Below are 66,690 nucleotides of genomic sequence, written 5' to 3' on the forward strand. Positions count from 1 at the left end.
ATGTTGACAGAGATCTCGTGATGTGTGGCTTGTGCATGCTTCACAAAGAGATGCTACCTGCAGAACAAGAGTCACGCGTTGTCTTAGCAGTAGCTAATTACCTGGAAGATGGGAATAAAAACATGAATGACTAAACTGAGTGCTGGAGCTGTTTGGAGAGGTTCCAGCTGACTGCTTTTCTGTTAGAAAATGCTGATTCTCCCAAATGAAAACACTTTGCTGGAATATGTAGTATCAATGAGGTCATTACTTGTGCTCCTTCCTGGCTGTTCTTCCAATGCGACAGGCTCCTTGGTGGTCTGCCAGGTGGATGGCATAGAGTTGAGCCCTTTGTTGCTTCCTCTGCTGGATTTACAGGGCCTCCTGGCTTGTGTGGCCACCCAGCTCACTGAGCTCTCCTACATGGGGGCACGTAAACCCTGACCATATTCTTTTCAGTTGACAGAGGACCATCTTTTCCTGTGGTCTGAAAAACTGTCTAATGGAATGCAGTAAGCTTCTTCCTTAATTTGTTTACAAAATGGGTCTTGTGGCACAAAGGATGATTTTCACATGCACCAAAAGTGGGTTTCATAGGTGGTCATGTGCATCAGAACTAACAATGAATGTTATTTTGGGGGAAGAAGAAAAACAAAGGGGAAGAGAGACAGAAACAGAAAAGTGAAAAAAAGTCTTTGTAACAACCAGAGAAGAGGTGAGATGTTTCTTTTAAGAGTCTCAGGATTATGCTTTCCTAGTGGTTTTTCATATGTCTGGATGATTTTGTATTAGCCTGGTGGTTCATTAACCAGGAATACTGCATGAGCTATTTTAGTGGCTTTGCAACCATGAATGTACAAAGGGAATGCCAAAGCAGGAACAAACAATGGGGCAATTCTCTCCTTCAGAAAACACTTCTTTATTTCAGTTATAATGCGTGTATGACTTTTTTTTTTTTTTTTTTTGCTCTGAGGTGAACAGTTTCTCCATCAGACAGATTTATTTGGTGCCTGGTAATTTAGATTTGTGTCTAATGGATGTCAAGACTTTGCAACACGCAAGGAAGTAAAAATGTTGAGCTCAGCAAGCCATATTCCAGTCAGAAATGTCAGCTGGAAGCTGAAAAGAGGTATATCACCTCAAGGAGAAACAGAGAAAACACTTAGGATTGTTTATCAAAGCATAAGGGCAAACTGACTGCAATGCTGGGAAATCTGTATTCATCTTTGTCTTTTCTATATGAAAACTATTGTACTAATAAGGAAGGAAGATGGGAATGAGAAAAATAGGGCTATTGCTAGACAATTAATTCTTGCCAAAGAGACAAATATGTTTACAGAACAATGTTTATGCTATGAGAAGGAACAACCATTAGTGACTCTAAACATTAGCCATTCAGTCTCTATAACTCCCAGATGTTCCTGCTGGCAGTGGCCCACTGTTCTTCAGCTCTACCACTTGTGCATCCTTAAAAGGGATGTGGGGTGATGTGTCTTCACTTTGGAGCTAAACAGAGCAAATGGTAATTTGCTTCTGTAGGACATGGTCTTGCTATTGTTCCTCCATGTGCTCTGCATGTGCAGAGTCTACCCCTCCTATGGCTTCTGGGTAAGTGAAGGAAACAAAGCCACTTTTTGTTTCTTTCAGGCCAAAATCCAGTCCGTAACAGAAGATGAAGCTATAAAGGTGGTATTTATTTTTACTCACAACATACATATCTTACAGACCAAATGACCCCTCTTCATGATTACCAGTGACATAAGAATGGAGCCAATTTTTATAATTGGCTGTTGTTGTCAAGAGAAGAACAGTGTTGGACTGAAAGGCTGGAGATGGTTCCAAGGCACAGTATTTAATCTGCATCTGGAATGTTGCCTTTTCTTGTTTTACTTGGGACTCCCTAATTGTTTTGTTTTGTTCTTTAAAAAAGTTTAATGCAGCTAGATGAAACAAGATGTTTAAAACAACTTCCTTTTCTTGTGAAATGCGTCCATCGAATCCTGAACTTACAGGCACTAGAAAAACAAGTAATTCCTTCCTTTTACAAGTGGAAAGCACAAGTCTTCCCTTATTTCTGACTGGCGGATTTCACCAAGGATACATACAACAAAACATACAATGTTTTTCTGATGTTGCACTTGCAAAATACATTCAGCACACTCTAGAGTACTTGCAAGATAGCCAAGGTTTTAATCTTTAAACAAAAATATGTCTGTTCTTTCCAGATTATTTGTGCCTTTTTTTTTTTTTTTTTTTACTTTGTTTAAGATAACAAATTTGTTCCCAAGAATAAAGCAGCACATGAGAAATGTGGCAGGAATCTTGGTGCAGTGCTACACAGACGTTCAGTGAAAGGCAGTCAGCATGGAGCTGGAATTAAGATTAGGATTCAGAAAAGGAAAGCTGATAGTAATTTTTAAGTGAATCACTGCTGGCCAGCAAAATTGCAACAGTAGAATGTGTTAATGAGGATTTATGTTGAATTGTAGTTGGTAGATAGGGCTGGGGTTAATACTAGGTTCTGTAAATATTTTTGCTGGTCTTCGCATGGACCAAAAGCTAGAATAGCAGGGTCCAATAAATTACAAATGTTTTTCAGTGAGTATTATATGTGCTGTCCATACAGCCTGAATATGGCAGTCAGGATGGAGCATACATTTCAAAATGCGTGTTACTGAACACCTCATCTTGCATTTGTGGTTGCAGTGAGGCCTGCTGTCATCAACTCTCAATGATGGAGGCTTAGTTTTAGTACTGGTATGTATTACTATCCACAGGGCTCTGCAAGTTTAGGCTGCAGTCGTTTGTTAAAAATATAAACAATCCATTTCTTCAGCGACATTTCCAGTTCTCAAGTTCTCACATTCCTTAGGTCCCTGGGAAGGGACAGGAGAGGCACAAGCTCCAAGAAGCTTACATCTTACATCTTTAGAAGGTACTGTGGAGAATGCATTTGTGTTATTTTGCTTACATGTGTGCCATGTACCTTCTTTTTCTCCAAATATATTCTAAGAATGAACTGCAAGGTATTCATTCTCTAACCTTGCAATGGAAGTGCTGATGTCTCTCCAAGTTCTCTCTACCAATGAGAGAATTTTTGTAACAGGATAAGATCAACTCCACATCTGGATTTATTTTTTTTTTTACTAGAGATAAATAGTTAAAAGAGCAACTTGAAACCAGGCCAAAAGAATATGCTCAGTGCTCTAGGCTTTTTGCTTACTAATTTCAAAGAGAAAAGAAGTACCTCAGAACGTAAATCATCACAGTTATTATTTGCTATGATTATTTGTAAGCATGTAAATATATCTGTATCACTTTGTTTCTTTTGATCATATATTTGGGCCTGGCTTTGGTAGCATAGATGTTAGAGTTTTTGTTTGCTTTACGGTAAATGGATGCCATGAGGTAACTGAAAATTCAAAAGCTCATTATTACTATCATGTGCTGTTTTTCTTCTCTATGTGTAGGATGCTAACAACAAAACTTATCTATAGCATAGCTTTCCCACATAGAATTAGAAGTATTAGTGCAAAGATTTCTTAACGAGTCTAGAAGGAGCTTTTCCTAACATCAGCTTTAGCCACTCTTGAGAACAGGGCTCCCACGTCTCAAAAGTTGATGTCTGTTGTCTTCTTTCTATTTCTTTCATGACAGAACTTTAGGAGACATTCAGCAGCCTGAATCTCATCTCCTTGTCAGGACTAGATAGAAGAGAGTTTATAAAAAGTCTTCTTCAGAGGGGTATGATGTAAATAACAGCTCTCTTATACTGGAATAACTTTGAAAACCAAGTGCAATGTTTCTTCTCCAGACAGCTATTTAAGATGGTAAGTTAATTTATTTTTGCACAAAATGATCACATTCACCAGATAAATTAGATGATTCCACTTAAGATCTGTACAACTTATCCGTAAGCAAGAAAAGTGAAAGAATTATTAGAAGGAAGTGACTTGTTTTTTTCCTCATAGCTCTAGGTTCAAAGTCAGAGAAGTATTCACAACACACACACACACACACACACAAAAAAAAAAAAAAAAAAAAAAAAAAAAAACCTCACAAAAAAAAAAAAAAAAAAAACATGAAAAGCTTCTTGGATATGAACTGGCAGTTTTGATGAAAAGAAATACTAAGTTCTGTGTGAGAGCTCAGAAATTCAAATGCATAAGTCATATTCAAGGAACACTGGAAGTTCCATATGAGCATGAGAAACAACTTCTTTACTTTGAAAGTGATGGAGCCCTGGAATAGGCTGCCCATGGAGGAGGTGGCGTCTCCTTCTCTGGGGATGCTCAAAGCTCACCTGAACGCATTCCTGTGTGACTTGTTGGAGGGAACCTGCTTTAGCAGAGGGGCTAGGCTACGTCAACTCTAGGGGTCCCCCCAGACCCTGCAATTCTTCAGTTGCTTCTAATATGGATATCGCTCCCTCTTTTCTCTGGCTTAGGAGAATTTGTACAACCATTAACATTCCAACTTCAGCCATTTAAGAAGTTCTATGAATTAACAATGTGAAGAAGGATAGGAATGCATGTCTTAAGCAGTCAGAAGTGCTATTTATTCCTGCTGGAGAAGTGAAAATTGAGGTAGAGAGGAAAGTCTGCAGTTAGAAGCCTCTTTCCTGTCCTGGCAGCATCTCCCCATGATGGAGGGGTGCCTTCAGGCCCTGCCAGGGTGAGCCTCTTGCCAAAACATCTCTCCAGGGAGATTAGTCTGGGTTACCCACTCTCCCTTACCAGGAACATTATCTTAATGCTTGTGGGTTGATTCCCTATTGAACAACCATTTACGACTACTTTTGATGACTGTAATGAACTTATGCTGGAGACAGTATCTTATTGCAGCCTTGCTACAAGCTCTTATTGTTGTTTAATTGTAGTTCTCTTGTTCATGGAAACAGAAAAGAAATATGCTTACCCTTACCTTTAAAAGAATGAGTCAGAGACTTGTGTAACTCATACAATATAATATTTTTTTCTTGTTTGTGGTTTCCTGGCTTCGCCGCACTATACTCAGTGTAACCATTAGATGCATTTCCAGGTTAACTTACCTAAGAATTCATATAACATTTCATAAAAATGTATTACTGACCAAAATATTTAATTTTCAGTTCATCAGAACGAGGCTAAAAGCCTTTCATAGAAGGAGACAGGGTTTGCAGCAACTTCCTTTAGCAGGAATGTTGACTTACCACCAGCTTTCCTAGCAAACCTATGACTAAAATACTGCAGTACTGCTACAGAAGCAGTCATAATGAACTAACTAGGAAGCAGATGAAGCCTGGGGACTTCTTTCTTTGGGCATTTACAGCAATTCCTCCCTTGCCCAGATGCAAGGAGTGCAACTCAGCTGCCAGTACCTGAGACCCTATTAATCTGTCAAGACTTGCAGAATATTACAGAAAGACAAACTAAAATTTATCTGGATGGTGTGGGGTGTAGCCTGTTGATTCATTACTAGCTGAATCTTTCCTACAATGGAAATCTCAAAAGAAGAGGGTATAGATGGGTATAGATGACACCTTTCCCTAGTAAGAAAAGGATAAAAATTGGAGATAATCACATTTCAGACACAAGTGTAAAACAGAATAATAGTTAAAGGGAAATATGGGAGGGAGAACAATGGAAAAGAACCACTGAGAGGGTCAGGAAGCAGATGTTGAATATAACAGGCTTGCAGGATGCCATGATTTCTTGTTGTCAAGATGTGTATGTTTAGAGGAGAATAGGAAACTGGAGGCAAGCTGCGGAGTGCTAAATTTGGCAAGCAGTTCTTTTGAGGATTAAGTTGTCAATGTTACAATGCTTCTATTTAAAGCTAGTGTTCACTACATCATACTGAAATTAAGATTGTAAGATGAGGGCCATAAGGAATAGTGGGCTCCTGAAAAGCAATTTATTCTTTTTCTCTAAACAGGAATAGTTTTCCTCCTTTTTGGTAGGGAAACGGAAACTTTAGGAATAGGCACAGCCTTAGCAAACTGCACCAAATATTATTGAAGACAGAACTGATATTTGATTTATGAAAAATATAGTAGGAAAAGGCATATGAAATTCTGCTAGACTATCCCCTATGGCTTGGACAGCCCACAGTATACAAGATCGCTCCTCTGTGTGTAATACATTGAGCTGACCTGAAACTGCAATAAATCTGGAAAAGGTACAGTACAAACTGAATGTACCAAGCCACAAAATTTACGAAAAATTGCCTTATCTTCTGTTCTGTTGTATTTCAGACTGTCTCCCACTTTGATGCCAGAACTCAGTCGACAAAGTGTTTCTTAATGAATAACGAGATTTGGAAAGAAAATATTTGTACAGGCATCAGATGCCTTTTTGTTCCATCCTCTTTCTCTAAACAGATATTAAGGATTTGCCACAGTTACACTTTTTTTGACAAAACTTTAATACACGTCTTCCAGACACATTGCAGCAGTTACATTTAAAGAGAAAATTCACAGTAGTTCCTTAAAATCACCCCCACTACCAACCGGTAGGAACACCTAGCTTTGTTCACAGTAGTTATTCAAATGCTAAACTCCAGTCTTTCAGCAATGGTCTCCTCCTGGGGAAATTGTTTTTTATGATACCTCATGATGTTAGGAATCTATTCTTAGTCTGGGGAGGTTTATAGTTTTTGCTTTTCCTCCCAGTCCTGAGCTTTGTGTAAAAGCGTGCAACTAAACGGCTGCAATTTTAGAGAGGGCAAAGTGACCGAATAGCTAATTAAAACCGTGTGATTCAGACTTCTGAACTAAAGATCATGGAGATAATCACATGCAGGTCACATCACTCCGTACATAAGCACAAAGATCTAACTTTTGGCACCTGCTTTTTGGAGAAATTTGGCACAGGCTTCCTGAAGTGCAGCATGAAAGACATTGGCAGCTTCTCCAAAGGGTAACTGTAATTGCTGTCCAGTGATACCCCTCTATTAAAAAAAAAACAAACAAGGATAGGCTCAGATCATCGTATTTTAATCTCACCCTCTGCATTTCCTCTGAACTCAGAAAGAATTGAGGCAGGGTTCCGCAATAGTCCATCTTTTCTGTAAATCCATGCTAAATTAATTAGCAGATCCAAATGCTTTTCTTCTTTTTCCAAGGTTGATTATGCTTCAGTGCAACAGGGATATAGAGATGACTGTGGTTCGGTTGTTCTAAAAAAAAAAAAAAGGCAGGTAGTTCTCCCAGGGATACAGAGTACCAGCAAAAATGGTCTTTCTGTTAGTAATCTGCAATGGAATGGTTGTTTCAGGTTTCTCTAGTTCTCTAATTATGGTGCAAATGTCAAGAAGTCTTGCAAATTCACAATGTTTTCTTTGTGTGCTGAGAATATCTACTTGTAATGAAATGCAATGCTTCAAAGTAGAGCAAAGGATGTATCAGAGAACGTTATAGAGAAGAAATTACAGGAAAAATATGCTGTATTTTTAGAGGAAAATAATCACATCTAAAATTAGCCATCTGATTTACTTGAGTCAGGATGGCCTAACTTGAAATTGCTGGTAATTCCTGCCTTGCTGCAGCCTAACAACTCATACGGCAGCTGCTGCTGATTACTGTCTCAAATTCCCATTGGTTTTAAGTTGCTGGTAAACAGGTGATGCAGGAACTTGTACTTGAGCAAGTAACTGCAATTGTATAGGGAGGCTGAAGTTTCTGGAGGCTTTGTGTTGAAGAAGGTGATGTATTCAGAAGAAGGGGGAGGTGTTTTTAATATTTTAATATGATTTCTTTTGTAGAGTGCATTTATGTAAGATATGTAGCTGAGTAATTTAGGCAGTAAGAGCTATGCTGAATTACCCATGCAGTCCCCCAACAGGATATGTGCACCTGTGCAACTGAGGCAAAAGCAGTTCCTATAGGAAGCTTCTCCAGTACAGAGGATTGGGCATCTTCCTACAGATAAGTACAGTAGGATTCAATATGGTGATCCATATATTTAAATAATCAAGCTTAATGAACTATAATCACTCGGATTTTATCAGAAGTTTCCTCTGGTTTGTTATTGCATCACTTCAGGGAGAGGAAAGTGCAGACTGTGGGTTTTCTATGTCCTGGATAAATGTCACTTCCTTTACCAGTAATGGTAGCTGTATTTTAAAATGAAGGTTGTGAGCTCTGCTCAGAAGACGAAATTTAGAGTAGTAAAGTCTGAGTGGATGCTATAATGCTGTTCCAAGTATTGCAGTATTTAGAAGCAGTGTTTCTCAGGAGTGGACTGAGGTGGAGGTGACCTTGCTCTGCACATATGCCAAGCTGTAGGGAAGGAACATTACTCTATTTGTCTGGGATTCAGTGTGTTAGTCTTGCCTACAAGGCCAGCAGCCCTATTCCAGGATTTTTTTGTACAACTTGTGAGCATCTTCAAGAATAGGCATGAGCTTGTGTCTGATTTGATCATGACTGAAGCAAGCTTGCTTCTTGCAGAGCACCCTGAGGACAATCCAGAAGTTCTTTTTAAGGATAAGGTATATCAAGCCAGAATATACAGAAGTTTTCTCTTATCAGTTCTGCTTCCTCTTTGTAATTTCTATTATCTTTGATAAAGATTTGATTATAATAATTCCCATAACTGGTGAGAAATACTCTTGGGGAGCAAGAGTGTAAGTTTGGACTGCTACCAGGAGGACAGAATGTACTCCCTGCTCAGTAATTTATTAAAGCTAGTAGCATAGCAGGGCTCGTGGAGCTGGTGCTTAGGGCCTGAATAGCAGCATTTCCCAGCACTATGCTCTTCTGTTCTCGTTGTTTTAAGTCCATGTTTGCATTATGTCTGAGAAAAGATTGTAGCAGAGGTCTGCAATTGCCACCTGCTGTGCTCTGTGACCAGGGGTAATAATAAAAAAGCAGTGCTACTGGATGTTAGTCTGTGCCTGCTCCAACAGGCTTCTCCTTTGCTCTTCTGGCACTTAATGAGCTGCACTGGCTGCTACTTCATGAAATACGTTGTGTCACTGAAGATGTTTCCTTGGACCACATCAGAAATAATAGCAATAATATAGGATTGGGTGCAGATCTTGTGCTTTGCTAGTTCTCATGTAATTCACTTTTGAAATCCAACCTGGAGCTGGGAGTGCCTTACTTAAGAGCTGTAGCATTTTGATCACATAATGTTGTGTGTGAGATGATGTCCAAAACGGAAAATACAACATATCCTTTTTAGACTGAATTAAGGATGGCTTTTATTTTGTTACTGATGATGTAAATTGCGACATAAGGAATTTGAAGGTTTATTTTGTTGTCTGATTTGTTATTTCTGCAGTTACTTTTATAACATAATTATGCATACCTCTATCTTGATGAAGAATGCTTTTAGAATTCAAGAAAAATGCCATCAATGTTCCTGTTCCTTATATTTGTAGCTCTGTTACCCAGATTTGATTATCTTCGGATTTGGGCATTGCTATGACTTCTTTTCTTCACTCAAAAAAGTCATATTTACATGAAATGTAAATTTACATTTGCATATTTACGCTTCAGACAAGTGATGCTTATCTTCCATACAGTACCAGTTGGTTTTTTGGTGTTTTTTTTTTCCCCTTCATTTTTCTTGTATAATGTATTTTTTGGGGCCCTAAACAAGGCAAAGGGAGAAAGAGAGAAGACATAGGTTCTTTCTTACTTAAAATTAGGATGCAAATGTGTTCTTAAAGCCTCTCACAAATTAGCAGGTCAAAAAGGTCAGTGGGATATTATATTAGAAGTTTGCAGTAATGAAAAATCGCCACCAAAAATGATAATTGTGTATTTCTTATTGAGCAAAATGCCAGAGGGTGTATTTCCCTACTTCCATCTATGGAAAGCAATCATAGAAAATTGGTGTAGAAATGATCTTCATGTTGGAAGTACATATAGAAAATATACTGTATATTTCTTGCACATTACAGAAATGCACCTAGGTTTAATGAATTGCTCTCCTTCCTCACCTTTCTGGAAGCAATTTTGCTCTTGCTCTAAAAGCTGAAGTTTTACATAATGACATGTTTTGATATATTGCTATTATGTCACAGAAGATAATATCTGAGAAAGAAAAACAGAGCAACAGTAAGTGTCACAGAGAATTAATGTTCCACTTATAAATCTGCAAGCAAATGTGAACAGTCTGTTCTGAAATCTTTCCTATTTCTGACATAGCAACGTAGTTTTGCTGTCTTTCTATGTTGCTGGAGTTGTGAAGCTGCAGGAAGTTGTGTGCATGATGTGTGCACATGGCTCTTTTGTATGCTTTAAATGCAACCAGATCTGCAAATGGTCTGAAGTTGATTCAGCTTTACTGATCAGGACTAGGCTTATGTGGAACTACTTGCTGGTTGCACTCTTCCTCCTATGGCTGCATCTTCAAGGTAGGGAAATAATTCTGAACAGAAAACCTGAGAGAGATTGCATGAGTGGTTTTCTGAAGGCACCAATGAGCATGTGTTTGTGATACAAAGAGGTTCTCTGGCATGTGGAGCTCTTCCCAAGTATACTGGAGGAAGTATGCCCCATTGACTGAGGATATCTATGGTTCTGCTGAAAGACAGACAAATGAATAAACAGAGCAATATATTTAAACAAACAAAAATGAAAAAAAAAACAAAAAAAACCAACCAAGCACTCCTTTCTCCTAGCTGCCAGAAGCAGCACTGTTTGCTTTAATTCTTTATTTGCACAGTAAGTAGCCCTTCTAATTTCTGGTTCCAGTTAGAGAGGCAAGTAGGTGTTGCCCATGTCACTCATGTTATTGGCTTTTCTCTTCCAAGTGCTGTAGCCTGTGTAGGATTCCCTGGAAATGTTAAGCTTGTTCTTGATATGAATTAATTACAGTCAGTTGCTCTTGAGCAGGGTTTTGGCTCATATCTGATGGAGAAGAGAACAGCACAGTGCTGTGCTGTATGCGACAAGGAAATGACTGGGGCAATCTTTGTGTCTCATCTAAGAGTTTGACAGATGATTCTTATTCATGTCTGTCTGTTTCTTGTGCACTTAAACATGAGGATGACGTTCTCTTCAATTACGCCTCTAATTTTATCTGTGTTGCTGGATCCCTTTCCAAACAAGTATGATCAATCTATGTAGTAATGGTGCTTTTTTTTCTGCTTAGTCTATCACTTTCCTTTTATTTTCATGGAAACTCCTGATGGTGTGAGAAGGGAATTTAATGACATTCAGCAGATCTGTATGATAAATAATATAATATTTTATTTGTGGCAAATATGACCTTGAGGTTTACTACAGTTAAAGAGGTAGTTGCTGAATTTCAGCTTTTTTGCCCTTGTTTACCTACTTGCCAATAAGCTTCTAAAACCAAACATAAGAAGATTTTCTGTTTCTTTCCGGTCCTTTTGCCTTAACTTCTCTGCAAACTCAAGGCAAAATTAAAATGGCTTTTAGTTGCAAATTTTCACTCTTTTCCAAAATAAGTTTCTGCTCATCTGAATCCTGCAGCTGGCCTGGCTCCAAGCACTGTGTGTTTGTATAGGAGATCTGGCTTTGAATGAGCCACTGTAGAAGCTGGTAGCCTGCACGATGGCTCCTGAGAAACACAAAAGTGATGGTTGCCATTCCTAGCTTGTTCTCACCTTCAATTAAATACTGATGAAATCTTCATTAATGCTTTCATAATGATTGTTTTGGCTATTAGGAATTGTGCCCTGTGAGACAAGCTAGAAAGCCTGTGCTTACACTGGTGCAATGAGCACAGTGCTTGTTTCCATCAGAAAGTGAGGATGCAGTGTGAGACTCCCAGTAACCAGTAAGTGAACCCTGGAAAACATGCAGCTAAAACTAAGAAGTGAGGGCCTCAGCCACTGCCAATGCCTTGAGCAAAGTATGATTTTGAAAACACTGTGTTTTGTAATTATATTTTTTATTGGAAGCTAAGCACAAACCTGGTTCATAAACACTAGGTTATCTCTGTTGCTAACACGATTGGATGAGCTGGGTCTTGGATTATTTTCTGATCTATTACTGGGAGACCACAGTTTTGGAATCAAACAAATAATTGAAACATCAGAATTGCAGTAATCACATTCTCTTTCTTAGACCACTGAGCTGGCGCTGTGGAATTTGAACTTCATATAAAGGAATATTGCCATATGAAAGTTTAGTTAGGTTGTAAAGTGTTTCAACAGTATCAGAGCAGGGAAATCTCTGGTTTTCTTGATTTGGTTCCTTTAAGCTAATTATTCTGTCACCAGCACAATGAGTCACCCAGTACTCTAAAGTTATTTGGTAATATTCTTGGAACACTCTATAGAACAGTCTATCTTGAGAAGCTGCCCACTAGTACTGACCTCTTACTTGGCAGATCTGCCTCCTCTTACTCATTAGAAATTTATTCCAGCTGACACCAGAGCCATTATGCTTCTTTCTGCATTTTGTTCCTGGTAAACTTCTGGTCAAATACTGCTTTCCAAACCTGTGGTGTTGAAACATCTCTCTGGAAGTGCTGTCAAGCACCCCTTGACAGCTCTATTGCAAAATTTAACTCTCCTGACATCTCCATGAGGAACAGCATCTCCAGTGACACAGTTACCTCAAAACTCCGGGGTGTTTGTGCACATAGAGAGAGGAGTGGAGGATGCAAAGGGATGGAAAAAGTTTACATGGTTGTGTGCAAGTAGTACGCTAGAATAAAAAGCGCGTGTTATCTTGTGCACTAGAAATAGCCTTGTCCAACCTAGCTATTGATGCAAATCCCAGCAATGAGTGGAGAGATTCATTGGAAGTGCTCTGGATTTTACAAGGATGATATTGACATGTGTATTCTGCTCCCCTTTCCTGCAAGCAGTGAAAGAGCAATTGATTGTGCAAAAATTTCAAACTGATCATTACTTGGATGGGAGTAGTTTGATGGGAACAAGTGCTGTTGAGGTGAAACCCTTTTTCGTACCTTTTAGAGAGACCTGGATACCTCCCTTTAAATCATTACCAAGAAATTGTGATGGTGCAGAGTCTTGCCTTGTAAATGGCTGGTTCTATACAGTATACAAAAGGTGTATAGCCTCTGAGAAGAAAAGGACTGCCTCTGAAAAATCCCTTCAAGAACCCTATTTGCAAAGACTTGTGCTTCCTGGATCCTCACCAAAGCTCAGGGCTGAATGCGTCCTGGTAGAATATGTCTTACTATGTTGAGGATACTGTGCACTGTTGTTCGTGCTGTCTCTTCTAATTGGAATAAGAGCAGTGCTATTTCTCAGGAATTATTACTGTGGGTTTTTTATTTATTGATATTGAATGAAGGGCTTAGGGAGTACTTAGTATTCAAAAATACTTAAGTATTTTACACTTGCATGTACAGTCTTTGGGGAAAAAAAAACTTGTTAAAGCTACAGAACTTGTGTAAGCAGTATATAGCTAACAGCTAAACTTGAAGGCTAACCTGCACATGACTTAAATGCATGCCTTTACTTGTTCTCTATAGTGACAGCTATGACTGGGACAGAGGAGGTTTTGTTTGAAGTAATAACCATGCTTTGTCATGTGGTGAGAGAGCAAGCTGTTTTTTAATCATTGCTCGACAGATCACTTAGAGCCCCCAGACGGTAGATCAGGTGGTTGAAAATGTTGGCAATTCACCTTTCCTTTGTGCACTGCCACTTGCAGTAACACCAACTAGACAAGAAGAGCTGGAATACCTCCATTAAGAACACGGCTTATCTTCCTGTTAGAGGAAATTGGCACAGCTGTCATGCATGTAATGACTAGAATGAGAGAGAACAAACAAAACAAAACATGCTATTCAGATGGCCAGTGATCCAAATGAGAAAGCTCATAAAGAAGGCCCTAAATATCTGGGGAACTTGAATGCAAATTATGAAAAATTCCCTTCCAGATTGCTTCCTTCCTGAAATGGGGGATCCTGAATTGACTTTTTGTGCTCATTGTTTTGGGATGTTATTTCTTTGTTGTTGCTTGCTGTGTATGTTTCACTGGAGGGATAGAATTGCAGTTCCCATTTGTATAAAACTCCATTACTTTGCTATTTAGGCAACACTTTTCAGACTCCTATTGGGCTTGTTTTAGTTGATATTTTTTTCTCTTGTTTTATGCTTATCTCAGTGCTAATTCATTCATTTATGACTAACAGGTGGCTGGTCTCCAGAATTCAGATATCTCTGGGAAAAAACCTGAAAGCAATAAGACAGGAATAGGTTACACCTCTTGTAGTAGCAACATTTTTAAAGAGTCATTAAAAAGGAACATAAGTGACGCATCTTAATGAATATTTATTAATGTGCTAGAACAACATGAGCTGCTCAATTGGCTTGTGTGTTCTGTAATGCCCACATACAGCTCTGGTTATTTAGCTATTAGCCACGTCACCTTCCTCCTGTTGAACAAACTGCAAGTCTTCACAAGAGGAGTAAATATGAATTTTGCTGTTAACAATTTGTTCAGGCTGCTTTGTGTGGACTAGGCTGTGACAAGGCCAAGGACAGGTGCAGTTCTGACAGCCTTCCAGTCTAATCTTGACCAAGGGTAGGAAGAAAAGCAACTTCGTGTTTTTAGGAGCCCCTTATCACTGGTGAGAAGAATTCCTCTGAGAAAGTTGTCACAGTTTAATGAACCTTAGGCATTTTAATGCAAGATAAGAAGTTCTAAGAATTGGATGTAGACAGGCATTCAAAGAGTATCTTCAGACTTTTTTTTTCAAGCTTGGTTCATTAACTGAATCCCACACAGTCTTGACAGCTCAATTAAAAGCACAGGCATAAAATGTACCTATAATACTAACAAAGCCTTTTGCCTCAGATTTTCTACTTTCCATAGAGAGAGCCTGTATGTAAGAAAATGAAAAATATTCACCAAACCTGTGGCTTACATACCTAAGAACCAAATTCAGGAGTTGAAACAAGATTAAGGTTAAGTTAAACAATGAAGTCAGACTTACATATTTTTAAATGGGGTTTTTCTCAAAGGATGAGAAAAGAAAAGGAAAACTGAAAACCAAGTACAAAAATAAATCTTCATATATGCCAGAAGGGCTGGAACTGCTTTTAGTGCTGTTGATGAACCTATTTTTGGAGCCAAGTTTATATTTTGGGGTGTAATTAAATTATTGTGACAGATGTGTTACTGCTTTAATCTGTTAAAAAATGCCTTTCAGATGTCTCTAGTGGCTTTTAAAACAATGCTTGGCAGTAGAGTTCTTTTTAAAAGCATGAATTAGAAAACAGAGAAAAGCATAACATACATGGTTACATGACAGAAATGGTGAGGTGCGTTGCTTTTGGTTTTCCCCTCTCTGTGGGGAGTTTTGGATTAGCAGTACTGCCACTGAAAGCAGTGTTTCCAACTGAACATGAAGTGACTGACTGACATCGTTCTGTGAGTTGAAATAAATGCAGAATTGAAGAGACCAGAAAGGAAATGTGTAGAAAAGTACAATTTGCAAGTCTGTGTTTTTCTTTAAGTGTTCTTTGTTTGTAAAGATACCTTTTAAACTCTCATCTCAACACCATAGATGACTTCTTTTGCTATTCTCTGTTTGCCCAGATCCCTTTCCTGTTCAGCCCCTTTTATGGGTCAAGGTCAGCACACCACTCATACAGGAATAAAATGTAATGTACCTCAAGTTGTTCTACTTTACCTGAAAGCAGCTCCCTTTGTGCCTTTGCCTTTAGAGCACTGCATTGTGTTTTTGTTTTTTTTTTTCTCTTCCTCTTATTTTAACTCATGCTACAAGTATGGGTGCGTTCTCCCTTGTGATTCTGTGCTTCTTGTTTCTTCACTTATCTGAGAATCTATTCTGGGATTATTTCTGTGTGGTTGCATCTGCCATTTCAGTTGTCGTGCTGGAGTTTAAATAGGGTACGCTTTGTGCTTTTAGCTTCAGTGATCTTTATCACTTGCTGTCCACAGACTTTAATCATGTGTTGATGTAGATTGCTATTCAGATCTTTTAGTTCACACTCAAAATTACATTAATTGTAAGTAGATGAGCTGAAATGACAAAACTAATGATGTAATTGCTTCTTGATAGAGCTCTTTAGACAAGGGATTGCAACGGTTTTAGTTTCCTCACTGTCTCTGAGCACAGCATCTTCATCCTGTAAGATGAAGACCACAAAAATGACCCTCCCTAAAAGGACAGCCTGAGACCTGAAGATGTTCAGCATAAAGAGGAGAAGGCTCTGGAGTAATCTGAGATGGGCTGTAATAAGGAAGGGGATGGACTCTTTAGCAGGGTCTTTGATATAGGACAAGGGGAAACAGTTTCAAACTAAAGGAGAGAAGATTGAGATTGGATATAAGGAACTTTTTTCCAATAAAGGTGGTGGAGTGCTGGCACAAGCTGCCCAAAGAGGAAGTGAGTGCCCCATCCCTGAAGACACCCAAGATTAGGCTGGATGGGGCTGTGAGCACCTGATTGATTGCAGGAGGTTTGAACCAGATGGTCTTTAAGAGTCCCTTCAAACACAATTCTAAGATTTTTAAGATAAGGCTGGTTTAACTCTACAAGCAGGTGTGCTTTGTGCATCAACCAAATCTATTTACGTACATTAATAAATCTATTTGGCCAAAAAATTACAGTGCAAATTAAAAAAAAAAAAAAAAAGACAACAGCTATGGAAAACAGATCAAGAGCAGCTTTACTTCACTGGCAACCAAAGGAATGTTGTGCTTCTATTCTGATGTTTCTCATGGGATCCAAATTGTCTCCTGTACAATACTGTCCATACAAACATTTATATTACTTCACTAATATGATTACACATGTGGACTAAATATGATCAGTCTCATTGTTTCTGTGAATGGAAGTGCAAATTAGGAATGAGAAGACAACTTCCACTCTCCACATCTGGCAGACTTCAAATGGTTTGCAAGGGTTTTAGAAAGCTTGATGTTAGACATAATGGGAAACAAGGCTTCTTATAGTTTTGTTTCTCTTAATTCTTTTTTAGCTCTTGTTATTTCTGGTCTTGCAGAAATAGTATACTAATTAAAATCATTCTGCCTTCTGAAGCCTCATAGTTGTATTTTAATTGTGGTTTTTAAATGATTTTTTTTTTTTTTTTTTCAAATGGAATGTTATGAGAGAAGTCTGGAAAGTTTCTGATTTATATTTGGTGCAGATTGCTTCTTTAAATGCTTCTGCGTCTGTAAATGATTAAGCTTGATCAGTTTTTTTTAAACTGTGTGTATTAAACACTTTCCTAATATAAAGATATAGAATCATAGTCTTACTGAAATAGAAGCTGTAATTTTTTGCCTTGATGATAGCATGGCTTAGAAGAACATCTTACTAAATAGTTGAGTTTTATCTATATTGTTTCTGCGAGAACTCAACAATTGTATGTAACAGCATAGTATTGGCATCTAAAACATTGCTGTGACTGATAGATTACAAGTAGTACAAAATTATGCTTACACTGCCCTTTGGGGTGTGTGGGCAACTTTCAGCTTGTGGGGAGAGGAGGTGCATGGTCTGAGACTCTTGTTGCATTGCCTCCTACGCTACTAACCCTAACCAGGTCAAGACCAAATAACTGCACGTACACACCAATATGAACAGCAACATGTGTTTATTACATGTGAACTCTAGTTTATATAACCTATGTGCTTTGCCTATACCCCTAAGGGCACTTGCCACACATCAATCATAGAGCTGGGAGAGGGCCTATCGCTTCACATCCTGTGGGGGGGGTCTTGCAGTTGCCTACAACAGACTTTCCTTCTCCCACGTATGAAAATCCCACTGCCTTGCAAGGTCTGTGCTCATGGATACAGATCTAGTCATGCCGCATGCATGCAAGTCACAGCTTGAGGGACTCTTCTCAATCCCTTGTTATGGCTGGCAGCATGATGATCAATGTGGAGGCCCTAGGTGAAGAGTAAGGTGGAGAGGAAGAGGTGACACTGTTTCTTTAGGGCTGTATTTTGCAGAGAAACCTACAGGGGCTGTTCAGAAATGTTTGTGTAGACCAAACATTGGATGTGAGCACAGTGAAGCAGTGGGTGGTGTATTTCAGTGGTGGCAACAGTGGGTCATCTCTACTGATGTGTGTCTTTACAAGAGCAGCATGCTCTTGTTTATCACTGCAGCAGTACATAGCTAATGGTTGTTGTGTTCAACTGGGTTGAAAAAGTGTTTGGTTTTTTTTTTGTTTTTTGTTTTTTTGTTGTTGTTGTTTTTTTTTTAAGCTGAAAAATTTGCTCTATCAAATAGTGCTATTTTGCTTTTTGTGTCTGTAGTTTCCGTGGAAATAAATAAAAGGTATTACTTTTGAAGTGACCTGTATAATGTGCCCATATATCTAGTGAAGTTCCTTCCTGCTGGTTTTTCAGCTCTGTTACTCCTTCATAAGTTCTCAAATGCAGAAAGCACTAATGCCCTGTGATTTTATTTTCTTTCCAAGAAGACTGCATGCATTACCATGGTATAAACATATGACAATCAAGTTCTCTGTGTCCAGAAATCCTTCCAATTTACATCATGGCTAAAGCCTTGCTGCCTCAGAGTCACAAGATGTACTTTTATCAAACCAGCCTCTCAACAACTGCTACAAACTTATGGTAGTATTGCCAGACAGTCCTTGGCAGTGATACTAATCTTTCTTTTGCTGATGTGAAGTACAGGTGGGGTAGATTAGCACCTTTATACAAATGGCTGTAGATGTATTCTGGTTGGTTGACTTCACTTGTAAATCTTTAGATGCTGGGTAGAAAAGCTCTCTTTTTTTTATAGCTCAAATAGCTGGCAGAGTCAGTGCAGACACAGAAATAAAAAAAAAAAATCTTCAAAACTTGTAATAAATAATAATAATAATTGCCCAGATTATTTAGACCATTAGCTTCATTGTTGTGCTATACAGTCATCAGTAAATCCAACTTGCTAGAGGCAAAATGATTAGCATGTTTGAGTAAAGTCTTCTAGCAATCATTAGCTCACCACTGAGCTCTCTGGTTGACCCTTTTGTTACAGTGGTAAGAGTAGGTAATCGGTTTGCTAGATTTCCTTTTTTTTATGTCACTTTTGAGGCTGAAAAAAGAAAGCTCCCTGAAGTGTTTATAATATTATACCTTAGCATATTCACTAGACAGAACACAATTATCTCAGCTAAGCATTTATTAGTCTGTTGGCAGACAGTAATTAATGGGAAACAGTGATGTTTCTAGTGTTGAGAAGAGCATATGAATTATTACCAGAGCATGCGAACGGTAAGCTTAATAACTGCAAGTGTATGGAAAGCTGCTTTTGGTACTTTGAATAGGAAGTTATCTTCTTCCCTCTTCTATTGATGCAAGTCAAATTACAGTTCTGTGCTGACCGCTTACCACCTTAGCAAAGGCAAAGCAGGCCATGATGTAGTAAGAAGGAAATACCTTCATAAAATAGAGCATGTAACTATTTCTTCTGAGGAAAAATTAAATACCTTGTTCTTATTTGCTCACCTGTTGTTACTGAGGTGATTACTGGAATTGCCGTTTGCAGACAAGGAGTGTGGGAGAAAAACCTATTTGCCTTGGCTGGTGCTGTGTAGCAATAGCCCCAGTGATGGATGTTCTGGGAAATTTGACTTACCAGTCTGCTACTGATAGGAGCTAAAGGCAACTGTTCAAATCTGTCATTAGATGTATGCAATTTTCCTTCAGGACTTGACAAATAAAATGACAATTTGTCATTTGATTGTTGGTGCTTCTAATGTTCACGATATGCAATCTTTCAGCTGTGCTTTCACATTGTACTTCAGGCCTTTCTACCGGCAGAGCCTTGTATCACAGTTTGCTTTGGGTTTTAGGTTTGGGCTTACTCAATTCCTACTCAGTGAGAAGCACAGCCATGAATCTGTGGGGTAAATGAACCCCAAAGGGACAGGGCTGTGGAGAAGGGCTGCAGCCTCATCTCTTGCCCTCATGCTGCAAAGGCTCTTTTTTTGTTTCTTTAACCCAATTACCTCCCCCTTTCTTTCAGCATGTGTTTTGAATGTTGTTTGGAGGATAACCAGATAACTGGTGTTCATTGGTACTTGCTTAGTTCCCATTTGCTGGAAATTTGGACAGCTTTCAATTAGCTCTCCATTGCAGAGGGTAAAAATAAGTATTCTCTGTGCCAGGTGTTGCCAAGTTATTTGGGTAGAAATAGGATGTGTGCTCTTGTAACTTCTAAAGACTTGTTCTGATTGAACTCTTGTGAGCACCACGGAAGCCCTTCACCATATTAGATGCAAATTCTTTTGTTCTTAGTTGCATCGTGGCATAGTGGAGAATCTGTAGGGTTGCAGCTGTTCCAGTGTCTGCAGGATGCATTTGAAAGAAACAAGAACATTACATCAGGTAGCTGGCTGCAGGAAACCCAAGCCATGCTTCAGAAATGACATGTGACTAATCTTGGTGTTTAAGAGGAGGAAAAGGTGGGGGGGGGAAAAAATACTTTTTGGTAATCAGTTCGTTCATTCTGCAGAAACATGGGCTGAGGAATACTGTATAGGACGTACATGAAAGAGCATTTGAATGTAATATAATTACATTGTAGAGCATACATTAAAAAAATCATAATATATATAATGTTCGTATATAATCTCTATATGCATACACATAGAGGACTATCTTTTAAAGCTGTACAGTTACACAGTGCTACATGACAACTTATTAAATGTACAATTCTATAGGGAGAGAAATAACCACCACTGTGAAGCTTCATTGCAGACTTTGGACATGCCTGTGTTACGATGCAGCCTTTGCATAGGAAATGCCTTACCCATGTAATCCTGTTCTCTAATTACAGTATGCAGGAAAATGTTATTTTTCTTTGACTGCCCCTTTTCTCCTGTGTCTAGTGCATGTTAGACCAAACGTAATTCCTGAAGGGTCCTATGATTGCAAGGGTGCTTGGCATGGTAAACTTGACAGTACTTGAAAATGCTAAAGTCACTTTGTTTTCCTCTGGGAACATAAGCTCCTAAAAATCCCCTAATAGCCCCTAGTAGGTCAACAGTTTCCATAGTTGATTATAGTTAAAAAGCTTTTTTCTCTTCTACTTATCTTGCTTAACTTTGAAGAAAATTTGCTACTGGTTGTTTTTGGTTTTTTTTTAACCTCATTTTGTGCTTTTACAAAGTAAGAATGAGAGAATTCTGCCTGCTCATTTATTTCAAGCTTTTTCAATCTTAACAAACAGCATATTGCAGTGATTAATGTGAGCAAACATTTTAGTGTTGGCTGCTAGGGGGAAGCACATCTGAGCTTGTTCAAGTGCTATTAATGAGGCTGTTAAAAGCAGTGAATTATTGCTGCTGTCTTTAGTTACTGTTGTTGTGAATCATGTGACTCGATGGAAATAAAGTGTTATTGCTGAGCAGCTGTAACACAAAACAAAAACTGAGCAAGAGAACTTTGTCTGTTAACAATCTGTTTTGGGAAAAGAGGGATCTCTTCTTCTAGCTTGGGGGGAGAGGAACATTTTCATTTCCAGAAGGAGTTCCTCAATCAGTATAAAATCAATGAGCCAGCCAGGGATATGTGTTGTTAAACACATGGTTTATTAGCAAAACAAACAGAAGACGTTTTATGGCGTAAAGTGATTTCCTGTGTTCGTGGGTCTTCTGATTTCTCAGTGTTTTTACTTCTGGATGATCTCTTTGGTGCTAAGATGCACCAGCATGCTGCCTGACCAGCCTGTGTGTGCTTGTTTCAGCTTCTTAGCCTTTTGTCACATACCTGCCTTCCTGCAGGATCTGCTTCTAAAAAGTTCCTGCAGCATTTCTTTGCTGTGAGTCCATGGCGTCTGCAAACTCTGTTGAGTCCAAGTCCAACACGCGTCAAAAGTTAACGTGGTGTCCTTGTTGATTGTGATTTTATGAGCTGCATGATCACACCTGTCTAGAATAATGTTTTTATATAGGATGAGTACAATCTTTCCTTACAGTATTGAGGTTACTTTAATACCTTCTGTGTTACAGTTAGAGCACGCTTAGAATTGCTTTATTCTGCTCTACTCAAGTACGCAAACCGTAGCTTGAGAAGTTCATAAAAAAGATTTGTAAGAAGAGTTGGTGGGTCCTTATATCTGGTGTTATGATCACTTTTGTTCAGCTGTTCACACCAGAAGGTGCACGCAGTTATAAATTATCAGCGCAACTTAGCACCAGCCCAGATACCATGTAACGCATGTAATAGCTCTTGATAAATGTTCAGAAGTCATCGGTAAACTGCTGTCCCTCTTCCCAAGTGTAAGCTATGTTGAGGTGAGATTTTGATGTGGTAGGCCTAAACAATGATGTACTTATTTTGGGGAGGGACTACCTGAATACGTTCAATCTTATTGCACTAGATTAGGAAGCATAAAGCGGATGTAGTTTCTACTTGCTACAAGGTAGGTGCTACAAGAGGGATTTCTTTTGCTTGTATATTTGCACTGATCCGTGTTTTCATGCTTGTCTTGTAAGGAAAGGGCTTATCCATTCTGGTTGAAGAGGAAGAAAAAGGAAAGAGTGAAAGTAAAAGCTTACTGTGGTAAACCAGAGAAAGAGAGATGCTTGCTCATGTTATAGAATGATATTCAAAGATAAGCTCTCCTCCTATCTAGTTATTAAGGAACCTGAAAAGGAAGAGAAGCATCTGTATGTTTGTATCCAGAAGAAAGGATCACATGCTAATGAATTTTATCATAGGAGATAAATTCACTGGCACAAGCTGTACAGTATATATTTCTGTAGACTAAATACCTTTGTGACATATGTTATATACCATAATTCAGTATAAAATTGTATAATTACTCTGCCTTGTAACTTAAAGTTAAATGAGCAGCTGTACTTCACAATATCTTTAGTTTATTTCTTCTACTTTGGAAGAAGATAGAAGTAAAACAACAACAAAAACTTGGTGAATGCAGCAATGCAGATATTTTTTTTTCCCTCTTCTATGTTATATGCAGCCAAATAATCATTTGTTTTCCAGCAGCAAAACTGCTATTTCAGACCTTTCAAAAGGAAAAACTCCTGGAAATGTTATCAGAGTTGTTGCACATCAATAAAAGACTGAAATTTCACTCTTGTTTTTTTTTTTGGACTGAAGATCTATAAACTTTATTTTTCACTTCAGAGTTTTGGTGAGAGGAGAAGGGAGGGGAAAAAAAGACAAAATTGGAACCCATCCATCGGAAAAGAGGGAAAGTAGTTCTTCATCAATTCTGAGATCAGAAGAACAATGTAACAGATGATTATTAACACTAATGTACTGTGATTTTTTTGTTGTTGTTGTTTACTTTAAGTCTTAGAAACGCTGGCTAGAGAAGGAGGTTTTCAGCCCTTCTCTTTAATATACTGATGGAATATTGCTATCAGTTCGGAGTCTGTGTTTGAGCTGTTGATAGAACTTTGACTCAAGAAATCGAGGGTAGGAATCTCTTTCCATATGCATGTACACTACTCGCTGTGCTTCATCAAAACAGGACTCTGTTGGTTCCTGTAGGTTCCTGACAATTGATTTCTTCACTGGGCTGTCAATGTTAATCTGAAAACACAAATCAGCATTACTGAAGTATCATTAAATATTTGCGAACGAAGGTTGAAGTTAGATGACCTGTACTGAATGACTTTTATTTCTCTAGTTTTATTTTTATGTATCCTGTATTATGTATTTAAAATCAGCACTTCATTATTTATCTATTGTAGCAGTATCTTTTTCATTACAGTGTCAGAAATATCTAGGCTTTGCAGCTGGATGGGGAACTTGCTCCTTTGGGGAACAAAAGCCTGGTAGACTTAGAGCTGTTTGAGTTCCAGTCTGTCCCATGCTTTTAATGAAAGAATATATATGTATGACTTAAAAGACGCAGTCCTGAAGATGTGAGATGTAGAAAAGCTTCAGGAAAAGCTTATTATGTTATTTTATTTTTTTCCAGCTATCTTAAGGATGGAAAATATACTAAATTAAATAGGACGTTTTATTATTATTATTATTATTATTATTATTATTATTAGTTTATGATGAATTGCATTGTTTCATTGACTTCATTTGGTCTCTTTTTGCTGAGAGAAGAGCTCTAAAGATGTGAAGTTTGTGCTGATGTTGCTTATGGGCCAGGATGTACTGAATTGAATTGAATATGAACTGTGTCACAATTCTCACTTAGCATCTACGTTTTAAAGAATGGTATCTAGCTCTTGTGTTAAGAGTGAATATAGAGAAAAGGCAGTCAATATGTCTTGAAAACCTAGATACCTAGGCAGCCAGTAGCAAGATTCAAATATGTTATATTGTAGGGGGAAAAAACATACACAACACATCTCATTTTTAAACAACTTATTCTTAACTATCTTGAGTTACGGCCTTAGCCTAGATTAATGGGTTTGTGATTGGCAATACTGACACTTCTTTCTCAAAAACACGAATGTCTTACTGAGTTTCTATAGTAGGACATGCTACAAATATATACACATACACCACACCACCCCAGTAAGTAAATAAAAAGTTTAGGAAAAGACAAAAGTGAATTACACTTTCAATTGTGTTTTAAAACCAATAGCCTTCAAACTTCCTCTACTTCTATGTTAGTAGGAGTGGCTTAGTCATTTAAAGGAGCAAATGATCTCAGCCAACAGCTGGAGACCAACCAGAGCTGGGTTTGGTTTGGCTTGGCCTTTGATGTCAACAGAGAGGCTGTTTTGAGATTCTGTAATTTGTTTATGATTATATGTAAACCAGAAAATAATGAATGTGGATACTTCAGCTATGTCATTCTGCTGGGATAGAGGCAGTAAAAGCCAGTATAAACATTTTTCCAAGGAGGGTAATAAGCAAGACAGGCTTAAGTCTGAGAGTAGAAACTGTTGAGCAGGAGTTAATTTTTTTTGCATGGTCACCTGAGTATTTTTTTTTTTTTTTTTTTTTTAAATGCTCAGATCTTCAGTATTTTTCCTGAACCTTATGGTGCAGTGATTAAGTTGTTTCAGAGTCTTTCTATCAACTCCTTTTCTAAAAGGATAGGGCTGAGTGGAGTTCTTCATTTGTTTGTTTACTCTTGCAAAGACCAGATTAGTATCTGCATGACAGAATGGCACTGTTCAAGATCTATTGAAGTGAGATCAGTGGCCCTTGATCTTAAAAGAACATGAAGATCCATGAATTTCGGTCTTAATCTAGCTGTGTGTTAACATGCATACGTGGTGTGTGGATACATATGAAGCATTTTCTTATAGACAAAGCAGTAAAGGAAAGTATTGATATTATGGGTACAGAAAAGCTATGAGAGGATGAACAGGAGTCTCCAATCACTTTATGAGAAGATCTAAATATCTGTTGCATTTTGTAAACTACGTTACAGTTCAGACAATTCTATAGAGGAAACAAAAAGCTCATGTTAGGGTATATCACCTCTTTTGGAGCCTGGGATTGAATGTAATTTGTAAAAAGTTTCCTGGCCACATAAATCCTTTTTCTTTGGGATGTGATCTTCTTATAAGCTTCACAAGCAAGCCAGAATTCTATGTTTTCATCACTGTGCTCTGTCTTCAAGTAGGTCTTGTAGATCATAGGTCCATCTGTAAATGTTTTGAAAGCCAAACTTCATATACAGCATACCAGGTTTATAACCTTGAGAAGGCTTTGAAGATAGAGATATTTATAAGGTAGTGTGTACAACTATGCTCTACGTCTCTAAACATTCTTATCGAAAGATTATATCAAAGTGGGAAATCAAATGCACTAATTCACCATAGAACTCTATACTTTGACATTGCATTTTGCTACGTGTGCAGTAACTTCCTTTAAACTTTGGCATTTTGCTATTCAGGAGCACTGAAGTTTATGCTAGGCATTGTCTGAGTATTGCTGGAAACCACAAATGTTTAACTTGAAACAAGTTTTCCTGTTGGTGCAGAATTCTGAGTTTCACTTAGCTAAAGATGGTGGGTTGTGATGTAGCAGTAACCATGGACTTGCACTCAACTGTTGCTTTTTTATTAAAAAAAAAAAAAGTGCTTTCTCCCTGTGCTTTCCTTATGAAGTGTAGCAAGCCAAGTTGGTTGCTGTTAAATGTTTTAATTGTAAACTCTGCCTTTTTCTTCATAGTTACAAATTCTCATTCTGTTCCTCTTCTTGCTCTCCATACTTGGCTATACATGGTGTTTGCCAAATCACTTTTGCTTTCAGTTTCTTCTGAGTGATGCATGGTAAGCACAACCCCCTAAGCTGTTTTTCAGTAGCTGCATGTGAGATAAAGCACACAGCATACTGCTTGTCTTGCTGATTGTCCTCCGTAAGAAGCTTTTTAAGCAATTCAACTGGGATACGAGCATACATTTACTTACATTTACTCATTATCAGTTTTTCAAAAGACTGGGACCACTGTAGCACTTCATCCAAAGACACTCTTCAGGATAAAATAGAGAAGGAGATGATTATAGAATTAGCCATGGCTCAAACATACAAATCGTATATAATTAGTTATTGAAAATCTGTTCCCTAATTTAAATAAGACGTATGAATCTTGCATTTGAAAGAGCTTTTCTGTGTATCTTATGTCTTGTGCTTACTAAGCATGTATTCTCTTCAATACAGCTTATAGTTCCATCTCGAGGTGTTCCTATCTAATTCCTCTGGAAATAGTACTCGCTGATTTAGAGCTCAGGTTAAGCACATGGTAAATAGTGACTTTCTAGATTGTAACCAGTTTGGTATGGGAATTGTGTGATTGATTATGCAACGCTGACACTCGTATTTAGTATCAAAGACTTTAGGAGCCCAGATTCTTACTGTAATTTTTAAAGACCCTTCATGACCAAGTTGCAGTTAAGTTGACTTATCAGCTGAGAGCTGAAAATAAGCTCCAAACTTAACATAAATACTGAAAGCTTAACACAACCTCAGCTGTAAGGTACATCCTCTCCATCTCTCTCCAGTTGTTTACAATATAGTAGGACATGCTATTACTAATCTAGAAACAGTTCTTGAAGATGAAACCAGATTTGTTTGTTTGTTATACTCAAATGGCAATTTCATAAGATTGTAGGAGTTTCCTGCCTGACTCTGGGAAAAAGTATGGAAGCAGTGAGGTGAGAGACTAAACACAGTAAGGTAAAACAAATGTTTGATGGCCAGACATGTGCATGTTGCTCCACTTAGACCAACTGATTTTTAAGCCTTGCAATTCTAGAAGCTCAATGCCTAGTAACTTGGAAAAAATGCTCTCACTTATATTAGTAGAAGAAAACGCAGAGATGTATTCCAATGAGCGCTTTCCACTATGAGTCAGCCTGAATTGGGGAGAGCTTCTCCGAGTGCTCCCTTTTCACATGAAGTATAATTTTAGTCATTCTAGAACTGCAGCATGTAAAAGGTACCTCAGAAGAGATATTCACATCTCCATAATGAAAAGCAAAATCAGCTTAAGTATGGATGCAGCATGCGGCTTCATAGGCTTCTGCTGCACTACAGGCACCAGATGTTTTGTAGCTTTCAAAACTGGTGATTACCCTTTCATCTTTAATTTGGTAGAATTCTCTGACCAAGTGTACTGAGGCATACTGATTATTGTGTCAGGTTTGTGTGATCAGAAACATATCAATTTAAATCTTACTGCTATCGAATTACACTGTTAGTAGTTCTTACCAACATGTTTGATTCTCATCAAAAGTTCTTTTTTTCCCCCTCCCATGTGTGAGTGGCTCTCATCTGTGGAAGCTCATGAAGCTTGTTATTGTGGGAAGTGATAATCTTTATTCATTTGAATGCTCCCTTTCCTTGGGAGCCACTTCTGAGTCATCATCAGTGTTACTGATGCAGATAATTTTTCACTCCTGTCAGCAATAGCATTTGAATATGAAAGTCTTGTCTGTCTCACCAAGCATCATCAGCAGGGCCACCTTATTTCCATGTCTGATTATTTACCTTTAGCATTAATCTCTGAAGCAGAAAGAAGGTGACCTGATGGGGCAGCTGCCATGGAGGAAAATCTTTTTACTTTTTTTTTTGTCTTTCCTTTCAGAATCATGAATGTTACTAAGGGAAATGTGAACATGTGTTACTAATGCCAGTCTCATAGCTGCTGTGCTGACTGCAATGTTTTCGCAGCTTTGATTGGCAAGGTGATTCAAATTGCTGGAGAACATTTATTATGCTGAGAAACATGAGTATTCTCCATAGTTATCTGAGGCTTTATAGCTGGGATTCCAATACTTAATATGTTAAATGCTATTGCCAAGCCTTGTGGAAGCTGTAGTTTGTTTATTATTCTCCCCCAGTGCCTGGGATTTCCCTGGCTGCACTGCATCAGTAGCCCACAGGCTGAGACATTCTTGTGTAGAAGAAAAGTCCTTGTCCAGGAGACACTTCTGGAAATGCTCTCTGGATTTCTGCTGAGCTGTCACTTAGCCTCACACAAATGATGGTCAACAGAAATACCTCAGTACTGCTATGGAGGATGTATTTTTCTCCAATCAGTAAATAAGTACAGTGTACAAGCTGGTAACAGGTGTGTTGAATAGAAGCTTTTTAGCCATGCTGATGTATGACATGATGGCCAAAACTTCTGGCTATGCCTGGCCTCCACTGAGTTTGGACACAGCTGATGACTTGCAGGAGGCACTGCTGCTTCTCTTTTCCACTCCACAGCACAGCTTCATGTGTGGAAGGACACACACATATTCAATCTCTGCCAATAGTCTGAATTCTTCAAAAGAACTGCACAAAATAGGGTTTACAGATTCTTTTGGGTCATAAGACTGAGATTAAATCAAGGATTAGGTCAGGCCTGTGCCTAAATACTTAAAAGTTCCCACTATGATGCACCCCATTTCCAACAGAGAAGTACTAATGTACACTTAATATACTGCAAAGCAATTAGCTGCATTGCAGGTGGTCAGCTGGAGCAGTTGTGAGGATGCTGCACTCATCTGCGTGATTTTAGGCTTGTAAGGAAAACTCATAGTGAATTCTGTGGGTTTTATATTTCTGTTCTGCAAAATGTAAGAATTGTGTCGTTACTTACTTAGAAATGATCCCATTTTCTTCTGCTCTGAATGTCATGCAAAGCCAGCAAGCATTTGGACTCATTTTCCTAAACATGAAAACTATGTGAGTTTTAATCTTCCTATACTGATTTCTGGCTATCTTAAATTCTACTTGTAATTCAGTCCTCCATGCAGCAGTGCTGCCTACTCTAACAGCATTCTTATTTTAGACATCTAATCTTTATCATCTTTTATTTTAAAGCTTTTTTTTTTTTCTTTTTTTTTTTTTAAGTTGTGGCTGAACCATTACTCCAAAATGTATTTTTGTAACATGCAAAAATGTAGGTAGTTCAACAGATATTTCTAAAGGTGGAAAGAAATGGAGCTGATATTTCTTTTCTTTCCCATCTGTGAAGAGAACTTTAAAAAGTGACCTTCACCAAAAGGAAAATAAGGTGGTTATTTCTTTTCTGAAAGGACAAATACACCTGGATCAAGAATCAGAGCTCAGTGTAAACTGGACAATGTTCAGTAACTGAAGCATGAGGCAGTAATTTGCCATGCAGTTACCAGCTAATCAATACTGATTAAAAATAGGGCTTACATTTCTTATAGAGATGATATGAGAGCAGGTATTATTTGTAATAAGGACAAGGTTGTTAAGCATATATTTACATACACACACAAAAAAAAAACAACCAAACATGCAAGAAACACAACAAGAAGAAAGCAAAACAAAAATTCCATCAATATTTTCTGACCTGGATTATATCTCTCTCCGTTTTCTTTCCAGAGAGATTGAATGCTGTGAAAAGCTTGCAAGGGATGGAAGGTGAATTTATATAGATCTGCCTGAAAGCAAACCAGTTATCTTGCACGTTATTTATTTCAGGTCATAGTTTCTTTCAGGTTTGGGTTTGATTGGCATATACTATTCTGGCAACTTAGTTTTCCTTCCAACTCAAACATGATAAAACATAGAACAAGGCCATATCTCCCAGTGCAGCATTCTGAACTTGTCAAATGATCCTGTTCTTAGACTTATTAATGTCCAAATCCAGTTTGATATTGTGTGAGAGTCTTACCCAGTAGATTTCCTACAGGATATCGAAGCTTCTTAACTTCCCTTAGCGTGGTACTGCAGCTGGGCTCTTTGTGCTCCAGCAGCCCTGCAGGTCTGCCAGTGACTGTTGCTCATTTCCTACTTTTGTGGAATTCTCCGAACTACGTTCTGCTTGTTTTCTGTATAACTTCCTCTACATTTGCCTATTCATATCACTAGCATTTGCTGTGATCTCACCCTCTGCACAAAAGGGGGATTTTAGAACAACGCAATATTCTATATTTAAAAGCATTACACATTAAATTCTGGTGTAGGATTATCAACCATCCCCATTGTCTTATTTCAGTCTTTACCTAGTGCCCTCTTTTTTTGTATGTCTTCATGTTACGCTTACTGGTCACTGAAATACAAACAAAAACAACCTTTGAAACCTACAGTTAGTGCTGCATGGAAATTCCCCGAAAATATGAGATGAAGCAGTAGCTCAGCTACTTCCATCTAAATTCGAAAGTGTCATTCATTATCTTTTTTTTCTCAAGGTGAGAAGTCATACTGCATAATGAGATATTGTTGCTCTGAGGAACATTTTAAAGCAGAGTTTGAGGTTTTAAAGAAAATATTGTGCCCCAGAGCTGGCTATGTGTGTGCATTCGCTATCCAGACAACAAAGGCTTTGTAATTCTCTTTACATACAAAATATTTCCAAATAGGCCAAGGTACAAAGTGTGCTGATCTTAGTTTTTTTTTTGTTTCTTTTTTTTTTTTTTTTTTTTATATTTTATCTTTATCCTTGGGTTTTCTTCATTCCACAGAAGTATGTAGTCTGTATTCCATCAGTCTGTCACTTGTTACTGCTGACAATGATGTTATTCTATAAACAAAACAGATCCAGCACGCAAAGCTACAACGTGCCCTCATGCAGTGTGTGCCAATTTTGCATTGGCCAAATGTCACAAGTACAGCCTGTGACCTTGCCTATGTTTGTGCCCTATTCTCTGTTGCAAATGGTAGCACACGTACGTCATGACTTCTCTGCTTTGGTAATTCAGCCAGCTATTTGGAGGCTGCAGGAGCTGTTTTCAGCTGGTACATATGAATGTAGGGTGAGTGGAGGATATCATGCTTTTTTATATAATAGGTATAACTTTTTTTGGTAATAATTCACAGTTTTTTCTTAATGTGTAGGACCTGCGCTTTTCACAGGGCCTTAATCAAAAAGAAAGTCACATGGCTACAATACTTGCAGAGGAATTATTTGTCTGATAAATGAATTTAAGACTTGAGAGTATTCATTTGTGTACAAGATGTGATATGATACCAATCTAGAGCATTACCTATTTTTGAGCTCCAACATGTGCTTTCATAGAATCACTACAATCAGAACAGACCTCCAAGATATCCGTTCCAAGTGTCCTCCTGTCACCAATATTTCTCACTAAACCACGTCCCTCTGTACAATATTTGAATGTTTCTTGAATATGCCCAGGCATGGTGACTCCACCACCTCTCTGGGCAGCCTATTCTGTTTTGATTCACAGCATCTGTATACCAAGCTAGTGAATTGTAAGCTACCTGGTGTCACAGGTTTTGATGCTCCATGCAGGTTTTAGCAGAGCCTTTGGGGAGAAACAGCTTAAGTTTTGCTCAGTTGCCCTCTGTGATGTCATTCAGACTAATTTGTACTAGGAATTTTACATAAAATATTCACACGTGAATTATGAAGAAGCTGTTTATACATCAGGAACACTTCTTAAAATAATGCCTTTGCTATTCTGAAGCAAATTTACATGCCAAAAATAAGTGTTTCCTTTCTTATGCTGTGCTTGTAAGCACAAAACATCATACCTATAGAAACTCAAATATCCTTCCTCCCGGTTAAAATTTTCATTTATTAGCTGCATTTGTAGGGATAAGATTCTAAATTTCCTGTGTTTTTTTTTTTTTTTTTTAATTATTATTATTTTCTTGAAATGCAGAAGGTCTTACTTCCCTATGGATGTGTCTGCTCTGCATGTGCTGGTGCCTGTCTCGTCTTCTTCCTTATATGTGCCATAGGCAAATTGTGCTTGTGGTTTCTATCAGGAACAGTTCTGTTGGACTCTGCACCACTGATAGAGACTGTTTGCTCTAAAGTTGTCTGGATGTCTCTGCAAATCAGCTGCAACAAAATTAAGCTTTGTTTTACTTCATTTAAATCTTTCATGAATTGTCCAAGTTTGGTGACAAATATTTTTAGCCAAGATCTATAGAGTCTGAAGTCCATGCTGAAACAAGGTGCAGCACTCTTGCACTACGAACAGGTTTGGTCCTCTTGCATTGAGGCAAGAACATCAGGTTGTTATGCGAGAGCTCTGACCCATCAGTGTGAGGTGTGTTATGCTTATAACTGGTCAACATGGTAATGTGTGCAGTCTGAGTGATGACACTAGAACTTCACTAACGTGTATGAGGTCCTTTGTTGTTCTTCTCCCAGTTGTTGCCCAGGTTATGACCTCGCGTTAAATTAATATTAAAATGATCTGTACCTTGTTTATTCTTCTCTGCTGAAGCGTTTCCAGTGCAATAGCAATGAAGTTTCTCTGCTTGTCTCTAGAGGATTGTAATGATATCAGTGCTCTGGGAGTCAGCACTATCTCGTAGCATTTGGGTAAGTGATTGGAGAGGTGGGGAAAAAAACTTTTTAGAAGGCTGACAGTGGAAGACTTTCTGGGGTTATTGTCACTTGTGAGTACTTACCTGTGCCTACAATGGACATGATGTCTGGGTCAGGAGAGGCTTTGTATACGTGTGTATCTGAAAGTTCTTTTGCATAACATTAAGTATCTTATTTTGGCAAGATCATTTCCTAGTAAACTTAAACTATGTAGTGATTAACTATTGTTCATGAGTGATTAGTGACACTGTGATCAAACATCTTTTGCAGAGTACAAGAAAACCACAACATGCTTCAATGACAGGTTGCCTGATCAAGCCTATGTTGTGCCTTCCCTCTTATTACATGGATATTCCACTAGATGTCATCTGACATCACTGTGAAGGAGAAGATGCAAGTAATCAATTCAAACAGATCTCATGAAGATGGATGTAGGTTTCTGCAGGCTCTGGGGAAACCCTCTGATTGTAGTGAATGATCTTATGTAGCCTGAAAGGGATTTCTTATCCAGCCAGGAGAGAGAGGGAGACAAGCAATTTGCTGAGGCATTTGTTGGACAGGCTGTCTAACGTGGCTTCTGATACAGCCTTGTTCATTTGAATCCTTAGATTGAATCCTTAGATTGCATCCTTAGGGTGCAGAACTGTGGTGTTGTAAGGATGTGCTGTGGAGGAGCCAATACTACCTGGTTCATTCAGTAGTTGAGCTGGACATGCTTTAGAGGAAGAAAGCAAAGTGAAGGAAACAGAAAAGCTAAAGATGGAGAGAGAAATTACTATCAAGCCAAAGCTGTTTAACTTGTCACTTATTCTGGCCAGTTTTTTTTCCAAGTATTAAATATATTGTCTAAACTATCTGATAGTTGATGACTGTTTTTATTGCAATTCTTTTCTTGTCAGCAAGGATAATGCTTCCAGAGAAACTCTTGCTCAAAGCTTTATATTTCTTTCTGTTCTTTCTCATGTTCACTCATAATAGCATCCTTATTAATCCCCATGCTTTCTCTTTATTCTTCTTTTGCTCTTACAGTCAGTCTTTCCTGTTTGTGTTTCTATTTTAATGCTCCTCTGTTCATTAAGCACCTCGCCTACCCGAACCTGTTTCACACCAGTGAACTTGGAAGTCCTTTCTGCCTCATTCTCTGTATTGTACCCGCTCTTTCCATCCACCCACACACTCCATTGCTTGTACATTGCTACTTACCCTCTTCTTTCTCCTGCAGTACACCCACACAATGGCATTCATGAATGCAGGAACACTGCTTGCTTGGGCTTGCCTTGTATTCACATCCTTGAGGCTCTGTCTTACAAGGGCAAGTAAATAGGAGCACTGAAGGTGTGCCAATTGGTTTAGGCTCACACTCAAGAAAAGACACTGAGAGGCCTTTGTTTTCCCTTGAGGAGCACAAAAAGTACATGCTCTGATCTGTGTCCTATCATACTCTTCATTGAGTGCACTTAGTATATAAAAGAAAAATGGATCAAAAGTCTTGCTTTTAGCTTAGTGTGGCCACTGAGTCATATGCTTTAGGCTATACTTAATATTGTGGCATTGTGACCAGCCCCATCCAGACATGGTTCCTTTGTTGGGAACTTTCTTGCTATATATTTAGAAATAACCTCAAGAAAAGTTAAGTTCAGCATGCAACGAATGTCCATTCCCAGGGCAACAGACCCCTGCAGCACACCACAATGACCAATTGTCTGCTATTGAATGTGTGGTGAAAATATACTCTGCTTGTAGACAAAAGTGGGCACGTCTTGTGAGTGTTTGCTAACTTGAAGAATGGAAATTGTTTCCATACTTATGACTGCTTTGGGTTTTGCCCATAGAGTTGGATAAATCTTAAGTTGTCACTGATCTCTGTGAACTTAAACATGTAATTAGTGAAAACAGTCTGGAATATTGCTGAAAAGTCTAGATAGAAGTTCTGAAAACCTTCTCTCTATCATAGGCTATAAGCTTTCTCTTCCCTTTTTCTTCCTAAAAGCCATGATGTCATTGTGTGAGCATGACATTCTGCAACCGGCAAAGCAGAGGAGGAAATCATGTGACTGGGTGCTTGCAGTGCTTTGAACAAGAACATTCAGCCCTCCCATTCAATCAGGCTGCAGAGAAGTGGGTGCTGTGCCCCTATGGCCCTCTGTCAGGCTCCTGTTAGTGAGCTCGCACATCTCAGCAGTGTGCAAAGCTACTTACGTGGGCATCATGTGAGTGAATTCATTTTGAAGGCATTCATTCTCAGTGGCTATGTCCTCATTAAGAGAATTATTGTAGTTTGTTTTCAGTGTCAATTAACTGATTGCTATGTGCTTCAAGCTGGTCAGAACGTTTGACTTGTTACCCTGGGTCTCCTAATCTCCTTTGTTCATCCCAGCACAACAGCTCCCAGCTGGCCATTGAGTTCTGTTCATGTGTTCTATGCTCACTGTTTCTTCAGACTGGCGTGAATAAATGCATTGCATAGCTTGACCTCATTGCTGGTCAAATTCTGTTCAATAGCAACTCTCCCTTCTGTATATCTAAACCTATCTTGACTTTTACAGTTGATGGTCCATACAGTAAATACAGTACAGATTTTTCCATAAGTCTGGAAGTGAGAAGTACAAAACTCATGTGCTTATGAGTAATTAGCACAGCATGTTTATTCTGTTTTATTTTTAAAGATCGTCTTTTAATTACAGAATGCAGTAATTTGATAACGTAAATAAAAACCTGTGACTCTCATTTCCAGAGATGTCAGATTTGTAGGCAGTTGTAACGTCATTTAAGTGCTTTGGCTGTGTAACAGTCTTGGAGTGGCTGATTTGCTTTGTTTCCCTCTGCACACAAGTCTAAAGCATTGCTGGAAAGTTTACATTTTTTCATTTCATATGGAAGTCATTACTAATTTTATTAGGAAAAGAGGCCGTGTGAAAGCTGGCCACCATCACAGCTCAGGTTAATGCTTTGGGGTTGTGTGGTGCTTAGGCTGCTTGAAGAAACCGAAGGCAAGTGCTCAGTGCAGTTTTAGTACTGGTGATCTTTGGGATTCGTCAACTGCTTTCTGGTGCTGTTTGGAAGAGCGGGAGCTAAGTTTATTTCTAAAATGCGCATATCCGTGCTTGGTAGGTCTTAAATCTTTGAGACTAAGACCTTTTGAGCTGTAATTGTCTGAACAAACCAGGGGACAGTCTTAAAACTGACTTTGTTTCTGAGCATACAGGAGAAATTTAAATCATCCAACAAATAGTAAGCAAGAAGTTGTTTTGCAGTTTCTGCTCTTGTCTAATGAATAAAAACTTCCTTTCACAGAGCTTCACTCACAGAGATTACACTCCAAGATAATTAACCCATGTCTGTGAATGGAAGATGAAAACATCTAGTTTTTCCACCTATTGTCATCTGGTCTTTTCTTTTCAGACCCATTTCACAGCCACAAAGGAGACAATGACATCTGGAAAGCCCATTACTTGAGAATGTGGGCACAGACAGATGGCATTTAGGAGTCTAAGGTGACGAATTTGTGGTGTTCTTCACCATCTGAGCTTGGCATCGCCTTTAATTTCCTTCCTGCTATCATGTGCAGTATGCCTCCAACAACAGATATAGATGTCCTTTCACTTCATGTGAGAGTCTTAATACAGTGTTATACCATATTTTCAATTCTGTGATAATAAAATATCTATTTCAGGGAATATATTTTCACTAGTTTGGAAAGATGAGAGACTAAAGTCAGGCTTCCAAATTCAGACTCAGCAAACTTGGCTTCTTGAGTCCTTCCATAATGAGAACTCTCTGCAGCAGTGAGAAGTTGACTCACCTCAAAAGTGTGCCCTAAGATGGCACAATGATTTTTCTACTGAAACACTGGCAAACAATGAAAAAGTTTCCATCAGCAGTGGAAGGGAACTCCAAGAGCAAAGTCTGAGTCACTGCTGTCAAATCATAAAGCTTCTCCTTGCACTGAATCCCATTTTTCCTGTGCTGATCTGTATCTGATCAGCAATCTGAATAAATGGTTTTTCTTAGAGTCTGTGGACAAAATTCCAAGTTTCCTTTCTTTTACTTTTTTTTTTTTTTTCCAAACAAGGAGAAGCTAAAGCAAAAATAAAAATAAATCAGCTAAGCTGTTTGACACATTAAATATTTTGTTGTTCGTGCCTGACTGAGCCTTCAGGCATGCAAAAATGCAATTCACTTTTGCACAGAGTGATTCTGGAAATTTTTAGCAGGTAACCAATAATTAATGCAGTCTAGCATATGTTTAAAAAGAGGACAGTTCCCCCACAGCTGCCTGCCTAATTTACTAGGGAGCAGCTGGAGCCTGTGCTCACGAATGATGGCTGTGTAACACCAACTATTTTGGGAGAGTCTGCCACATTCTGCAGGGCTCAGCCCACAGCTGTGACGCCCATCTGTGGCCCTGGGGCTGTTGATGAGCAGGGCTGGGAGGAGGAGATGAGTAAGAAATCATGGATGAACTTGATAGAGTACATGTGCCTTGTAAGTGAACCAAGTATCACAAAAAGCAGTCTTTAATCCCTTCGGTGTGTGTGTTCTATTGCGTTTCTGAGCCCCAGAGAATTCAGTTTAGGCAGTGTTTCAAAGGAAGAATTAATTGCAAAATGAGTGCTGCATTTTGAAAGAAATGTTGCAGAAAAACCTGCAGTAACTCTTGGGTGTTTAAAAGCATGTCAATGAAGTGTCTTAGAATGCTTTGTACATTGTTTTAGCTGTACCATTGAACCATCACTTATAACTGCTTCTCTTTATTAAATGGGTGGCTATGGACAGCGCAGTAAATCACTGTTGAATGCTTGGATCGTGTTTAAACAACCAGCTTTGTATGTCCCTGCTATAGCAACAGGACTATAATGCTGGGCTTATGACACCATCCCAGAGACAGCTCTGGGATTCTACTGCGCTGTTACTCTGTGACAAAACCCAGTTGTGCTGCTAGGGCCCCTGGAGAAGGCTGAGATATCTCTGGAGGTAAGAACCTAGGCAGCTGACCTGTGTAGTTCTCATATAATCTTATTGCAGAAGAGATATGGGCGGTGCCAGCCCTCTATTGGAGTGAACAGTGGCTGCTGTGAAACTCAAACCCATGACACATCTCCAGGGCCTGCCTTCTCAAGATGGTTGTACCAAGCTCTGAGGATTACGTTGAGATGGAAATGTTATACCCACTGTGATTCCATCCTGCAGTCTTCCCAGACAAAGACAACTTCTGGCACTCTTCCCTGGCATCAACAAGTCATTGAAAATAACAGCCCTATCTCGCCATGCTATATATGATTTTGGTCAGAAGGGTCATACAGATGTTTGGTGAAATCACAGCAAAATTGTGAAACTGCAGCTTTGGGGTATAAATTAGAGTTGAGTCTATATGAGTTCAAGAGGTTTAAGTTCAGAAGAATGGCATCACTTCAAATGTAGTGTCAGTTGTGAAGACAGCTGATGTCTCGTATTTAGCAGGCTTTGTGGGGAGCACTTATAGTGCTGTGATGACGTCCTGTGATGTGAGCTGTGGATGTAGATAGCTGCTGCTTTGAGGAAGTAACCAGTGCAGATGAGATCCAGTTCCCTAAGCACAAAGAGTGCAGGTAGTCTTATCTTTCGTGGCTTTTAAACTATGTGATCACTTGGTATGTGGAAAGCATGTTAGGACAAATGTGAGGATACTCCGGTGTGGGAGGCAGAGCTGTTTTTTGGTATCAGCATTAGAAGTGGAAGGATGTGCTGTGCAGCAGCCATGAGGCTGTGATGGTGAGGTGATGGTGACAGCCGCTGCCATGCAGCTGTGCTGTGTCCGGAATAGCTGCTTTTTTCCTCCCCTGGAAGCCCAAAAGTCCCTGAGGGGTGGCAGCAAGCCCCAGGAGCTGATGTCTGTGGGTTTGCAGCTGCTCTATTTGATATAGAATAGCTCACTGTGCCTGACTAAGCTCATGTTATTTTTGGAAAAGTGAGAATCTCCAGGGAGATCAAGTCCTGTGTTGCCAGCCACGTGACAGCTGTCTCTCATGACAGTAGCTCATCAAGACCAGGGGATGCTCGGGTTTATTTTCATTATGAACTCTAATGTCACAAGATCTTAATCATTTCAGACGCAGGCACTACTAAACTTGTACTTACATAGTTGGTGTATAACTGCAACTTCTCTTTCATTAATCCCATGACAGTACAGACTACTCATAACATTGCATATGGGTAAGCTTAATACAACATTTGAAGTGAAATTAAATGCTCATTGTTTGCTGTTATGTAGTGCTAATACCACAAGTAATGTGAATGCTGGTGAGTCTCATCAGTTACTGCCTCTCTACGTAAGCAAGTGTGATTGATCTGCTGTGCTGGATTAACTGTGAGGGCAGAGGTGAGATGATTTCTATATTTGAGATTTGACTCAGGTGCCGGTAGCTGGGGGAGTACGAAAAAGAGATAGGAAACTTCTGTATTTTTTCAGTAGATTTAATTGAAAAGTTTGCAATAAATTAAACAGAAAATGTACAGAAAAGATGCTACATGTGTTTGTTGAGCACAAACATAATAAAAGTACAGCTTATATAACTTAGAATATATCAATTTTAAGATGAGTCAATACATAATATATTTACATCACACAATATTATCATGGAGCTAACGCTTATTAACACTTCACAGATTTCAAAAAGCCATTGCAAAGTCTCATCTGAGCCTTGTCTTGTTACGTACAAAGTTGTCAGTCATCCTTATTCTTCTTCTGAACCTTTATAATCTTTTCCCATCAGCAGTTCTTTGGGTTTCTAACCCTTGGTTCAGCATTCACAGTAGAGTTCAAGTAGTAAATAGCATCCATATCCTGTCTCAATTCCATGTTGTAAGTAAGGAAAGGATTTTCACCACATGTTGCCTTCATGCTTGTAACAGACTTGTTAGTTCTCGTCCTGCATCTTCTTGCCCACAGAGCTGTTTGCATCCCTCTCATACCACGTCCCAAGGCACACGTTCTCTTTGCTGAGATCCAACCACCCTGAAGAATGTGTTCACAGAATATTTGACAAAGAGTCTACTTGACTCTTTCTTATCTCAAACACATTATTTTGAGTTGTTGGTCTGCAGCTGATTCAGAAGGTTCAGGTAGGTTTTGGATTTCAAGAATCTGGGATATGAATCCCTTTCCATGAGGATGTAGACAGTTCTCTGGGCTTCATCAAAACTTGTGTGAGTTGGGTCTTGAGCCCTTTTGGCTGTTGCTTCCCTCATCTGATGGTCAATATTGATCTGGAAGGGGAAAAACAATCGTTGGTTGCACATTAGAAATGTATTCTTTATCTGTAGTTTGGTATTGACAGTAAATAAATTCCTAACTAAACAGTAGAGAAAGTAGTAAAACAACCTTTACTTAAACCTCAAGTTAAAACAATAGGAGAAATCTTGTGTAGGACGAATCTCCAGTTAGGTATGCAATTGATATACACAACTTTTAATTCTCTAGCATGCCTCCATAATTGAAAGAACTGTAACAATCCATAATATTCCTATTCTCAAAGCTTACTTTCAGGTATCTGACTCTGAGCACCAGCAGTAATTCAAACTGGGCTGACTCAGCATCATGTGCTGAGCCACTGGCGCTGCTGCTGAGCTGTTGCCAGCACTGCCTGCATCGTGTGGCTGTGATTGTGAGGTCTTACAGTATCACAGCTGAAAAACATGTGGCTTGATCTTCTTTGTGTGTATCTGAATGAATGTATGCACATCTCAGTGAGAGGATGCTACCATCTTCTGATCTTTTCAATATCCCTGCAATGGAACTATACAGGTAACTTTGAACTTACCTGTTTAATAGCATCTGACTGAACAAACTCCTCATAAATCCTCTCTGCTTTGCCATGTAAGTGATCAGACTTGGTTTTCTTGTAATCTTCACAGGCCAGCCAGAACTCAATGTTCTCCTCACTGAACTCTGACTTCAGGAACTCCCGAAAGACACCTTGACCACCTGCACAACGTAAATACATAGAGAATGATATTTGTGTCTGGCGATGGTGAAGTATAGAGTTCATAGCAGGAGTTCTGTTGAAATCTTGAGTATAAAATGTTGATGGGAAGCTCTGTACTTTCCTTCTTCTACATTTTGCAAATATTCCAGTTCCAAGGGTGATAGGAGTTATATAATGACGTCTAGGAGCTTGTAGATCTAGAACCGGGCTACCAAATTGCAGCCCTGGATTCTAGCCTTCCTTAAATGAACTCACCTAGGGTACAGCTAAAAACAAAATTCCAAATTGAATTGGTGTTGTATGCAGGCTGAAAACTGGTCAAAAAACCATTGTTCTGGGCCTGCAAAGGTTTATTTACTCTACTAGGAGTAGGAAATGGGGATGTAGGGGAACACAAAACCTTAGAAGGAAATTAGAACGTAGTAGCTGAGAGCTGAGAATAACTAAAAGGCAACAGTCCGTTCTCTGTCAGTGTTTGCACAACTCTACAGCTTTGCATATTTGGTGAACTTTAGATTAATAATAATAATAATGATTCTTCAGAACAAGAACAATTAATACTGAAGTAATATACTTACTTTGGCTGGCCAGGAGCTTTTCCAAAGACTGGGACCACTGTACTACTTCCTCTGCAGAAAGCCTGATTTGACAAATGAAGGAAAAGGTTTTAGGCAAGAAACCACATGTTTCCTTTTGTGTGTTTAAAGGAGACAGGTTTTATTATTCTATTCCAGAAATGTGTACCGTGTATTTATTAAACTTATGGCTTTCTCAGTGCAGATGTGGGAGCCCACACTGAGAAAAATAACCAGAAAAATGGAAACACAGGGGTTTAATGGTTATCCTGATTTCTGTTCCCAGAGAGATGAGTTTTTACTGTGACTATTAGCAAATAATTTTTCTCCTTGCTACTTTCTCCATATTTTTGAAATGAGGCTTGTAATTCCTCTGTTATTTTCTTGTGTGTGAAGCATCCTTCCTTGTAAATTGTTACAGAAGAGTACAATATGTCTCTGAATAAAAGAGATTTAAGCAAGGTGTCCACTCCCACACCATTTGATGAAAACATAAAAAAGAGCTCCTAATTCCATGAATAGTTTCTGCTTCCTAACATTCACCTCTTTTAGAAAGTCCGAGGCACTATTGGTATATTAGAAGTAATTTGCTGGTGTATAAGTAGGATAGAAATTATTTAATTAAAAAAAAAAAAAAAAAGTTTGACTATTTAGTAATCTAACTGTAGATATATGTTTAAATTTTTCTTTTTTTTTTTTTTTTTCTACTTACATGACATTCCTAGAGTTAGAAGACTTGGTTCCAGATTCGAGATGTGGTACCATGCACTTCAAATAGTTCTTGAGATCTGCACCACTGAAAACAATGAATAGACATTTGTAATCCATTGAAGTTGTAGATGCATTTCTACTCTAAATGAATTTCTTAAAACTTAAAGGCAAACAGCTCCATCCTATGACTGATGTCTGGAAAGTCGCATATCCATGTAGTTATTTTTGAAAGACTAAGAGACTCCAGGTGTCTCCAAAAACTCATCCTGCTTACCTAAATGAAAGAGCTGGTTGGTATTAGCTCAAAGTGCTTGTAGCAATGCCATAGTCCTGGCCTTTGGGAGGGCTTTATGGTCCTTTAGCCCAAAAAAGGCGCAAATTCTTTATCTCAAGACTTAGTATTATTTTCATTTTTAATACACTGAGGTTTATACTAAGTTATATATACTTACAAAGCCTTTTGCTTCTTTTTACGGATTTTGCCTTCTGCGAGCTTGCAGTCCTCCTTTCCATTTAATTCAGTCATGTTGTTATGGGAGAAAAATAATCCTGGCATTTTACTGAACTTTGAAGAGAAGCGCCTCTTGCAGCGATAATCCTCCAAGCACCAAATGTCAGTTTGCTGCCTGCTGCCGCCTTTTATTGACGCAGGCAGCCCCGCTAGTTGGTGTGAACAGATCTGTTTATCATGTAGCCTCACCACAAACTGTGGAAGTTCCCCTTTTTCAGAGCGCGGTGACGTGAGTCTTTTGAGAAAGAAAACAGACAGCAGTGTCTCGTGGTTGGGGTTAAACCGGATGAGACTGATTTACTTTAGGTTTGTTTTGTGCGTCCGTGATACCCTAAACCCCAAATATCCCCTCTAGAACTTTGAATTCTTGTATTTTCTTAGTGAATTCAAATCAGCATTTCTTCTTGAGCTCATCTAATGCGCCCCAAATATTGCAGTTTAATCTTGAAAACTCACCCCTTAAGTGTCTGATACACCACATGTGTATTAGAATTGTTTGCTTTTTGTGAGTCAAACAAGAACTGTGTACTCTAAGATACACCAATATCAATGTTCTATACGTAACAAAAGTGTGTCATTATCATATTATCACAGGATAGTTTGGGTTGAAAGGGACCTTGAAGATCATCTAGTTCAAATTCCCTTCTGTGGGCAGGGTAGTCAACTACTAGAACTGACTACTAAGGAGCCCATCAAGCTTGGCCTTAATGCTCCCAGGGATGGAGTACCCAAAATTTCTCTGGGCTGTGGTGCCAGCCCCTCATCATCCTCTGAGTGAAGACTTAATCCTAACATCTAAACTAAACCTCCCCTCATTCAGTTTAAACCCATTCCCCTTTTCCTATCACTACCTACCTGCATAAGAAGTTGCTCTCCCTCCTGCTTGTAAGTTTCCTCCAAGTACTGTAACGCTACAATGAACCTTCTCTTCTCCAAGCTAAACAAGCCCAACTCCCTCAGTCTTTCTTCATAGGAGAGATGCTCCAGCCCTCTGAGCATCTTTATGACCTCCTCTGGACCCACTCCAACAACTCTGTACCAGTTGCTCTCCAAAGATTGCTATGTTAAATAGAGGCATGTGATTTGTTTAGCCACACGTGCTGTGGGAATGTTAAACAATTTTGATAGTAAATAGTTTTAAAGGAGAGAAGAGAGAGATTATTTGTTGGCTCGATGTATTTCAAGAAAGCTTCTGTAATTTTTGGTGATTCATAATAGTATAAAGATGAATTTAAGGTACAGAACTGTTGTTTCAAAGGCAGTCTGATCATTATAATGCATCTGAGGGAGGCATCCATTCATTCTCCATATATATACTTGAATTCCCTTGTGAAGAACACACCATGAATACAAAGCAAGGTGAATTGTTACCTTGAAAAGAGAGAACTTGCCTTTGTTTATTTGTCTGGACTTTAGAGGTGTAAGTACTTCATCTCATCCCTGGACATCTCAATGTTTTGCTTTTCTGGACAGTTTCAAAGACTTTTTTTAAAATAATGCTTATAACGTTGATTCTCCATAAATAGCTCATGGATTATTTGTGTCAGGCTACATATGGTCATGGCAACAGAGAAGTTGCTCACTTATTTACAGTTTCATAATGGACTGCGGTACAGAGGTCTCAGGAAGCCAACACACACGCAGGACAGCCTGTCTGCATCAGGCTGGTTTGACCACACGCAACAGCTGATCCTCTGAATGCTATTAGTGACATAAATGCATCTGCATAGGCTGTACTGCAGGAAACATTTATCTTCATGCTATCAGGTAAACACTGACCTTCACACACACAGACTTATTTGCTAACTGCTCTTCCTCTCTCTGAAAAGATGGTATCAGTCTTGTGTTTGTTTTCATGCCTCGTATTAACAATGAGGCTGGGGGAACTGAGTGTCTTCAGGTAGCAGCTGTCTTAGTGAATTACTGGGAGGGTTATAGGGATGCTAGATCTAGGCTGTACTCAGAAAGGTGACCACTGATTTCTTTCTGGGAAAATTTCACAGCGAGAATGAAACAGCGGAGCAGGTTTCTGGTAGTTGAACCTGGTTTCAGGTAGTCTGCGCACTTGGAAATGCTCAAAGCAGGCAAAGCCATGAGCAACCTGATCCAACTATGAAGCTATTCCTGCTCTCAATAGTTGGACTAGGTAGTTGCTAGAGATCAAGATTCAAAGGAGAAGGGGATAAAGCTTGAACTTTCAGTTACGAGCAGCTATGAGTAAGTCAGCAGCCAGGTTCTGGGTCTAAGAAGAGGGACTACTTAGAGTAGGCTGGTTTGGTTGTTTTTATCTATTAGCAATGCAGGACTGTTGACACTTTATTTGCCAACAAGGAATGCCTACTGCCCATCTGAAATGAAGTTACTATCTTTACTTAGGGGACATGTTAAAAATATCAGTGCATGTCACAGGTGTTGTTTCAGACCTCCTAGGAAGGGATGATCATGTGCTACTGCAAGGGCACCTTACATCTTTGTGCAACAAACATTCTCTTGGGCAAATAAGGAGTAATATTCTTTTCATTTGCATCCATCTAACAGTGATGTTCTGCAGGGTTTGAATTGTGTTTACCAGGTACTCTTTTTTTTTTTTGGTAGAGAATATCCATCCTCCAGCTGAGCTTTAGCTTAGCAATGAAAACAAGTGATTTCTTTGAAACGCTACTGTCTATGACATGACCTATTGAGATGAAATACTGATAATCCATCTCTTAAGCAGAAGAGACACTTAAAGGAAATAGAAACTAGCTTCTATGTGAAGAGGAAATGGTGTTCGTTTTACAAAAGGCGGAGAGTCCACTATTGAGTGGTAGGGGTAATATAGTGGGTTATTAAATTTATTGTCTCCTATAATTAACTGGTCCATAATGGAGTGATAGCATCCCTTATGAATTTTCTTCTAGGTATAATTGGCTACAAGTGAATGCTTTCAAGGATGTAGCCCTGAAGACACACATTAAAATCTTGCACATGCATTTAATGGTCTCAATGTTGGTTTTGGATTGATGTGACAGAATTATTTGGATTTTTTTGAGATATATCTATTTGGCTTGAACTTCTATGGTATTCCTTGTTAATTTTTACTCCTAATTAATTGAATAGGAATTTTATTTTTGCAATCAGAAAGGTGTAACCAGCACTGAAAATACAGGAAGACTTGAATATTTGAAAAACATTTGAAGCACAATACCAATTTGCAGCATAGGATGACACACATTCAAATTCAATTGAATATCTTCCACTTGAAAAAGTTTCATTACATTTATTCTGTGGACAACACAAAGCACATGCTTTGTTTCTGCTGAATTACCAGTGGAATGCTCTTGAGGATTTTTCCAGGGGTCCACTCAGTTTCTGCAGAGAATCTGTTAGATTCTCATCTTGATAGTGAGGGAGTGACCTGTCAGGAGCTCATGAAATCACTCTGGAGGTTAAACACTGTTCATCAGATGGAGGTTAAATACTGTTCATACACTGCATCCATTCCTGAATGCATTTACATGTGGTGTAAAGAGATTGAGATGCACAAGGGGAAAACCTGTCAACCCCTGAAAGTTCACAGTAGGCTCTGGGCTGCCAGCCTTTGTGACTCCAACCATGTTAGCAGTTTCTCTGGCTACCTCATGTGGCTGCTGTGAGTCACCAGTAATTATTGGAAGCCCTCAAAAAATTTTTTTGAATATGCATAGAATCATAGAATAGGCTGGGTTGGAAAGGACAACAATGATCATCTAGTTTCAACCCCCCAGCCGTGTGCAGGGTCACCGACCACCAGACCAGGCTGCCCAGAGCCACATCCAGCCTGGCCTTGAATGCTTTCAGGATGATGGGGCATCCACAACCTCCTTGGGCACGTTGTTTTTACAAAGTTACTTTTTTTTTTTTCTATGCCATTTCCTCTCTACAGAGAAATATTAAAAATATTTTATGACAGATGTTGTTAGTGTTACCAATTCTGTTTATATAGCAGAGTCAGTGCAAGGGATTGTATATGCGTTATTTCTGCATTCTACTGAAGCACATTTCTCATACCACAGACTGTAATAAGCTCATACAATTTATCAGAAATCAGATCCTTTTCATTCTGGGGCTTTCCATCAGGAATAAATTAACTGTTTTATTTCTTTGAAGTCAGGGGACTTTTGGTTCTCAGCTGTGCTGACTGACACCTGGATTGAAGAAGAAAAAAAAATTGCACAGTGAGTTTTAGCTGCTGGTGGTGATGCTTCCTGTGTCTGCTGCTCAGCAGTGCAGGAAATGTGTTCAGCAAGCACTTATCTGGGAAACGCTCACATTTCTCATTGCCTACCTCGCATTTTTTATGTGCTTGCACATTGGTGTACTGAAGTGCAGTGCTGTGTTTCTTGTGTAAGCTACTAAGCAAAAAATGTGAGAAGAGGGCCTGAGGTGGGGAGGTGTGAGGCAGAATTTGCTGAGTGTTCTCTGGGAACGTGGAAAGGAGATGTGAACACAAGGCCCATTTAGCTTTTGAAATTAGTGGTCTTAAGTTTCATGTCAGTAGTAACAGAGGAAAATCGGATGCTTTTTTTCTGTTCTAACAGGAGTTAAGGTTTTGGATCTTTCATTTTTAAAATGGCAGATTTTTTGATTGGATATAGATAACAACCTAAAACTCTGGCTTAGGTGTTTTGGACCAGGAATAATAACACCAAAGAATTAGGTGGAGTTATGCTGACAAAGAGTTTTTGTAAAATTACAAACACTTTCAGGGGTCTATTTTATAGTTAGTATTATCAATTTTCTAGTTGAACTGATGCATTAACACAAGCTCAACTTTCACACTCTTATTAAAAAAAAAAAAATTCTCATGAGGATGGGTTCCTTCTAAGTTATAGAGCACAGAATGGTGGGCCTTTGTCATTCAAAACCACTATGCAGTTTTTCAAGGATCATCTGAGTGTCTGCTCCTAGAAGGTGTTGGCTGTTCTATTTAACAAATACAATCTTTGCTCAAAGAAGGGTAGTCACACCCTTAAGATGGATTTTCCTAACACGTGATCGTTAAATCACAGAGGAGTTGCCATGTCCCACCAGTGGGGAAAACTCATTTCTTCAGCACAGTTTGTGTGATAGTCCATAGAAAGGTTAAGAAAACTGTGCTCATTTCTGCATTATGGTCTGTATGTTGGCAGCCTGGAATTCCCCATTTACTGTATGATGTACTTATCAGTGATGCTGTACTGTAAACCAGGTGAGTTTTAATATGTGTGGCCATTTCCTTTTAATTTTCAGTGAATTTGAAGACAAAAACAGAAGGAAATTCAGTGTGTGAGCTAAAGTAACCCAATGAGCAGGGATGGTTTCATAAGAGCAGCGGAAAATGAAACTCACCAAGTTTCATGACAGTAAAATAGCTTTGCTGCTAACTGCTGGGCATTTTTGTGCTGCTCTGAAAGCAATCGTGAAAGAATAATATGTGATCTCCTTACCTTAGCCTGAGATGTGGCACCTGGAAACCACAGGATCACAGCTCCTATGTAAAGATGGCTTCCCTATTGGGTTGGCACTGCCTGGACTGTGTAAAAGGAAGGGAAAACCCCTGAATCTTTCTCTTTTCACTGTATTTTCTGCCTTACAAGCATAAGACGTTTGGATAAATATGTGGATCTGCAAGTGTATATAACTTTATCTCAAATATTCTTTTCTATGTAAGAGTAGAATTGTTCTGTTCTTTACATACACAATATATACCAACATCACAATGTTTCTGACAGGTTTGATGAAAACATAGCTGTTAAGGAACATCTGTAGATTCTTCTATGTGTGTCACCAGGTGTCAATTAAAGCAGCTTTAAGCTTTCAGGTCTTCTCAAGCACGGTTTATTCTTGTCTTTCATTTGTGAGTAGGTTGTCATCTTCAACACAAAGTGTTGGAACATGCTGTGCTCAGTGATAGTCAGAAGCACCAAACCCGGAGATGGTGTAGCAGCAAGATGAAAGAGCAATGTAATAGTTGGCATAGAGTGATGTGATTTATGTAGAACCATGTGAGTTGTGATTACATCCTGTAGCTTTCCCATAAACTCTGCTACTACAGGAATATCCCCAATAAGTGAAGGAAATAGAAGGTGATTGTCACATATGACCTCCTAACATTTCACATTCATTAATGCATTTGAAATGCTAATGCATTTTGAAAACTGCAGGATAACCCTCAACCTATTTAATTCAAGAAGAAGTCAAGTCAGGTAATAGCATGCTTTGAATTAAAGTCAGTGCAGCTATACAGGTTGCAGGTTAAAACCTCCCCCTCAATTATGAAGAGAGACTCCCATCAATGCAGAGATTTTTATTTTCTTTTCTTGCTTTTCCCTTCCTTTCTCTTATTGCTGTTTTCCAGAAGGAGGAACATAATATGAAATTTACTATGGGGACCTTTTTTTGCTGTTCTGTTTAAAGGCAAAAGCATGTAGAACAAAGGCACCATGGACTTCTTGTAATAATGGTTGGGACCTAGGGCCAAGATAAGTAAAGGTGACAGGTTAGCACATAAGCAAGTTATTTGCTGAGCTAGTAATAAATAGCAGCTTCCATGTGCAGCAGAATAACATGGATAACTAGCCGAGAATTAGTGATGACATTTTCTCCTAACAGAGAAAAAAGGCAGGAACTTTCCTGTGTTATGGTCTACTAGTAAAGTGCCATGACACACCACTTATTCTTTCAGACAACTATTGTTGATAACTTTTTTCTTTCATGGATTCTTTCTCATTTGATAATTTTTAATTAACTTAGATAATTAGAATGATTTTGCTTGGTTACATTTTCCTTACGATTGTCAATCTGGCAGATTCCCATTCATATATACAAATGCTGCTGCTTTGAAAATTTCAAAATGAAGGTTAATAAGTGATACTGGGGAAAAAGAGTTTAATTTGAAGCCCATGTCTGCAACAGGAGTGGGTTTCCTGCAGTGGCTGCCATCAGCAGTGGAGCTGTACTTGATGATCCTTATGGGTCCGTTCCAATGTGGAATATTCTATGATTCATCTTGCTATGACATCCCTATCTTTGACCATCGAGGATAGTTTAAGCAGAATATACTGAACAGAAAGCTATGGTGAGGATTGAAGAATGCTTAATACATCCTTACTGTACTCTCATGTTTCCTTCAAATCAGCCTTTAACAGAATATCCCTTGCTTGCATCATTTGAAGTCCAGAATATCATTTGTGTATTATTCTCTTCATTTTTTTAATTGCTTTTGCCTTCTACTGCAGCAAGACCTGTGTTTTGTAAGCCAACCTTTTCCTTTTTGATACCTCTTGCGCTCCTTGAATAACCAGCACCACTTTCACTTGTCATCTGGCTATCTGGCTTAATCTCAATGTATGTTGCTATGGAACATTCCAAATATTAGGGAGCTGCAGGATGACAGAGCCCAGGACTCCCTGTGGTTTCCAGTCAGAGCAAAACAATAGGAAAAATATGATCTCAGAACCCCGGGGGACTATTACAGACTTCAAAGCATTATGACACGTGGAACATGGAGTTTACAAAGTGTGCTATGACATTACTGAATGAGGATGCTATTTACCTGTCATACCTGTTAATGGGCTCAGTTCAGAAGCAGGCAAATTTTCAGTATATTTTGCTATTTCTGCAAATATCATTTCTGTGAATTTTACTTTCTCGCTTTCACTGGCGCAGACTCGCACCTGTTTCCTTTTTGCTTAACTTCTGTGCTTTATCTTGCATTCATAAAGGAGTGCACTCACAATCTGTAAGAATCTCAATAGGGATTTTTGTTTCCGAAGCCAAACCACAAGACTTTACTCAATGATGTAGTTGCTTCTTGCATTTTAAAGAAATCAAGTGAGAGCTAAGGCTAAGACAAGGAAGCAAATAACATAAATATATATATTTATGAGAGGGGAGAGAGGATCATGAAGGTTGGAAAAGACCTCTAAGATCATCTAGTCCAACTCAGCCCACTGTGCCCACTGACCACATCCCTCAGTGCCACATCTCCTCAGCTCTTGAACACCTCCAGGGATGATGACTCTATCACCTCCTGAGCAGCCTATGCCAATGTACCACCACTCTTTTGGAGAGTAATTTTTACTCAATAGTCAATCTGAACCTCCCCTGGTGCAATTTGAAGCCATAGTAAACCCTTGCTTCTCATTCTCTTCTTTCTGTTAAGCGCTTCTGACAGTAGTGCTAAAGAGATCTTTCAGATTAGGCTTTACCTCGTGTCATCACTGCTTTAGAACCTCAAGAACATGACAGTGTGCTGAAGGTTTCTGGATGTTAGGTAGTAAGTAGCAGGTGACTGAAACAAGAAAAGGAGCTGGTAAGAAAGGAGAAGAAAAGATAGAATAGAGCCAGAGAACACCTCTCTATGTGACTAGCAGCTGTGCTGTGAAATGAGGGTGCAAATCTTGTACTTCTTCAGGTCAGTAGACTTCAGTGAGAGGAAGAACAAAGTGTGTAAGTTCATTTTCTCTCTCAATGTGATCGTGGAGTTTAAACTGTAGTGCCTTCATCTTCACAAAAAAAAATCTCTCATGTTCACATTCCAGTGAAAATAACAAAAGGTTCAGTACTGTCCTAAATCTAAGATGTGCCAAGAATTCTAAGGATATGTGCAGTGAGGTTTTAGAACAAATGACTCATTGTTTTAGACCTCTCAGCAGATGAGGGTGCTGGTGAGATCTGCTTATTATCAAACGGCTCTAGGAGTGATGCAGAAAGCCCAACCTGCACAAACCTATTTGTTCCAGGATTAATCCTAAAACTGTAAGGCCTCTGTCTCTCTCCTTTTTGTTTTGTGGTCTGAGCCATGGTGTTCAACGCTCAGAAACACCTGAAGCAGTTGTGGCCGCCGGAGCATCTGCAGCTGCTATCCCCAGGGGCTGGCACAAGGAAACCACTTCAGAACAGGTGGTTTTCCGCTGTCTATGCGCTGTTTTTCAGCTTTTTTCAAAAGATAAATGACTCCTTATCACCGCTGTGCCAGACGAAAAGATACGGTAGTGACGGCATTCTTGACTTCTGAGATTAACCTGAGGCCATGATTCTTTGGGATAAACTTGGAAAGCCATCATCTGCTCTATAGACAGAACACACATAGAGGTTTCTTGTTGACTCACGTTCTCCTTCTGTACTTCCTTCCTCATGAATGAACCCAATGACTTTTTTGGGATTTCTGATGAATTAGCAGCTTATTATGAATATTTTGTCTGGGCAAATGAGAAACTCTTATGTAGCTTTTATGGGACTGTAAGATGATAAATACAAATTAACAACTGCGAAGAGCTCATTCCAACACTGATATGCTTAGTTCACAAGCATACAAAAGGAAGTCATTGAGCCACAGACCCAGAGAAATCTGTGGCAGTGCTGGAGTAGCGTTAGGAAGCTTGTTCATCATTCTTAGCAGGCAGGTATGGATTTTTTTCAGTGTATCTTTTTATTATAAAATTCTAATGATAACCAAAATGTTTTATGGAAACTCATCTATATAAGCTGGGACCATTTTTTTTTCATTGAATTTGAAGCTGAGACAAATTTTCTGGCTTGTAGCCTAGGATTCATCTCAGTCAATGGTCTCTTACTTCAAGCCTACCAAATACCTTTTGCAAGGTTTGTCCTCAGGTCCCTGCCCTGCTTGATGCTTTTGATTTCCTACTTGTGCTTCCTGTTTCTTATTCTGGGAAGACCCTCTTGTCGTTATTTAGTTCTACAAACAACTAGAATGTTCATGTTAAAAGCACACGTTCCTCCTCCCAAGGGTGTGCTTCACCAATATGTACACACAGTTCCTCTTGGAGATGGGGTGTCCCAGTTTTACAGATATCCCTGCCACACCCCCTAGCTGGTAATGCAAATGCTGGTGAGAAAGCTGGCACAGTCATATGCACACACTTAAGTAAGAATTCTGGTTAGCTGCTGACGATGTTTTAAATAGATGTCTGTTTTATAAAGGGAAAAGAGAAATAGTTATTTTTTTCTCCCCTAATTCATCAATAGAAATCAAGTGAACCACTAAGGGAACTATAGCAAAGAAGTTTGGAAATTAAGTTTTGGTGTATGTTGATTTTAAGTCTCAAAATATGCCAGTATACATTTGCAGTGCAAAAAAAGTAGTTTGTGGATATCTGGAAGAAATGTTGATGTAACTATTTGGTACAGTCCCACCACGGCTGCTCCAGAGGAACTGCTAGATAATACTATTTTGATGGCTCCTTGGACCTGCGAAATGGAGACTTATTTTCTTTTTAGTTGACTTTCTCCCTAAATTTGCTTCTCCCTAGTAATGTTTATGAAATTTAGCAAGTTTCTAAAGATAGAGATTCTTGTGAGTTGGGTCATAGATTATACACCCAGAAGTAGCTTCAAATTAGGCTTTGTGAGGCCCATTGAAGTCCATGTGACTGCAACAGCTTCTCACATTGCATCCTGCTCTCAAACAACCTGCCGAATGCTTTGCACAGTACAAAATTCTGTTGATTGTTTGGAAATTATTTTAAAATTACAAGCTAACATGAAATACAAAGAGCCTAATAATAGAGTCTACAGATAAGTGCTTGCCAGCCTTTGCAAGGTATCTCTGCATGATATCTACCTTTGCTTAGTTCTAGTTTTGAGTGGAAGTGCTGAATGGCATCACTTGTCTATTACAGAATCAGGTTTCGGTCCTAACTGGCACATTTTAGTATGGAATAGCCTCTATAATCTGGTAGTGTGCTCTCTAACACATAAATTTGATTCCTCTTTATGCTTCTGCTTTTGTTTTCGTTTTGTCACGAAGGGTTTTTCTGCTTTTTTTTTCTCCTTTGACCTGCAGAAGATACCATTAGTGTTCCAAAACCTGCTGAGCTCACTCTCATATCAGTTGACCAGATGCAACCATTCAGCTGACAGAACATCAATTGGCTGGAAATATGTCTTGTGGAGACCTGAAAGAGGAAAACAGATCAGCTGCCAGCTGAAAGCTTCTATGGATCTTAATCTGGGTGTTGTTCATGCCTCAGCAACGTTTACTGCTACAGCAGTGAGATCAGTACAACACAGAGAACAAGAGAAGGAAGTAAATTAAATGTTAGAGACAAAAATAGCTAAGAAGTCATGTTAGAATGATTGGAAGACAGAACACACAAGTTTTTGGTGTTGAAGAATGTATATTAAGAGGGCTGTTTTCCACCACCAAGAGGTTGTTACCTGTTTAAATATGTTTCAGTGCCAGAAATGTTAGGGGTCTTGTGGTTATTGGATGACCCTTAAGTGAGTCTAGTCTGATTTCTGAGTCTGCTGTGGACTTCTTGTGTGAGTTAGAGCAAAACTTCACCTTTCTGGGTTCATTCTGATTGCCATCACAGGTATCTGTTCCCATCTGAGATGCAATAGGGCATCTGGAAAGTCTAGACAGTGCTGGCAAGTATGACACAGGACCTGTGGGAGACCTGTGATCTTCTGAGGTGATGGAAGAAGATCAGGTGGCATTTGAGTGGATAGCAAAAGGCATTGCACATCCAACCTTCCTTGCTATCAGTTGAACAAGGGAAGTACTTGTTTCTGCTCCATCCTATTTCTGTTCTCTTTAATGAGATTACAAATTCCTATATGCCAAACAGAATACAAAGAGATTGTTACTTTAACATTCAAGCAGTCTTTTCTTGACCGTTCACAAAAATGAATTACTTTCTTAAGTAATACAGCAGAGAAAAAACGTATCTTTTAGTGAAGCCAACTTCACTATTGTTTTACGGAATAGCAAAGTTTTGTCCTGGAAAAAATTAAATTGTCAGTTGGAAGATGTGAATGTGTTGTCACTTTATTCAATTTTTTTTTTTTTTTAAAGTTCTTTAATAATTTTCAGTTTCAGCATTATCAGTACCATAAAAAGGCATTTTATTTGTTTTTGTTTTGTTTTGTTTGTTTGTTTTTTGCTAACTTAGAGTCTTTATGTGCCACTGACATCAGTAGTCTTGACCTGTTTCTGTTTGCTTTAGATACTGGAGTGCTCCAGTGCTGTGCTTTGCCTTTTGCAGGCACTGAATCTCTTCTACCAGCCATGGAGACACCCCCTTCAGTCAGGGCAAAATGATAAATCAGAGTCACATTCCTGGATCTTGTGCATTGTTGCAAGGAAGGGAGAACTCACCATGATTCTTATCAACGAATGAAAAAGTTGCGAGTTTTTACACCCGTTTTGGCTACTGGTGAGCCAAGTGGCAAGAACAGAAGTCGGTAGTGTGGATTTATCTGGGATTTAGCAAACACGCTATAGGTAGTAAAACAACTTAGGTCTAAGAATAAATGGAGAAAAAGTGAAAGGAGAAAACGTGGAAGGAACTGTGGTGTAGTTTCATATGAGCAAAGACTAATTTTGAGTTTTATTCTCAGACTTTTAGGATACCTGCATATTTGGCGTTTTCAGGGGACCAATGTTCAGTTTGGATATGTCTAGCCTGGGTGAGGAGAGCTGGACTCTGAAGGTTGTTTGTCCAACCTGATGCAAAGCTGAAGTGAACTGATGAGTGCAATGAAGCTGTCAAAGGAGCTTGGCCTGGGTTTGACTAGATTTGTTGAAAGTGGTTTGTTCTGAGGATGAGTAATCAAAGCACAGACTTCTGGCAGCTTCAGACAGACTCTCCGTATCACCATTAACAATGGATAAATTCAAATGTTTACTCAAGGAGACCTTTTAAAATGTTTTCTTTTTTTGCTTTATTGCTACTTAGTTAACTGGAAACAGAAAGCTATTTTTTCTCCCTCTACAGGCTTTAGGTGTATATAGAAGACTACATCTCCTGCCATCCATACTTGTACTCTCCTGTTTCCTTCACAAGCTGAACACAGGGAGGCGATGCTTCTTTCATACTCTTACAGTGTCCCCTCATTACAACAGGATATCTCGCATGTCTTGAAGGTCTGCTGCCTACACAGCGTTTTCCTCGTCTCACCATGAGATTACAAATGGTGACCGAAATGAGTAACTCGACTCCCAACTGATTAGTCAGTCTTTTAAAACGGAAGCAGAAGACTTCCCCTCCCCTCCCTCCCAGAACCACGTTGCACAGGAGACCAAACATGAAAAAGGAAATTGGGGACAAGCAGTCTGAAAAACTGCATTTGAGACATACGTCCCACATAACCACACGCTTTTGCCAGACAGACTCAAATCTGGTCTTACGCACTGTCGCCTGGTATGAAAAAAAGGCAGCTTATTTAGTGAAGTTCATTACACATTTTGGAACTATATTTTTTCCAATCATCACACCCCATGTCATTTTCTAAAGAGAAAAAGAATATCCCCACACTATTCTTATAGTGTGATCAGTTGTAGCTCGCGCTAGATCTTAAAGCAAATAGATTGTGCGTTTTCAGTAGATGCTATTCAGGTTTTTATGAAAATAGCACTCCCTGAACTACTTTAACAAATGTAGGTACACTGAAATTGGGGAAAAATATGCTCTAACTTATGTTAAAGATGTGACCAAATGGATTTTTAACTCAGTTACTCAAGCATTTAGATCTAAGGCTTTTATAGAGCTTATTACTGAAAGAAACATTTCCAAGGTATTTAAATGTCATTCTTTAAAATGCATTCATTATGGTAATGAATTCATTATAAGCCCAAACCTAGCCACATAGTGGTGATTCATGAACTCAAAAGATAGTACATATAAGAATGTGTAACTTCTTGAATTGTAATTCAAACTTTTTAAAGTTCTAAAATGAAATTATTCACATGTGACAGTTGGACAGTGTGACATAATGTTTAGAGAATGGGGAGTAAGTATTTACTTATTTTGCCAGATTAAAAGTTGTTGTTGTTTAAAAAAAAAAAAAAGAAGAAGAAGAAGAAAGAAAAACACTTCAGTGAAGCTAAAGGGTTTTGGATAAATGAAATGCTCAGATTAAAATATTTAATGGGAAAAAAAGGCAAAGTTTGAAAGCGAAGAGTAAGGGGGAAACAAGGAATAAGGGGGATTATATTCCAATCAGAAAATGAGGTAAACCTCCCATCTACTTTCCTCTGGGGAATACATTCAGGACTGTAAAAGGTGTGGTTTTATGGTGGAAGGTAAGTTCTGAGTCTCAATAAAAATCAGAATTTTCAAGGAAGAGAGAAGCACTTCAGTGTTAGTTCTTCGAGTCTGAAGCCAATGCCATCCTCCTAAATTTCTTCTCTCTCCTTTGTCATGAAGTCTTTGGATATTCTGTCTTTTCTCCCTCAGTGTGATGTTTGCCACAGGCAGAATCTGTACTACCTATGGAAGGGTGTAATTCATTGCCTACCTGAACAGTTGCATGTGTCAGTTTGGAGAAATACAGTTTAGTGCTTATCTCTGACAACAAAAATGAATAAGAAAAAAAAGAATACTAAATTGGCGTGGGTTTTAATCCTATTCACATCTATAAATTCCAGTTAAGTTTACCACCTTTTGCTTTGGGCACAACTACATGCAATCCTACAGAAAATTTCAAACAGTCATCGTTGTCCTCTATTTGTACATAACCTTAAAATTGTGTGTGTGCTTTCTCCCATATATTAAGCCAGCATGACATGTTCATCTTGACAGTTTTATATTAAATCCATAGTTCATTTTCTCACCTCAGATTATGAGATAAAGCCTGGGTAATGAAACTTAGCTGTAGCTGGTGAGCCCCCTGACTTCACTTCAATGGGATCTGGAAAAACGTAACTCTGGGAGAGCTCCTTAATCAAGCACATTCATCATTGGTCTGATTTTCAAGTTCTTGCAAACGCTGTTGACAGTGAACCAATACAGCTGCCAGAAGCTTAAGACTGTTTCTGGCTGTTAATAGCAACCGGTGCGTGTCATAGAATAACTGTCCAACAACTGGGGTGTGCTGGGTTTTCTCTTTTAGAGAACATTATTTTATTAGTGTTAGTGCACTCAGCTTGCATTAAAAAGGATTTATTGGTGGAAAAAGAGATATCTGGCACAACCATACAATCTTGTGTGCATCACGAATAACAATAAAACAATGAAGGGTTCTGCTGTAGTCCACATGAGTAGTCATGAGATTGAAAAGGTTTACAATGGATCCTACCATAATTTTAGGCCTCAAATCACACATCTCAAATGATGAGATTATAGAGTGTTTGAAAAATAATTGCAATAGAAATTTTCATTATAGATTCAGAGAGTTTTAAAAGCAAAAGAGAGCTTAGTAACCTGGTTTGACCTGTTGCAAAAGAAAGGCTTTAGAATGACGTGCATATAAAACACTTCTGTTTGTTATCCAGTCTTGATTTGAACTCTCAGTATAAGTCTGACATGTCTCCAAGTGGAGCTGTTTTCACCAAGAAGTGTCTCATCATCATTTGAAGTTGTTTTGCTTTTGTTTTGTCTCCATTAGCAAATCTGTTCCTTGATAAATACATTAAAGGTTATTTTCTTTATTCTTTTCCTAGAAGACAGATTGCTGGAGCTCAGTCTCAGTTCTTTTACAAACTCATTAAATTTGGAAACAGTCTTTGTAAACACAGAAATCAAAATCAGGCATGGGATGGGATTTGTGGCCTTTCTATGTGAGGACAATAATACCTCCTTTGTGGACAATACAAACACAAAAAGAAGTCATATTTGGAAAGCAGAAAATAAGCATGTATATTTAAATAGTGATACATGCATATATTTATATACACATACGTACAGTATAAAGAGATTTGGGGCTTACGGTCTGTGGGTTTGGTGTACACTCTCCTTTAGTGGGGTATGAGCTGCTTCTTATTTAGAAAGAATGAACTTTTCTACGTAAAGAACTGAAAGTTTTCTCTTTTTTTAATTAGACAAACTTCCTTAGAAAGAAGCTTTGGGTTAATTATATGCAGCACATGCATACCCTGTTAGTTGCATATTGTCCCATTTATTTTTCAGTATTTGGAGACTTTACATGGTAATTTACATCTTTTTAAATTGTCAGTAACCCAAAAATGCTTTTCAGATAGCACTAAGGCCATGTAACATCTCATTTCAGTATATATAATAGCACTAAATATGCATATTTAAAAATTCAAATCTCTCTCTGTTTAGTTTGGAAAGTGGAATAGGGTGGTATTAGTTGTGTTTTTAATCCAAGATTGAGCCTTAGGATCTGTGCTCTGGGTCTTTGCCATTGTTATCCTGCAGTCCTGGGTGAGTTGGAGCACTCAGAACTCCTTCACCTCAGAAGTCTTTGCCCAATGGTATCAGGAGACTGAACATTTTTTATCAGAGCAGGAAAAGCTCATGTATGTATAAAGCCTTGCTGTCCCCTGCTGGTAACTGAAGTAAATCTGAAACACCTCTTGGCTGAGCCTATCTTACTGCAAACTACTCTTTTTTTCTTTCCTTTATAACCACAAAGCCACCTTGCATAGTAACTCTTTATGATTTCAACCATTTGAGACCCTGGCACAGGGGTATGGTCCTTCTGGCCTTATGGGGCTGGATGTCCAGATGCGAAGGCTGAGGTTGGTACCCAGCTGATGAAGAGCTGGTGCTGTCTCTAAGCCATGTGCAACTTCTGCTTTTTCTAGCCTTGTCTAAGGTCTAGAGACCGTGGGAGGGAGAAGGTGGAGATGCAAGGGCTGTGGGTGCAGGAAGCGGAAGCATTGCATAGGGTGTGAGGTAGAAGGTGACAGCAGGGTGCATAGGATGTGAGGTAGGAGGTGACACCAGGGTGGGACTTGATGCTAATTTCCATGCTGAGAACAGGATTCGCTAATGCCGGTGTTCTCTCCACACCTTGCTAAGATGCAGTTGTAGATGTTGTTGCTAGATTCCTCTTTCTCAGCCTAAAGAGGGGAGTTGCCTGAGTAGAGACAGGGTTACGTACCAGATCTGGCTAGGATAGGCAGTTCTGGAGTGGCATAGAGGAGAACACAGCTTACAACCCCAGTGTACGTGAATGGGCATGTTGACAGTGGCCCTCCACGTCACTGCCTTCGGGTGGGCATGTTGGCAGAGTCCCTTCAAGTCCCCACCTTTCTGCTATTGACATAGGCCTTAAAAACATCAGTAGTGGAAATATCACACTTACATGCTAATACTTTTTTATATAGACGTAGGGAGACAAATGTGGGCAGAGTGCTATCTCCCACTTCCTCCTATAAGTCAGACAAACCAAAAAAAGCATGTGAGGCCACAGATTCACCCCTGCGTGGGGTAGCATCAGGTCTTCTGTGGGCAGAAGAAGAAGCGAGGATGTTGTCAGGAGCTCAGAAACTGAAACGTACCAAATCAAGATGAAAAAGCAAGTGGAGAATGTGAAGCAGGGACAAAGAGTCTGGGTTAAAAAAGGACTCAGTAGCTCTGTGGTTTAACCTAGCAAGCAGATTAACACCATTCAGCCCGTTGCTCACTGCATCAAGGTAGGCACTATGAAGGAAAAAATAAATCCGTCGCAGCTGAAACCAAGTCAAGGCGATGTATCATACTAGGAGATGATCAGAAAGTCAGAATTCTTCCTTAGGAAAAATGCAGTAGATGCAGTGTTTGCTCTTGCTCTTTACTCTGGAAGAACTGAAACTGCTGCTTTCACAGAGATATACCCCCAACAGCCAGCCAGCCAGCCAGCCAGCCATCACTTAGTCACAGGCTACATGGATTCTGATGTGAGGGAGATCTGAGGCATGTGCTCCATGTGTGCCTCTCTGCACCCCAATTTAGCCTGTAAATCATGGGCTCTCTCAAAGAGAGAGAAAATGTACTCAGCTAGCTTTCTCTCATGGTTGACTTCCTGTGCTCCATTTTGTATCTGGGCAGTGCGTGGCAATGCGTAGCTTCCCTGTTCAGTGCCTCTGCTGGGGATTATTCAGCCTGTGTTGAGCTTAAAAAGCACATAATGAAATGTGCAAGGGCTGTAGCAGTCTGTTGACTCCCACTGAGCCCTCATGGTTTCAGTCTTTATAAAAGTTTCTGCATACAACTTTGCAATAGTATCATTCCACTGATCCTAGGGAGGGTGTGAATGAAGGAAAGACAATTTTCACCCATCTTCTTGCCAATATCAAAACTGATTTCTAAGATTGTTTCTGAAGAAATCTAGATCTCTGTTACACATTGTTCTCCTCATGTTTTTTGTCATGTTCCCTCTCTTCCACTCCTCTTTCTGCCCTCCAGCTGCTAGATGAGCATGTGTTTAAGGGCATCTGCATTGGCTGACCTTCTTGAGGAGTTGGCATGTGACGCAGTATATCACAAGTATACAGCAGAAAATGATTAACAGGGGCGTAATGGGCTAAGGTTAAAGAAACTGTTTAAGAAACCTTCCTTTAATTAGCTCAATATATCTCCTCTTTCTGCTTCTCCTCTTGTCATGAGTTACAACTATTTAAAATAGCATCAAGGCACGGGCATTTAGTTACCATAAATGATAGATATTTGCGAAGATTATTTGACAGCTTGCAGTCAACATTGCCTTATAGAGTATGTGTGAGAAAGGCTGGAAAACAAACATCTCAGGTACAGAAGAGCCTCCTGAGTGGAAAATGTTTCACCCCAGTAACAGGCTGTGACACGGGCCAGTACCAAAACTGAATGGATGTTTAAAGGCTGGCTTTCAAAACCAAAGGAGATGGTGAAATGTCCATCTGGCTATTTTGGCAAGAGTTTTTATTCCTCTAATCACCCCATGGGTCATCTTTATTTCATTTTATTTTTTAAACTGAGTCGGAGGTAGAGAGGCAGCGCAGGGTTTTGGTTGGAGAGATCAGGAGGTGCAAAGCGAAGACTGCTAAACAAAGGGTGGTCTTGAGATGCTGTCAGAGCCTTTGTTTAATGTTTTAATCACCTTACATTTTACTATTCTGCCTTCAGCTTGAGCCAAACACATCATCTATTGGAATCTTCCTATTTCATTGCCAGACTTAATAAATACAGTGATTCTCCCTTTGTGATTCAGTTGGAGGCTAGAAAGTGGGATATTGGCAGAGGCGAAGATGTCGGAGAGCCCAAAGTTCTTGCTTTAAATTGGTTTATTTGTGCATAGTTTCTGTACCAGCTTTTAATGTTCTTTTTGCGCCAAAATTGATGCTGTTGGTGAACAAAACAGGAGCAGGAGTGAGTTTGAGCTGGAATGTGGCAAGCAGCTCCAAAGCCACATTAATGTGAAGACATCCAGAGCTTCCCTGCACACACACTAAGCAGCCTGTTAACTCCCATTTTCAAACAAGTTCTAGCTCCTGCTCTGTGTTTGCAAATCAGTCAAGGCTATAAGAGGGTTGTACCTAAATTTCAATGCCCTAAGATGGACCCACAACAAAGCCCATAACTTAAACATAATCTTTATTTTCTGCAGTGATGTGGAGAAAAGGATGAAGGTAGCTGTGAGAGGAGTAGGCTAAATGGTGCTTGAAGCAGTGCTGATGTTTAAGTACCAGTCTCTGAAAGATCCAGAAGTGTACAGAAGGGCTCATTAGTAAGGACTAACCCAGCCAGGTCTCCGAAGCTGAATGCTCGAGTCTGATGTCTCCACTCAGCTTTGATAACCTTGTTTCAGTGTCTTGTTGCTCCCTGGGTTAGCTAATATTTGTGTACATGAGCAACTGCAGACCAAGAAAGTTCAACAGTGGCTTAGTGTGTATGTGAAGTGATTTTCTGAAGTGTTGGAATACTGGTTTTCACCTTCTATGGAAACACTCTTAACGTTTATCTCAAATATTCTATGACCACAAGTCCATGAAGCACATTACTTTCTCTCAGTGTGCGGGTAGTTCAAGCCTCTCATCAAAACAAATGTCAGTTATTTCTGTTCAGGAATACCCACAGTCTTAGTGCTGTCTGAAGAGCTGCCACTAGGTGGTACCATAGGATTTTGTAGATGTCGAAGAGACCATATCAAAAGCAAATTTGTCTTAATGTTAGTGTAATGTAAAATAGATGAGGATACACGAGCCAAGCCATTCTTTTAAGATAATGCCCTTATTTGAAGATAGCACTCTTCACAGAACGTTGATTTACCCCTACAAAGGCAGGAGCAGTTGGGAGGACAGTTGGTCCTGGTCCTTTTAAAGGCATTTACCTGAAAATTGTGGGATATTTAGGAGTTGATGGAGCAGGAAGCCAGCACAGTTCTGCAATATGAGATCTGAACGCCCACTCTGTGTGCAATGACTGTTGTAGAGGTAGCAGCAGTGTCAGCTGGAGTGAATTGCAGACACCGAAAGAACTATTTAGTAGTGAGAACCAGACTGCCCAGAGCCACATCCAGCCTGGCCTTGAATGAATCCAGGGACAGGGCATCCACAACCTCCTTGGGCAACCTGTTCCTCTTAAAAAATATCCAGTTGAATAAACAAGCTCTTACACTGAGGTGCGAAATGTTCTCCAACAGTACTGATAGCTCACATCTGTCCAGTGAACTTTAAGCTCTTTTCCCTTCAATATGTTAATTCACATTTATGAAGCTGTCTTATTATAATTTTTGTCTTCATTCTGCTTTATGCAGTTTCCATGCAATTGCATTTTACTACCCACCTCCTTAAGGCCCCTGGATTACATTTGCATATGAATTTCCCTCACACTGTGAGATCAAAGAACTTAAACATCTTGAGTGAGTTTTGTTTCGTTTTTTCATTTCTCTTTTTTCACGTGGGCTGACAGAGAAAGAATAATTTCCCAGGAAAATTTTAATGAATAATTATTACAAAAATAAATACTAACACGAAAAGGATATTGGAAATTATTACTAAAATACTGCAGTGTGAGATACAGTGACTGTTTCTGTTTTTGTAATTATTAAATTCACAGATACCAAAAATTCCTACTGGAGTCCTCCTCCTATGTCCACCTTTACCATTCTTCCAACTCCCGTATATATACATTACCTTGCTATACATGGTTAGGTAATGTTTTAGTCCTAATAAAATAAAAAAAAAAACTAGATATATTCCTGACAAAGAATTCAGCATCACTGCAGAATGTATTTTGTCAGTGCAGAGAGATCAACATAAGCTGTAGTATGAGAATGACAGAAAAAAGGCACAAATCAGAAAGCATGAAGTGTGACACAAGTACAGTTCATTCTCATAATTCCTGTGGCAGAATGTGGAACTTCTAGTACTTCCTGATAGTACTTCCAATAGTACTATTGATTAACTATCAACCATATGGAATAGTGAAAACCATTTGTGACCGTAAAAGGTGTCTGTCTAGACTAGAATACGCTGCACTTTTTGTTTGACATGAAAAGATAAATATATCATGTCACAGAACCTCTTCTATGCCATTTGGCAAGGTGAGTTTTTTCATTTTATTCTACTAAACGACAAAGCTCTAGAAAGAAATTCAATAGATACAAGGACCTTTCATAACTGCTATATTAAGTCCGGTTGAAATGACTGAATTTAGGTCAAAATCCAGACTATTTGTTCTAGAATTAAATTCAAGGAATTTTAGGTGCTTAATTTTGCATGTTTGCTGATAGTGCTTCAAGACAAGTGCCAAAGAGTCTTGAAGAACTCACTTTGTACTGATGAGCCAAGGCAGGAAGGCCAAATGTAGAACTCAGGAACAAGTGCCAGCAATGCAAGCACTGGTCTTAGAGCCTGCTAATGGCATTTTATCTGGCATCCCCCAACTTATGTACCATTGTTTCACTGCAGTGTGCATTTCAGCTCTTCTGGTGTCAGCCATTCAGCCTGAATTTGCCTATGCACCTTCTCTACTGAGAAGTGTTTCTGGTGTTTGAAATAAGAAGCCTGTCAAAGGAGCTCATCCTGCTAACTGCATGTATTTTTGAGACTGAGATTTTCTTTCACAATATACTTTTTGAGATTCTTTATCCTTTATCTGTTCAGAAGCAAACGTCAGTTGTGCCATTCATGCAGTCTATTTGCTTCAGATGGTCACAGAAGTGTCTATATCCAGATTAGAAGAACCACTAAATAACGTTATTTACATGTGCTGGTAGATTAGAGACTATTGCCTGTAGTTAATGTAGTCCAGTTCTGTATTTCAGAGGGAGAAAAAGATAACACATTTTAAGTAATGCTTTTATTTTTTTCACTCTAATTTGATGCAAAATTGAAAGGTGTGTACAAGGCAACTCACCAAAGAAGCTTCAGCCTAGGGATTATTGACAAGTGTGGGAAACTGAGTTGGGCAGTTTCTCCTTTCTGTATCTCTGGACTGTGCAGGCATGGCAATGTTGGTGTCAAAACAAATGAAAACAGATGATACTTTATTCAGAATACTACATCATGCAGTTCATGATTTCTCTTCCTGTGCTCTTCTCTGTGCTAAAATGTGACATTCTAAAGGCAATATAATCACGTGAAGCTTTTCAAGAAATAGAATTTAAGAAGTTTTTTCTTTTCTTTCTCCTTTGGGAGTCTTCAAGCTATAACCACTGTATTAGAAAGAAAAAAAAAAAAAATTGTTTCCCTAGAGTTTTATTGAGTACAAGGTTTTGTTTGTCTTTCCAGGGTGGTTATGTGTAGATAGGAACATATACATAGACCAAAATATAGCTTCGCATGCAAACCTAAATGCAAACTGGTGTAAATGGGGAGACAAATCCAGCTGTAGTCACTTTATATGCAAATATAAATGCAGTACAAAAAACTAAACAAGGCAATGTCCCATCTAAGATAGAGAAATGTTATCATGGCAGTCGGAACCCATGGCAACAAAATAATAATATAAGAGAATTATTTACTCTATAATTGTCTCCTTTTTCTCAATAAAAGATCAGAGCATGCAGGGCTTCCTTTGAAACATCTAGGAATACATTGAGTCCAATTTCTGAGATCAAACTACAGAGGTTGAAGAACTGGAGAAAATGAAAAAAGAAACTTCCAGGAGGTATTTTCTTTCCAAATGAACAGCTTAGGAATATTTAAAGTAAAGCTTTTAGGGATATTTTTAGTGCCACGTTTCTGTCTGTCACTAAATGAATGTTTCAGATAGAGTGATTTTGCTTCATAATTACAGTATCGAACAATTACGGTTCCTAAGTACCATAAGGACAGAACATCACGCTCTATTTGAAGGTAAATATGAATGAGGTTCTTATTTTTGTTAAGCAGGTAAGAAAACTGAGGCTTGTCACGCAAACTGAGATCTTTAACCAACATGGGAAATTCTTCTTTTCATGGCTTTTCCACCCTTGGTTTTTAGTGCACCAAAAGGCAGAAAATGCATTCCATTCTTCAGGCCCATAATGTGCTTCAAAGTCCCACACATAACACAAAGGGCTCCTGTCATTCAGGAGTGAAGGTGTTACATGAGGTTAATGGTGCAAAACTGCTCTCAGGTCATCCTAATGTGATGCTCATCTCATTTAAGCAGCAGAGAATGCTGGAGAGATTCTCTCTTTTGAGCTTTTTGTTCAAACTTCATGTTTGGATCAAGACTGAAATGAGTCTGGGGAGGTTCTTGTGCCAGTCCTGTGTTCAAGTCATTTTGTGCACTGTAGCTCAAGCAAGGAATTTCCTGACAAAACAGAAAATGCTGAGTCTTCAGTTCCAACATTTGCAGAGGTGTCATTGCATTTCTCCATGCAGAAAAAATGGCACCCATTGGAATTCATCAACTCTTACTGGATGTTTGTAGGGACCAAAGAGTGGATGTGATCTCAGTGAGGGGTGGGTGGTGCATTTCAGCAGTGGTGACAGTGGGTCACCTCTACTGGTACAGATTGCTACAGATGTGGAGACATTGCTTTCAGAATAACCTCCATTTTTTTTTTTTAATATGTTTTTATTCATTTCTTTTATGTCTGTTATTACTGCACCTCTAATTGTAATTCTGGGGCAGTCTAGCCATGATGTGCACGTGATGGATCTGACAGAATCCAAGTTCCTAAGTGCTGTGGGAGATTTAGAAGTGTCACTGTGTGTGGGAATTCAGTTTTTGTTGTGTTTGTTGATTTGGGTTGTTGGTTTTTTTTTCAGTAACATGATGTTATTAAGAAATAAATTCCACTTGGAGTTTATTCCTACCATTTATATTGAGTAGCTTTTTTTTTTTTTTTGGTAAATCCACTTGTGTTCTGAAAGAGATTGAGTCCTTTAAAGCACAACAATTCTCAGAACTGAGCTTTTTGCGTGATTGAAAAAAGGAACTATCACTATACTTCAGTGAAAGCAAGCAAGACACTTGCAGTGCAAATGTTCTTTCTAATAGAACTCTCTGCAAGTGCTTTCTATTTAGGTACAACAGTACTTTATGTCCTTATGGAAAAAGCATAAGGAAAAAAATGTCTTTGGCAATGAAGATGATTCTCTGCCTGATAGTAAGAGGCTTTGGTCAAAAAGATCACCCAGAAGCCTGAACATCTGTAATGCCTTCCTGTAGTGCTGACACGCTCCTTAAATATTAATGGGCACCCCTGTCCTACATGTAGGTGGAAGATGGAGGTAACCTCTC

General features: G+C 39.0%; 2 protein-coding genes across 3 annotated transcripts; both read right to left on the reverse strand.

Annotated features, from left to right (window-relative positions):
- Positions 1-22,961: 22,961 nt before the first annotated feature.
- Positions 22,962-30,082, reverse strand: RGS13 (regulator of G protein signaling 13). Of its 2 annotated transcripts, none has more exons than XM_052666293.1 (5): positions 29,946-30,082; positions 28,899-28,967; positions 26,221-26,282; positions 25,286-25,452; positions 22,962-23,422 (listed from the first exon to the last, which is right to left on the reverse strand). In XM_052666293.1, the coding sequence occupies exons 2-5, from the start codon at positions 28,961-28,963 to the stop codon at positions 23,225-23,227; spliced, it is 492 nt and encodes a 163-aa protein (XP_052522253.1). In that variant the 5' UTR covers positions 28,964-28,967; positions 29,946-30,082; the 3' UTR covers positions 22,962-23,224. The 2 variants fall into 2 exon arrangements, with proteins under 2 accessions (XP_052522253.1, XP_052522254.1); XM_052666294.1 differs by lacking the exon at positions 29,946-30,082 and adding an exon at positions 29,622-29,742.
- Positions 30,083-39,008: 8,926 nt separating this feature from the next.
- RGS1 (regulator of G protein signaling 1) lies at positions 39,009-42,499 on the reverse strand. The gene is made up of 5 exons (XM_052666757.1): positions 42,279-42,499; positions 41,828-41,911; positions 41,119-41,180; positions 40,376-40,539; positions 39,009-39,821 (listed from the first exon to the last, which is right to left on the reverse strand). The coding sequence occupies exons 1-5, from the start codon at positions 42,380-42,382 to the stop codon at positions 39,636-39,638; spliced, it is 600 nt and encodes a 199-aa protein (XP_052522717.1). The 5' UTR covers positions 42,383-42,499; the 3' UTR covers positions 39,009-39,635.
- Between the last annotated feature and the right edge of the window lie 24,191 nt (positions 42,500-66,690).

The sequence above is a fragment of the Tympanuchus pallidicinctus genome, unplaced genomic scaffold, assembly GCF_026119805.1.
Source record: "Tympanuchus pallidicinctus isolate F22 unplaced genomic scaffold, pur_lepc_1.0 scaffold7, whole genome shotgun sequence".
Taxonomy (NCBI): Eukaryota; Metazoa; Chordata; class Aves; order Galliformes; family Phasianidae; genus Tympanuchus; species Tympanuchus pallidicinctus.

Excerpts from the sequence above, each read along its gene's own strand:
- RGS1 (XM_052666757.1), bottom strand. The coding sequence starts at position 42,382 with ATGCCAGGATTATTTTTCTCCCATAACAACATGACTGAATTAAATGGA. Across the intron at positions 41,912-42,278 it reads AAAAAGAAGCAAAAGGCTTT|TGGTGCAGATCTCAAGAACT; the intron begins GTAAGTATATAT and ends CATTGTTTTCAG. Across the intron at positions 41,181-41,827 it reads TCTAACTCTAGGAATGTCAT|GCTTTCTGCAGAGGAAGTAG; the intron begins GTAAGTAGAAAA and ends TTGTCAAATCAG.
- RGS13 (XM_052666293.1), bottom strand. The coding sequence starts at position 28,963 with ATGAGTCCAAATGCTTGCTGGCTTTGCATGACATTCAGAGCAGAAGAA. Across the intron at positions 25,453-26,220 it reads AAAACTGATAATGAGTAAAT|ATGGACCTATGATCTACAAG; the intron begins GTAAGTAAATGT and ends AAACATTTACAG. Across the intron at positions 23,423-25,285 it reads AATCCCAGGCTCCAAAAGAG|ATTAACATTGACAGCCCAGT; the intron begins GTGATATACCCT and ends TTGTGTTTTCAG.